The 72,089-nt window shown below is 45.2% G+C and overlaps 1 protein-coding gene across 1 annotated transcript; it reads left to right on the top strand.

Moving 5' to 3' along the window:
* Positions 1-37,727: 37,727 nt before the first annotated feature.
* On the top strand, positions 37,728-66,060 carry hao1 (hydroxyacid oxidase (glycolate oxidase) 1; the record flags this gene model as incomplete). The annotated part of the gene is made up of 8 exons (XM_084329911.1): positions 37,728-37,864; positions 48,125-48,276; positions 56,343-56,613; positions 56,925-57,097; positions 57,527-57,618; positions 58,390-58,548; positions 65,744-65,813; positions 65,993-66,060. 8 exons carry the CDS (start codon positions 37,728-37,730, stop codon positions 66,058-66,060), a joined length of 1,122 nt encoding a protein of 373 aa, XP_084186037.1.
* Positions 66,061-72,089: the final 6,029 nt, after the last annotated feature.

Genomic DNA, 72,089 nt, shown 5'->3' with positions numbered 1-72,089 from the left:
ATGCAGATAATTAAACCACCCTCCAGGAGATACCAATACAGAATGTCGGAATGATCAGCAATTGTATTACAAGCAAAAGAACGATGACAGCTGTCCACAAAAGCTGATAGGTCTATCTCATAAAATCACATAGCAGTCGTCGTGCCCCCCCCCCCCCCCCCCCCCCGGAATAGAAGCAGTCAATCCTGGGAAAATGTACTTGCTTTTAAAGAGGCCAGGAAAATGTACTTGCTTTTAAAGAGGCCATATTACGCTTTCCCCCCCTCTTCTTTCTTTTCACCCGACAGCTAGGCACCCCGACCGACCAGTAGGAGTCGCTATTGCAACGACCAGGTGTCCCACGAACACTGCCAATATTGTGTTCATTGGAATGTCTGACCAAGCTGGGAGTATCGCGACCGGGAATTGAACCCGAGTCTCTGAGGTGGTAGGTGAGTGCTTAGACCTCTACAATACCCAGGCGTCCTCTTATTATGCTTTTTATATTTTCCCCTTACCTTATATTTTCCCCATACAGCAAAGGGAGTTATTCTCTCTGACAGTAATCACTTTTCCTTGAACTGCTTGAAATGCCTAGTTTTTAGTCCAGCCTTTTCTTCTGCTACGTCACTATGTAACTCAATAGTTGTCTTCTGGTCCAGGATCAGTACACAAGGGGGTTTCTCAGCCAGTCTAGGGTCCAGTACACAATGAACACCTTCTCGCCTTCACCTCTCCTCTCACTACCTCTCACCTCGCACAACTCCGTCAACAACAATCCCTCTCTCAATACCTCGCTCCTACCTCACCTCCTCTCAACTAAACTCTATATGTGGAGACAGGGACACGTCCCCAAGGACTTCAAAATTGCGAGGGTGACCCCTCTGCACAAAAAGGGCAGCAAATTAGACCCAGGCAACTACCGCCCTGTTTCTATTCTCACCTCCATCTCGAAAGTCATGGAAAAAATTGTCTATGAACAGGTCGAAAAGTACCTAGCGGAAAAAAATCTAATCTACGAATTCCAATCTGGCTTCAGAACATCCCACTCCACTGACACATGCCTTCTCTATTTGAACGACCACATCAAACAAGAGGTGGACGCGGGCAAATACTGCGGCATGGTCATGCTGGACCTACAAAAGGCCTTCGACACTGTCAATCACTCCATTCTGATTGACAAGCTAAAAGCAATTGGTTTTAGTCTATCAGTGAGCTGGATGCAATCCTACCTTAAGGGGAGGGAACAGATGGTGGAGGTAAACGGTACCCTATCCCCCCCCCTCACAGTGAGCTGTGGTGTTCCACAAGGAAGCATACTAGGACGCTACTGTTCCTAATTTATGCAAATGACATGTCGTCAGCTTGTGACTGCAACTTGTTCCTGTTTGCGGATGACTCAGCCCTGCTGGTCTCTGACAAGAACAAGTTACAGGTTGAGAAAACCCTCAGCCTGGAACTAGGCAGAATCTGCATATGGCTCGCTGATAACAAACTATCATTACACATGGGCAAAACAGAGTCCATTCTCTTCGATTCAAATAACAAACTCAGCAAGACCGACGGCTTCTCAGTTACAGTGGGTGACAATATTGTCACAAGGAAAGATGAAATTACCTACCTGGGTTCCATCCTAGAGGCTAATCTCTCCTGTGACAAAATGGCATCCAATGTAATAAAAAAAGTCAACCAACGAACTCGATTCTTGTACCGGATCTCCTCTCTGGTAAACAAGAATACCCTGAAGACTCTGGCAGGAGCACTCATTCAAGGGTACTACGTGCTTGCACCTCATGGTACCAAAGCACCTCAAAGGCGCTAAAAACAAAATTATAAACATCTCAAAACAAACTGGTCAGACTACTGCTTGACCTTACTCCTAGAACCCACCTCACCCCTGCCCACTTTGACAACCTAGGATGGCTTAGAGTAGACGACAGAGTACAGCAACTTGCAATGGGCCTGGTCTACAAGATACACTACACGACCAAGGTACCCATGTACATGTCAAAATACTTCCCAAAGGTCAGTGAATACCACGATCACAACACCAGAGGGAGCTCCACAAATCATGTTAAACCCAGATTCGGCTCAAACAAGGGACTAAACACGTTTCGCAATTATGCCACATCAATGTGGAACGCCCTACCTAAAGCTGTAAAGGAATGTGAATCACTACCCACTTTCAAAACCACTCTCAAAGAACACCTACGGGAGACTGCAATTCGAAACTGGCCCCTGTAAATGTCCTAACCCAACCCCCTCCAATGTACAGTAATTTACCTAGTATGGTTGTCAATATTCCAATGTACAGTTTTGCTTGTTTGTACAGTGTCTCCCCCCCAACCCCCTCCAATGTACAGTAAATTACCTAGTATGGTTGTCAATATTCCAATGTACAGTTTTGCTTGTACAGTGTTCCCCCCCCCCCCCCCCCCAACCCCTCCTACCCAACCCCCCCTCACCCAACCCCACCCAACCTCCTCCAATGTACAGTTATTACGTCAAATGTATATACTCCATTTTCTGGACTCTTTTTGTATCACAAACAGTACTGTATTTGCAAATCTGGTATGTCATAAATGTATAGATGTAGCAGTACTGTCTATCTGAATTGAAAATGGGGGACCCTGATGTAAACAAGACGAAAGTCTTTCTCTGGTCTGCATCCCCTTAACAATTGTGTGTATTGAGCTGTACTGTATTGTACCCATTCTGCAATCTGTTAATAAAGTTTTCAATCAATCAATCAATAATCTGTCCTAGTGTATTATAGTGTGTGTGTCTGGTGTGTGTGCGTGTCGGATGTGGGCGATCTAATGGTGCACAGGTGTGTTCTATCAGTACTAATCAGCTGCCTAATTGCTTCCACTCCACCCGTGGCAGTAGTACCTCCCTTCCTTCACATATCCATGAGATGGGGGGTGATATCTGCCACAATATATATATATTAGTGCTGTCAAACGATTAAAATATTTAACTCGTTTAATCGCATGATTGTCCATAGTTAACTCGCGATTAATCACAAATTAATCGCATTTTTATTTTTTATTTTTTTTTACCTTAAACAGATCTTTTTCAAGTTCCAAGTTTTAATACTCTTATCAACATGCGAGTCAACAAATGCTTGCTTTGTGCAGCCATTTAACACAAAAGGATGACCCTCATGCATTGCAAATTTGCATCAAATTCAAAACAGAGTGATGCACAAAATAACTTAAAAGAAAATAATAATTTAAAACAATGAATAAAGTTTGCATGAAATAATAGGGGAAAGAAAACGTTAGGAACTTGTTACATTCACACACACAAGGGCTGATTAATCACACACCCCCCTCTCTCCCTCACACACACACACTCTCCCAGCTCTGTTTCTCTTTTGCCCCTTCCTCATCTCTCTCACCCCCCTCTCTCTCTATATCTCACACACACACACACACACACACACACACACACACACACACACACACACACACACACACACACACACACACACACACACACTTCAGAAACAAACATAGTATCAATGAGAGCATCAATAATACACCTGAGTGAAGTCTAGTAAAACATTTTTTTTTTTTTTTTTTAGTTAATCTTGAGTTAAAAAAATTTGTGGCATTAATAGAATCGGGAGTTAACGCGATATTAACGCGATATATTTGACAGCCTTAATATATATAATTAAATAAATAAACGTTTGAAGATGGCGCCTTGCTCGTAAACTCTTTTCATTCTTCACGTGGCTTCGCTGAAGTTTATAGTTGACCATCATGATTTAAGAGGCTTCGCTGAAGTTTATGGTTGATCATCATGATTTAACATGGTTCATTGAGGTTTATGGTTGATCATCATGATTTAACAGGATTCATTTAGGTTTATGGTTGATCATCATGATTTAAGTAGCATCACTGAAGTTTATAGTTGATCATCATGATTTAAGAGGCATCACTGAAGTTTATAGTTGATCATCATGATTTAAGAGGCATCACTGAAGTTTATAGTTCATCATCATGATTTAAGAGGCATCACTGAAGTTTATAGTTGATCATCATGATTTAAGAGGCATCACTGAAGTTTATAGTTGATCATCATGATTTAAGTGGCATCACTGAAGTTTATAGTTGATCATCATGATTTAAGAGGCTTCGCGGAAGTTTATAGTTGATCATCATGATTTAACCCTCCTGTCATGTTCGGGTCAAATCTGACTGATTTGATTGATTACAACTTTCATCAATCATAAATATTGTGTTTTACATTTGATTATGATATGACTTATGATATCCTCCACACTAGGCACTTGAACATGTAAAATGAATGATCACCACTTTCATAGACATTTTAGTGGTTTAGTCAGTCAAACCATTCCCAGTCAAAAATGACCACTATAGGAAATTAATGGTTATCCTTATCCATGATTATGTTCATCCATCAGATAGTACCATCCCCACAGATCCACAACCCCACCCCTGCACCCAGTCCGAAAGCAAAACTCTCCCTGTGTGAAATTCCGTTTACCCCGACCCATGATGATGGCACTGCAAAGTCCTGTTGCTCTTAATAATTCCCCTCTGACTGTTTTAGATTAAGCTTTGATACCATACTGTAAGAATCTTTCTGATATCTCTCTCTCTCTCTCTCTCTCTCTCTCTCTCTCTCTCTCTCTCTCTCCCTCCCCCCCCCCCCCGATCCACCAGAGAGGGTTGGGGCCCAGCTGAGTCCAACAACGCAGACCTGTCATCCTTTCCAACTAGGAGACCGGGTGTACATCAAGAAGTACTGGAGAAGGAATAGCCTATACCCACAATGCACTGGCCCTTGCCAAGTGATCCTAGTGGCCCTGACAGCGGTGAAGATCGAAGGAAGAATTGGATGGATGCACTGCACGAAAGAATCTACGCAGGAGCAGCCCGGAGAAAATGGCGACAACTGCGCCTAAAGCACTACATCCTTGGGGCCGGGGCTCTCATCATCATAGGAGGGGCAGCAATCACTTTGATTTTTTTGATTCCACATCTCATGAAAAACACCCACTTGATCGTTGAATCCCTCTCGAAGTATCACAAGTCAACTCATCGGGTTAAGAGGGGGGGCGCAACGCAAGTCACCTCGAGGCTTTCTCTGTGTGTTAACCAGACAGCACCCATACAGTGTCCTTTAGCTGGCGCTAGGGAAAAGGTCATATCGGTTTCCTGGTCCCTTAACAGAGGGAAACCTTTCTGGATAACTGAGTTGACGTCATCTGTTCAACAACGCTTTCTCAACGACACACATTGGGCTGGGCACAGGCTACTCCCTGATGTAGCTCGTGGCTTAGTCTTCATGATCACCCCCCCCCTCTCTGTGGGATTCTGGCATTATGAGTGTGAAGTTGTAACTTATCCTGGGGGGATAATTGCTGAAGCCTGGGAGATTGATGTCAATGACTGCAATGACAATCTCCCTACGTTCTCGCTCTCTGATCAGTCTGTGTTCTCTTTTCCTGCAGTCAAGCCACCCCAGGCCCTGCAGGGAGGCCAGGAAACTGATGTTCCCTCTCAAATAGTGGCCCCTCCTGGAGGAAGCAAGGTAGTTCCTCTTTCACCAATGGAGCCTCTCATGTCCTTTGCAGTGGTACCACCACGCATCTCCCCCCTAGAGTCGTCCCAAAACCTATATTTGCAGCTGATGGGTAAGACTGCTAGACTTAGGACGGAGCCTAATTGTTATGTTTGCGGACTGATTCCACACAGTACACAGAGTGGTTTGCCCCTAATGGGACTGCCCATTTCAAATTGTGATACTTGTTCTATACTCCACTTGCACTCATCTACTTCCCCGGCTCCGACTACATGTAGACATTCCCCTCTCCGTCCCCTGCCCTGCCAAATGGCTTACGCAAATTGTTATCGCTGTGACCAGACCCCTGTGGCTTTTCAATTAGAGATGGTACCCGAAACTTTCCCATGGTGCATCCAGGGGACAGGCAGCGGGTTAAGAGTGGGAAAGTCAGACTGCCGGTTTGTAGCTTCCCCCGGTCACAGCTATGGCTCGTTCCAGGACGACCCAGATTCCTGTGTAACTGACCGGAACTCATTACATTTCTATAGGTTAGCTAGACGCTCCTCCTCATGTGCTTTGTCTGCCCCAAAGGGTATGTACTGGGTCTGTGGGTTTTCTGCTTTCGCGTACTTGCCACTGGGGTGGCAGGGGACCTGTGGGTTGGCATATGTAGTCCCTGCCATGAGAGTAGCATCTGCCCTTCCCTCATTAGTCCACAGCTCCTCCCACGACAAGCCCTCTCGCCACCAACGGAGCAGCGACTTCCTAGCCACGCACAGCCAATCCAGGGTCAAGAATGCACTCGGAGCGTTGTTCCCTTTCTATGGGGTGATGTCTGCCCTGGACCAGATCGCTGAACTGGCACACATGTTCGAGGACTTTGAGAATGCCACTGCATCTGCTATTGGACTGATTGCTACAGAATTGGGTTCCATGAGGAAGATGGTCATGCAACATCATGCCGCTCTCGACTTTATCCTGGCAGAAAAGGGAGGTTTTTGTAAGTTGTTTAAAAACGAATGCTGCAGCGCTGTCATCGACGAAAGCTCCTCCCTGCAGGACATTGTTGAACATATGCATAAGGTTGCTAAAGAAACACATAATATCCTCACTGACACCCCTGGTTTTTTAGATTGGTTGAGTGCCTCGGTTGGTCCAATAGCGTCTCTGATTTTAGAGTGTTTGATTGTTTTACTGACTTTTTTGGTTTCACTGTGTGCACTCGGAACACTTGTTAAAGTATACCTCTCGTTCTGTATGAGGCAAGCTACTCATCGGAAAAAATACGAACAAATCTTTTAAGTGAACGAGTTAATTCGCCAACATGAACGATCGAACTGCAACTAACGACTCTGACCACCGTCTCATTGTCAACAGTATTATACTATTATTTGTCAATAGGAATAATGTATGTAGTTATTGATTGATTTGTATAATGATGTACAATGTACAACACTGGGATAGAAGCTCCTCTCAGTGAGAGAGTTACATTGACCTTGCTTAGGGCAGCAAGAGTTAGGGCTCAATAGCCAAGGTTTTCTTTCAGTGTGATAATTGCTATGTTTGAGACATAAGTTGCCTTGTGTTTTGAGGAGCCTTGTATTTTTGTTATTATATTCTTGTACATATTAATTTTTTTTGTCTTTTTGGAAAACAATCTGTTTATTGTATATTTTTGACCGGTGGAAAATAAAAGGAAACACTCAGTGTTGTCGTGGGAATATTATCATGTCATTATAGATCTGTGTTGAGATAACGTGTCAATTTTTTTATGCGTGCCTATTGCGTCCCCAGTACAAAAATGTTTGTATTTTGTCTAGATTTGGACAAAAACTAATTCCATTTGGTTTTTCATGTATAGTCAATTGTTATTTATAATGAATAATGATATGGGCTTCTAAGTTGCTGTTTTATAAATTGTAAAAGCTTTGATTAAAAGAGGTATTATGGCGAATTGTGGTATTATGCCATGTCCCCAGTGCTGTTCATTCAACTTCAATCTAAAGAATAACTAATAAAAACATATACATTTCTAAATATATCATGATTATAAAATTGTCTTGGTCAAACTCCATTTGATCAAATGCTGTTTTTATAAAAAAAAAAAAAAAAAAAAAAGATTATACAAAACATTTTTTGTTTACTGTCCCTTTAAGAAGAAAACACATTTCTCAATGACATCAGTCTCATGAGGTGACATCACAACAGTGGAGGGAAAATCAAATGTGGTAAGATGTCTGCTTTTCTACCTCTCTTACTATCCTATTTTGATGTTTCTATTAAGTGAGTTTGATATGTTTGAAAATAAATGTCCATACAGGGTGGACACCAACCTAACAGGGTGGACATATATCTAATAATGTTGACTTATAACAAGTTTTGTTGCCATGTATGCAGTGTTTTCCCTATATGCAACAACAGCATTCTTTTATATTTATTATTTATAACTAGTTTATAACTAATATTTATTTGCCCCTGGTTGCCTTACACTGATAAGTTAACATATAGGTGCAAAGCATTGGATCCAGGTGCTGCTGCAAAATAACATACTGGGGGAAACACTATGTATATTATATTGTATATTATTATGTATACTTTATGATATAGGTATATTATCTAAAGGAAATGCATGCATTTGTTTAGGAATGGCATCCTCATTAAAGGATAACTCCACTTTTTTTTTAAATTAGCTTATTTAACATCTTCCCTGGAGTTAGACAAGAAGATGCATACCTTTTTTGTCTCTGTGCGTGCATTTTAGCTTTGGGAATAGACGCTCCGTTAGCATAGCTTAGCTTCATCACTGGAAGTGGGGGAGGACAGTAGCCTTACAGTGCCTTACAGTGTATTGCAAGGTCTGACATTGACCAAACTTGATATGCATGACCTTGGTGGGCTCTAGGTCAACTCCTGAAAAGGGGGTCAATGTCAGACCTTGCAATCAAAAGTTAGGGGCGCACTGAAATTATGGCAAGGGTTATTAGCCCCCTAACTTTCTTGTCTTTTCTGGACCCCCTGCTTCGGGCCTGACCGTAAACACGGGCGTCCCTTCGTGGCTCTGCTTAACCACCACATACGATGTAGGCTCCCACTTGTCCTGTATCTTATTACGGCCCCGGATTCGGTGGTCGCGTATCAGGACCCGGTCTCCGGCCCGCAGGAGGGCACCTCTGCTCTTCCTGTCGTAGATTCTCTTACGTCGATGGGACGCCTGTTTCGCTGTGGCCTCGGCGGCCTCCGCGGCGGCCTTTAGTCGCTCGTGGTGACTCTGTACCCACTCGTCCAGGTCCGCCACTCCCTCCTCAATGACGTCTCTGCCCCCCAGGACATCCCGGGGCATCCTAGCGTCCCTCCCGAAGAGCAGGTAGAAGGGAGAGTATCCCGTGGAGGAGTGCACGTGGCAGTTGTACGTAAGTACCAACTCGGGTAGGTGCTCCTTCCAGTCTCGCTTCTTCTCTGCGGGCAGACTACGCAGCATGTCGTGCATCGTCCGATTGAACCTCTCGCATTGCCCATTCCCCTGGGGATGGTAGGGCGTGGTGCGGCTCTTTGAAATTCCGTACAGTCGGCAGAGCTCCTTGATGACGCTCGACTCGAAATTTCGCCCTTGATCGGCATGGAGTCGGGCAGGGCAACCGTAGTACACGAACCAGTACTTAATGATGGCAGCGGCGGTGGTCTTCGCAGTCTGGTCTTTGGTCGGTACGGCAATAGTGAACCTGGTGAACATATCGGTCAGCACCAGTACGTTCTCGTAGCCACCCACCGACCTCTCCAATACGGTGAAGTCCATGGCCAGGACCTCCATGGGTGGCGTCACGTTAGTACAGGTCATCTGGGCCTGGGCTTTAGGGAACACATCGCGAGCTAATGCGCATCGCCTGCATTGCTGCACCCATTTCTTCACCTCTTCGGCCATTCCGATCCAGTAATAACCTCGCCTCATCAGGACCACCGTCCCTCGTCCCCTGTAGTGTCCCGCATCTTCGTGCTGGGTCTCGTAGATCCTCCGTTGCAGGATTGTGGGCACCACCAGCTGGAGAACCTCCTCCCCGTCGCGGGGATCGCTGACGCGCCGAAACAGTACTTGTTGGTGCAGACAGAACCGCTCCCACTGCCCGTATAACTTGCGGAGTTTCGGGTATCCTTCTTTCAGCTGTACTTTAGTGGGAGGGACCCCCTGCGTCACCGCCCGCCACACCGGGCCCAACTCGGGGTCGTCGGCCTGAAGTTGCCGCATTTCCACCCAGTCGTATCCGCTGTTCCCCTTCTGTGCCGCTATCTGTCATGCGCTGACACTCGGGACCTCTCGCGTCTCTGTCGGTCTCCCAGGGCACAGCAGGGCCTGTACTTCCTCTGCTGGGACCATGACGTAGCCATCGCGGGCGACTGGGGTGGGGACGGACAATGGAGCGGTCCGTTCCTGGAGCCCCTGGCGGGTGTGGGTGCCGGTCGCGGGTATCGTTTGGAAGTCTTTCTCAGTGTCTTCCACTTCAGGTTCTGATCGCATCGGCATGCGAGACAGGGCGTCTGCGTTCTAGTTGAGTCAACCAGGTTTGTAGTGTACCACGAAGTCGTACTCCGCAAGCTGAGCGTTCCAGCGCTGCTCCACTGCTCCCAGGTTGGCCGTGCCGAGGTGCCTCAGCGGGTTGTGGTCGGTGATCACGGTGAACTGGGCGTACATCAAGAGGTCTCTGAACTTCTCAGTGACCGCCCACTTCAGGGCGAGGAGTTCCAGCTTGAACGCACTATAATTTTGGTCATTCCTTTCGGACCCACGCAGCCCTCGGCTCGCAAAGGCGATGACTCGCTCCACGCCCTCTTGTTTCTGACTTAGTACCGCTCCCAGTCCCAAGTAACTCCCGTCTGTGGTCACTATGAAGGGGAGCTGGAGGTCGGGGGAAGGCCAGCACCGGGGGTGTCAAGAGGCACTTCTGCAGATGGTCGAAGGCCGTCTGACACTGCGGAGTCCACTTGAAGGCCTCAGGCCGGCCTTTGGCGAACCCCTTTTTTTCTTTCCCCATCAGGGCGTGCAGTGGCTAGGCCACCTGGGCGAAGCGGGGCACGAACCGCCGATAATAGGACAGGAATCCGATCACCTGCCTCACTTCCTTCGCTGAGCGTGGCGCCGGCCAGTCCTCCAACGCCTTCACTTTGTCGGTGTCAACCTGTATGCCTGCCGCGGAGACGATGTGTCCCAGGAACTTGACTTCGGTCTTCAGAAGGAAGCACTTCCGGGGCTTGAGTTTGAGCCCATGCGCCCGAAGCCGTCCAAACACCAGGTCCAACTTCTGACAGTGGCTCTCGAAGTCACTGGCGAACACCAAGACGTCGTCTAGATAGACGAGTAGGACGTCGAAGGCCAGGTCTCCCAGCACGGCGGTCATCAACCGCTGGAATGTCGCTGGTGCGTTACACAGCCCAAAGGGCATACGGGTCCACTGGTAGAGGCCGAAGGGCGTCGTGACTGCCGTCTTCTCTTGGTCTTCTTCTTTCACCGCCACCTGGAAGTAGCCGGCGGTGAGATCGAGCGAGGAGAAGATCTTGGCCTGGGCGGCGGTAATCGCAACAGAACCGCACAGAGCCGTCCTTCTTTATGACGATCACGGCTGGTGACGCCCACGGACTGCAGCTCTCTACCAGGACACCCTGGTTCACCAGGTCTTGTATGTGTCTCTTTACTTCTTGGAACACGTGGGGCGGTATTCGGCGGTGTCGTTGCTTGACCGGGTGTGCGTCACCAGTGGGAACGTAGTGCGTGACCGTGGTTGTGTAACCATAGTCCCCGTCGTCGACGGAGAACACCGCCTTGTGTTTCTCCAGCACTTGATTTAGCCGGCTCACTTGGGCCGGTGTGAGATCCTGCAGGTTCGCCTGTACGGCCACGGCGAGCCCGCGGGTCTTCCCGTCCGGCTCCGCCTCTGGCGGGCTGGCTCGAGTCTCAATCGCCGTCACTCGGACGCCTCCGTCTACTTCCTCCACGGTCACCCTCTCCTTAGGCCGTACCTGACGGGGGCAGTGGAGCTCCGCCAGCCTGGACCGGGGTCGGAGCACCATCTCGACGTTGGTCGGGTTCAACACCCGCACAGGCACTCTCCCCTGTCGGGCGTATGCCACCACATTCGCCACCAATAGTCCAGGAGGCAGGTTGGCACTCTGCGTATTCTCTAGCATCACGGGACGCCGCATCCCCGCTGTCTTCTCACAGCGGCCTGAGACGACCACTTCGCTGTGCGGGGGAATGACCACCGACTCTCTGCCGGCCACCTTGACGTACCCCATCCTCCCCGGGGCGGTACACTCTCGGGCTTCTTGGGCCAGGACGGCGACCACACAGCGGATGGCGATGCTTCTAGCGTCGACACGTCTTCGGTTCACCGGCCGCATCCCCTTGATCCCCGCGAACAGGCCGTCTACCCCGCCGAGCATGTTCATGCCCAGAAGTCCCTGGACGGCGTCTCCTGGGGCCCCTCGGCCGGGATCGTCTTTTAGTATGAATATGCATTTCCCCGTAAATGTCATATCTAGGCACTTCACTTCGGCGTAGAGACACCCCACCACTGGGATCTCCAACCCGTTGGCGGCGATGAGAGTGATCCAGTTGGCGGGGGTCAACCTCGGGAAGTGTCTTCGGAAGTGGCTTTCGTACATGGTGTCGAAGAGGCAGCGGGTCTCGACCTTGTCGATCTGGACATCTAGGGCGAGGCATTCCCCTTGCACGTCTTGCGTCTCGGTGCCCTCCGCGGCCGAGTTGGCGACTCTGGTTACGACGGCGTCGACTGTCCTTCGTGTTCCGGGTCGGTACCCTGACGGGCCCGGAGCTTCGGGGTTGGGAGTAGAGGCGGGGCGTGGCTCGCCGGCCGAGCGGGGGCAGTCTCTGCTGATGTGGCCCGGCTGATTGCAGGCATAGCAGATCAGCCTGCCGTCTTCGTCTCGGCGGGGCTCTCGCGTGGCGGCGGTCGCGTCGTCTCGGCGTCGCCATCCGGTGGCGCCTCTCCGGGGCGCGTCACGTTCCTGTGAGAAGGTCTGGGCTAGTTGCTCCTGGCGCGCACCTAGCCGCTCCATTCCCGCCTGGATCTGCCTAATAGTCTCCCGCAGCGTGTCAACGCTCGGCGGGGTCTCTCGTCCCTCCCCGGCCGTGGCGTGGACCAAGCCCCGGGGGGGACCCTTGTCGGCGGGGAGGACCAGCTCGTCCTCCGTCCAATCGATCGCCGCCTGCAGTACCTGGGGGAACGGCCGCGTCCCGTCCTCCCTCATGTACTTCCGCATTTCTCTCCTCAGGGCCTCGTCTCTGAGGCCCACCACAAACCGCTCTTGCAGCAGGGCGGTGGCGTCGGCAACCAGCGTAGGCGCCCGACGTCGTAGGCGACGGATCCTCTCCTGCAGGTCATAGGCAAACTGGCGTACGGTCTCGCCGGCGGCCTGTCTTCGGTCAAAGAACTCCCCCAGTCGAACGCTGACCGGGACCTTGTCCCCATAGGTTTCATCGAGGAGCGAGAACAAGGCTTCCGTGTCGGGGATAGTTCCCTCCGTCCGGAAGCGTACCATCTGCTTCGCTTCGCCTTTGAGGTGAAGCTGTACGACCTCCGCTTGTTCCTCCGCGGGCACTCGACTGGCACGGAGATGGGTCCTCATTGCCTGGATCCAGTCTTCCACAGGCAGTTCCCCCCTCTCTTTTTCACCCCCAAATTCGCTGCACTTCCGCTCTCGTTGGACGTACACCACCGGGAGGGGAGCTGGAAGGAGCTGTAGGATCATGGCTTGTGCCGCGGCAAGCGACTCTTGGCGCCTGGCCCGTTCCAGTTGTTCGGCCTGGTGGTCCAGGGCGCCCGCCTGGTCCTGGAGTTGACCCTTTAGGAACTCCACTTCTGCGGCCAAAGCCTGCACCATCTCGGCTTTCCCTCCTTCCTCTTTGAGAGGGGCCGGCGGGTCATCTCGTCGCTCCGCCCGGGACGGCCCGGCTTTGACCTCCGGCTTTGGGGTGTCGCCCTCCAACATCTTAGGTCTCTTGGTCGTCACTTACGAGGGAGTAGGATGTGTATCCTGTTCGTGACGCCAAATGTAGCAGGGTGGATTATCCCTGCTTCGTGGGAACGGTTGCTGGCAGTCACAAGGTAGCTGGACACAGTAGAGCTCCGTCTGACTGCACCCTCGTCTTTGGGCCTGGAGCATCGACTGGAGGCTGGTAGTGTGAGTGGATGGGGCCCGGGATTTACCAACCTGGTCTGGTACTCTGGTCTTCCTCCCCTGCAGCGGGGCGGTCAGCAGTACTCCCCAACACGCTCCCACTTCCCCCAGTTGCTCCTTAAACCCTCCCACACCTAGTGACTGACTTGTAAATAAATACCCTGGGTTCCCCCCGCAAGCAGTACCCTCCCTCAATGACCCTAGAAACCTTACAATGAAAAGGGAAAGGTGGAATAGGAAGGGGTTAATTATGTTAACGTTACCCACACCAAAAGAGTTGTTAAACGGCTCATGGATAGACACGCACACAGAGCTCCCATCTAGTTCTTTAATGTTATTTATGACGGTCAGTTACAATGATTTACTACTAGTGACCAATTGGACTGAAGTCTCACTATAGTTCCGTCGGTAACTCCATACCTCATAAACACGTATATTATACACCCACCTCTGGGTTAATATTAGGGATAATATACTTCAATGTGTTTGACTCATCACCCACGTCTGGGTCTTCACCCTGTATAATACCTCCAAAAGGCTTTAATTATACGGCAAGAATAATACCTCTCTAGGCTTTATTTATAATGCACCAGGTCTGTAACTTCTCCACAGAGAAAGGGTTAACTAGATGGGAAAATATTATTAAACACAAACACGGTATCACACTCAAAGAAAATGAAAAGAAATCAAAAGGTGGGCCCACAAATACCTTACAAAAGTCCTATCTTAATGCCGGCATATATTGTTTGGGGTTCCCCTTATGAACTGTAGTAGCAACGTTAACTTCGCCCGCAGGCTGCACTACACTGTGTACGGTGTAATAGCTCCGGAGCATAGATGCTCATTTGTACTCATCCAAAATGGCGGCCTCGCCGCGCCACCGTTGTCCGGAAGGCAAGATGGCGTCGAACGCTCTCGGCGGGGTTGGAGCAGAGGGCAGTGTTGGGCTGAGAGCGTGTGCTGGGTGATAGCGACCTCTGTCGGTCTCTGAAGGCAGCCGGGTGCAGATCTGGTCGTAGACAGCCGGGGCGGACTGGTTGTAGAGTCGGTGCTGGGTCGACACGCGGATCTAACTTACCCTCACTCACACTGCAGCTAAACTCTGGGTCCCAAACAGCCCTTCTGCTAGACGGGATATATCATAACGCAGGGTGTTCCTAAACACCGGTTCTCTTCGCGCCACGCTGGCGGGACGCCTCGCTAGAGGGAATAACTTTAACTTAAGCCCAACTCGGCTATACCGTTCTTATTCTAGGATAACTCGTGGTATATCACTAGGGATATTCAGGGAGAAACATGCAAGGCTCCACTACGAGTACATTCATAGGATAACCCCGTAATATACTCAGGTTCAATACGGGGCTCTCCAGACACGACCGCTCCGGTACAAGTCCAATGTCGAAGAGGCTGCTTCCTCGCACTTCCGTCCACTTCCTTCTCCGTCTCTCACGTACGCTCTCTGCCTGCCACCTCCCCCTGCTGGCGCCGCCAACTAGTCACAAGGAAGAGGCTGATAGAGTAGGGTCCAGTAATCCTGTTCATAATCCATATTCCAGTGAGTAGAACAAGGAGGGGCGAGCATCATTGTTCGAGAGAATATTAGCGGAGACTAATTAGAATGTCTTGGTGCATCAGGGGAGATAGAAAGGCAAGTCAGCACATCTGGATAATAGGTATATTTTCCAGGTTGCTACACAGAGTTAATATAAGTCAGGATGTATTATCATTTGTTTATTCTGTTTTAGGCAAAGCCTTCAAGGTGAAAAGAGGGCAAAAAATGGAAGGAGAAGGCTCCAACAGGAGATAGCTCTCTTAAAGGCCCAACTGGATAGAGAGATGAGAATGAAGGAAAAGTATAAAAAAAGATACTCAAGGTGTAAGGCCAGCTCCTCATCCCCACGTGCATTGGTGAATCGGATGCTTCAAAATCAGAACGTCACTCCTTATGTCCGCAAGACCCTTACATTTCACTCTGCCTTAGTTGCGGACATTGCTCAGTCTTACAAAGCCTCAAGAAGAGAAAGAGTGAAGCAAACGATAGCCAAAGTGACATGTGGTAGGCTATTAAAAAAATACAGACTCCTGTCATTCGCTTGTAGTGCTCTTGGATTCTCCAAGAAGAGGGATAAGTTGAACAGGGATGCAGACATCACCACCTTTCAGAGAAGGAAGAGTTCAAGGAGAGCAGAGAGTAAAGCCAATATACGTACCTTCTTTATTCGTGACGATGTCAGTCGTATGACAACTGGGCGCAAGCAGACCATAACTGTGAGGAAGGAGAAGATGCAGAAGCGACTGCTTACTGACACATTAAAGAACCTTCATAGGAGATTTGCATCTGAAAAATCAGACAACGTCTCATACTGTCTGTTTTGTGCATGTCGGCCATTTTGGGTCGTGGCCCCTACTGATACAGATCGGGCCACGTGCCAGTGCAAAACGCACGAAAATCTCCAGTTCATGGCTAACACCCTCTACAGCCATGGGATTGTGGACTCCAAGAACATTGAGGAGATGGCTGACCGCACTGTCTGTGCCACGGGAATCAAAGCCTGCGCCTATGGTGACTGCAAAGAGTGCCGTCTCAACGCTCACCCAACCTTGAAAGCAGCCACAGAGGAAATTGTACAAGTTGTACAATGGTCTCTTGAAAGGACAGGTGAGGAAGAGAGGAAGACCATTACCCTTAAGAAGGAGGTGCACAGCAGAACTGGTCAGTAATTTTCAAGACCGTCTCTTCAAATTCCGTAAGCACCTGTTTAACATCAGGTGGCAATATGGTGCTTACAGAAAGCTACGGGAAAGCCTCCAAGAAAATGAGTGCCTAATCCACATCGATTTCAGTGAAAATTACTCATGCAAGTATCACATGAGATCCAGTCGGTGCATTTTGGGGGATCCCACCAACAGGCAACGCTGCACACCACTGAACAGACACCAATATCATTCTGTTCTATCTCGCCCTCGCGAAGACATGACCCACCAGCGATCTGGGCCCACCTGGAGCCTGTCCTGGAGATGGTGAAGGCCAATTACCCAAAGGTGGAGAGGCTTCACTTCTTCAGTGATGGCCCAGCAACCCAGTACAAACAGAAGGGCAACTTCTACCTCCTTTCAACTGAGCCATTCAGGCATGGTTTCAAAGACCTGTTGTGGAATTTCTTTGAGGCCAGCCATGGCAAAGGAGCTCCAGATGGAATCGGAGGGACACTGAAGCGGTCAGCTGACCGGATTGTGCGCTTGGGGGAAGATGTTCCAGATGCTCTCACTCTATTTCAAAAACTGAGGGGACTGGAATCCACAGTGGAGCTCTTCTTTGTCAGTGAAGATGAAATTGAAGCAAAGACAGAGGTAAAGATGCCCCCAACCCCTGCAAAAACATTCACACGTAATAAAGTACCTCTGTCTGTCTGTCTCTTGCTCTAATGAATATTATAATAATAATAATAATAATAATAATAATAATAATAATAATAATAATAATAATAATAATAATAATATCTCTATTTTGAATATTATATCTCATACTTGTACTGTATATCATCTCTTCTCGCCTCAGATCCCTGCTCTGACTCCTGTTAAGGGCACAATGAGGATGCACCAGGTAATCAGCCTCTTACCTGGGCAAATCAAGTACAGGGACATCAGCTGTTTCTGTCAGAGGCAGGATGGTCGACTGGATTGTGCCTGCTTTGAACTAAAAGTTTCTACTCTAAATGGAGTTCCATTGACGCCCCCAACGCAGAACAGAGAGACCCCATGGCGACCAGAGGCAGTCGACAGCACTTACATTGGAAAGTGGTGTGTTGTCAAGTATGACGATGACGTGTACCCCGGCATCATAATGGCCGTGGAGGAGAATAGCATTCACGTGGAGTGCATGCATCGCAATGGGGTAAACAAATACTTCTGGCCAACACCACGTGAAGATATCAGCTGGTATGCAGATGACCAACTTCTGTGTCTTATACCCGAGCCACAGGCACTCAACAAACGCTCTGTTCAACTGGATAAGTCCACGTGGAAATATCTAGAAGATCACTTGGGGAACTACAACTAGACATGCGCTAAGGGCAGGGTCTGGAGCTGGGGCTGGACTTTGAGCTGCTACTTTTACACCGGTTACCCCCACGTCAGAGTTACAGAGGAGTCTATCACATACTGTACATGCACACACACAAGCACAAACACACTCATTCACACAAACACACACACACACACACGCATACATACACACACACACATACAGTATAAATTCTCTGTCATACACATAAACACAAACATATGCCCATACAGTTTTATTTCCTTTTTGTGTTCTTCCAGTTCTTCCTTGGTCCAAGTTTAAGATTCTCAAGGAGTTAGTCTAATTTCACATTCCCAGGGAGTTAGTTTGATTTCATGCACACATGATTTGTATGCACGCAACTCTCATACACATAAATACACATACATACACATTCAGTACAAACTGAGTCATACACACAAACATAAACAAGTGCGTGGACAAGTTATTTAAGTAATTTTCCTTTTTGTGTTCCAGTTCTTCCTTAGTCCATCATAAACCAAGTTTATTCATGTTATAATTAATAAAATTCATTAAATAACATTAAGGTTTTGTCATTTGTTGGTGTTTTGTCCACCCTGTTATTCTACTGTGTCCACCCTGTTAGACCTCTGTCCACCCTGTTATGTTGGTATTTTTCTATCATAGTTTAATGAGATTACCAAATATCAAGTGTATATTTGTAGTTACATAAAGATATGGAAGGGATTGATTATACATGCTAGAAACTTTGAGTAATTATTATCATAATTCACATTTCTTAAGAAATAAAGTGGAAGAATATGTCCCGTTCTCATAATGTGCAGTTGTTTTTCTCAATATATGCTGTTTAAAATAATTGTATTGTAAAATAAATATCTGACTAAATTGAGGGACATACAATTCCTATACACTAATAATTTCAATAGCAATCATGCACTGAAATCACAATTAAACAGTTATGTCTATGGCCTTAACAGGGTGGACATATCCCTTGTGACACATGTTGTTAATATATCTATATATAGCTCGACCAATGTGTTTTTCAGCTAATTAGATATGTGCTTTATATAATAGAACATTAAAATATAGGTAAATAAACTTTTTTTTATCCCAAGTTATGAAGTCCAAATGGCACCCTATAAAAAATGACATATTCTACCATTGTACAACTTGACTGGGTTAATACGCTCAGATAACTACTACAGTGTGTGTGTCTCTTGTTGGGACTTCAAGGTTGTATTTTCTTTTCCTAGCCAGCCAAAGCAAGCTGGTGTTATTACTTCCTCTCTACTGAGTGAGAACCCAGTTTGTTTATACTTTCATCATCATATCTGATGTATAATGTTACATCTTGCAAGTGTGTATTAATGTTCGTTCTGCCCAGACCTCTTGGTCACTTTGCTGGTCAGATTCAGTGTGTGAACACATGTTGTCTCTGATTGTAAACTGAACTTTCATTTGTGGCCACAGATGAAATAAACGATGTTTTCTATTTTTAATAACGACTTTTAATGATTTATACAAACGGCTCATCTTTTTGTCCTTTAACATTTCCCATAACAGTGTCAACAACTGCTTCCCTGCTCCTGACACTCCATTCTGATTGACAAGCTAAAAGCAATTGGTTTTGATAGTCTATCAGTGAGCTGGAACTACCTGGAGGGGAGAGAACAGATGGTGGAGGTAAACGGTACCCTATCCCCCCCCCCTCCCAGTGAGCTGTGGTGTTCCACAAGGAAGCATACTAGGACCGCTACTGTTCCTAATTTATGTAAATGACATGTCGTCAGCTTGTGACTGCAACTTGTTCCTGTTTGCGGACGACTCAGCCCTGCTGGTCTCTGACAAGAACAAGTTACAGGTTGAAAAAACCCTCAGCTCGGAACTAGTCAAAATCTGCATATGGCTCTCCGATAACAAACTATCATTACACATGGGCAAAACAGAGTCCATTCTCTTCGGTTCAAATAACAAACTCAGCAAGACCGACGGCTTCTCAGTTACAGTGGGTGACAATATTGTCACAAGGAAAGATGAAATTACCTACCTGGGTTCCATCCTAGAGGCTAATCTTTCCTGTGACAAAATGGCATCCAATGTAATAAAAAAAAGTCAACCAACGAACTTGATTCTTGTACCGGATCTCCTCTCTGGTAAACAAGAATACCCTGAAGACTCTGGCAGGAGCACTCATTCAAGGGTACTACGAATATGCTTCTTGCACCTCATGATACCAAAGCACCTCAAAGGCACTAAAAACCAAATTACAAACATCTCAAAACAAACTAATCAGACTACTGCTTGACCTGACTCCTAGAACCTACCTCACCCCTGCCCACTTTGACAACCTAGGATGGCTTAGAGTAGACGACAGAGTACAGCAACTTGCAATGGGCCTGGTCTACAAGATACACTACACGACCAAGGTACCCATGTACATGTCAAAATACTTCCCAATGGTCAGTGAATACCACGATCACAACACCAGAGGGAGCTCCACAAATCATGTTAAACCCAGATTCCGCTCAAACAAGGGACTAAACACGTTTAGCAATTATGCCACATCAATGTGGAACGCCCTACCCAAAGCTGTAAAGGAATGTGATTCACTACCCACTTTCAAAAACACTCTCAAAGAACACCTACGGGAGACTGCAATTCGAAACTGGCCCCTACAAATGTCCTAACCCAGTTGTACAGTAAATTACCAAGTATGGCTTTGTCAGTATTCCAACAGTGTACAGTGTGTGTGTGTGTGTGGGGGGGGGGGGGGGGGGCAGGTTTTCCTGGTCAAGAGCAGATTTAACGGCCTGCCACTAATGCCATGTGGATAGGTTCTGAATGTTGGGGTTAGATGGGAAGCAGGCCTGGTCTTCTTATGGGGTTTGCACAGGTCTGTTAACACATAATTGCTTCAAGGCTCTTTTCACAAATTAGGTTTATTCACAGTCCTACCATCTCCTGGATTCTCACTGTTTTACATAATTGCTTCAAGGCTCTTTTCACAAATTAGGTTTATTCACAGTCCTACCATCTCCTGGATCTCAGTGTCTCTTACTGTGCATTAATTCATTCATTCAATCTTTATTTCAACTTGAAAATGAATTGAGGGCAAGCCTTCATTTTCTTTTTTTAAAACTTTGGCCATTCCGCTGGCTCTTCTTGCGTTTATCGCTTTTTTCTCTGGTCAAGAATGACCGACAGAAACAGGTTGAATGGGGGGTAGAGATGGGGGGAAGACACTCTGAGAAAGTTACGGCTTTGTCCGGGAATCGAACTTGCTACCCCAGATCCGTGACGAGCACGGTTGTCGCCGGCGCTGAAATAGCGCTCGAGGTACGCGGTGGCAGTATAGGACTTGTGTTTAGTGGCTTCGCCTTCCAGGGAACCGTACCTTGCTGTGTAGGGACACACGAGGCGAGCTGAGTCTCACAACCGGAGAGGACTCAGAACCAATAACACCATGTCTGCCCTTCCTTTGTCAAATGACTAACTACAACCTGTTTTATAGGTGGGTAATATACTACAAAACACACATAAAGGTTAACAAGGATACATGCAATGTCGAGGGTCCAATGAAGTGACTATTGTCGATGTTTGAGTCAAGTTTAAGAAGTTTAAGACAACAAGTAACATGGTTTAGAAGTTGACCGTCTATTGATGGCGCCGTGTCTCGTGGTACATTTAAATAGTGTTGAAATACAATTGGCCAGTGGCGTAGCGGAGGCCCCCGCCACCCCCGCGGTGCGGGGGGGCCCCGGAGCTTAGGGGGTCCCGCCCCCACTGTAGACTATCCTCTTAGATTTTGTAACGGCGGCGAACAGGGCGCTGACAGTGGAGCCCAGTATGGTCTGCGGGGCTGCAGCTGGATGCATCTCACGCAGAGGGCGGGGCCCCCCCCTCCCTGCTATGATTTGCTCACCTGCGATAGGGCTGATAACTAATGTTCATTGGCAGCGTTCAAAACACAGCGGGAAGGCGCCGGTAAAAATGCCGCAAATATCCAAGCAAGCGGCGGTGCTTAGAAAAACAAGATGAGAGCGAAAGCCGCGAAAGCCGCGAAAGCCACGCCGCGCCGCGTCCACAGCCCAGCCAGGCCCCCAGGCCCAGCCACGCTACAGCCGGCGAGACAGGTTAGAAGAATAGAACGTTTTATTCGCCATAACCAGTATGCTACATGTTACATGTATGCATCAAAACTGTTACATTGTTTGTGTCGCTCCGCAGAGCTGAGCGTGAGAGCGCGGAGTTGGGCAGTGGTCTCCTCTAGTGAACGAGAGTGTTGTTGTTATTATTATTATTATTATTATTATATCACTTATCTCAGCACCCCCGCTGCTGAAGCCCTGATTATATTATATTATTATAAAGTTCCTACTGACCCTATACTGTTTACAAAAGATGCCTGAAAAAATAAACATTTAAAAAAGTAGCCTACAGCCGCCGAGTGCTCCCACGGGCCGAATATTGCCCCGATCCTCGCGAGATTAAATCCACGGGTACCTCTCGGCGTGCCGAAGCCTTTCCTAAATCACTTCCATCATCGAAAACGAGAGGAAAAGGTCGGCTCGCGACCCTGAAAATTTCGCGTGATTTTAAAAATGCTGTATTAAGTGAGCCTATTATGGGCTCCACGCGAGCTTTCTACCGTGGGTACATCTGGGCGTCCCGCAACTTTTACCCATTTACATGTAGCCCCGAAAATGCTTAGAAAAGGAAAGCCGAAAGCGTGGAATAAACTCGCCGAAATGGAAAAGTGTCCCACGGGCGCGCCGTGATTCCGATCTGCGTGAAAATATTCACGGCCATAGAGGAGACCGTGGGACACCTTTTTGCAACCGAATATGTGTCTCGAATTTGGTCCCACGCGGCAATATTTTCTCACTTTATTATTGATTTAGGGGAGTGGGCGGGGCCTCATGGTCTGACCTGCGGGGGGGCCCCGACATATTGCGCAACGCCACTGCAATTGCCATTTAATCACTAACGTGTCAGAGTTAAATATCTCCAAGGGGATTATAAAGGTTTATGTTTTGAAGTACATACTGTTTGGGTTGAATTGCTGTTTAGTGAATGTGTATATTGTGTACAAGTATTGAAGACGGTTAGAGGGAAATTACTTTAGCTTACACTACCTAGAAGGTAGCTAAACACCGGAGCGTCCCTCATTCTCTCTCTCTCTCTCTCTCTCTCTCTCTCTGTGCGCATGCGTGTGTATGGTGGAGCGTGGTGGTTTGAGTGTGGTGCTGAGAGTTTGCGGTACGCGTGAGTTTTCTAACTTTTCTATTTATATGTTGTTTGTCAAATTGTGAATTAGACTGTGGTTTATTTGACCGGTTGTGTGTTTGTGGTGGGCTGGTAGCGTTGTCAGTGTTCGCTTGGGCAGCTGTCTGCTGTCACAGTGACATGGATTTCGCAAAGCTGACCAGGAAGCATGGTTTTAAAGTCTCGCCGTCATTTCCCTGCTCAGTGGAAGACTGTAGTCTGGCTGTTGCGAGGGTGGTGGGCGCTCCGAGCGCTAAATCTGCGGCAAGGATGAACGGCGGTGTCGTAATCTTTGTGGACGATTTGATTAAAGTAAATAAACTGATAATAGACGGGCTGGTTATACATGACACGTTCGTATCGGTGATGCCGCTCACAACACCTGCGAAAAAGGTGACGGTGGCAAATGTTCCCCCGTTGATAGGCGATGAGCTTATTTTGAGGGAACTTGCCAGATATGGGAAGATTGTAGCTCCATTAAAGAAGATGTCTTCAGGGTGTAAAGCACCTGAATTACAGCATGTAGTTTCTCACAGAAGGCAGACGTTCATTATCATGAACAAACGTGAGGAAGAATTGGATTTGAATTTTAAAGTAATAATAGACGGGTTTGAGTATGTTATTTATGCAACAACAATGAACATGAAGTGTTTTGGATGCGGAAAAGAGGGGCATCAAAGAAAAGCCTGCCCCGGGGAGGGGGCTAGCATGGGGGGAAATACTGGGAAGAGCGCAACAAAGAAAGAAAGAACAGTGTGGGGTGTGAATCAAGGTGTTGAGGGGGGGGGGGGGACAGGGGAAGAGGGGTGGTCGGGAGGCGTCTGAGAAGACTATTGTACCAGATAGAAGTGATAAAAACGAGGAAGGCGTTTTACTGCGGTACGAGGGGGGGGGTGGTAGAAAAGAATAAAAAGGATGGCGGTGAAGATGGGGTGGAGGGTGAGGATGGAGTTGATCTGCAAAGACAGGGTGGAGGGGCTTGTGTCAGCAAGGACACGATAAGTAGCCAGGAGAAAAGTGGATCTGTTGACGTACAAGGGACAGATGGGGGGGATGAAAATGAGGGGGAGGGGGGGGGGTCGTGGTAGGAAAGATTACAGAGGATGGAAGTGAACATGGGGTGGATGTAGTTGATCTGCAGGGACAGGGTGGAGGGGCTGGTGTCAGTGAGGATAAGATAAATAGACAGGAGGAAGGTGGAACTGTTGATGGAACAGAGTCAAAGGATACAGGTGGGGGGGTTAGGGTGGAGGAAGTAGAGGATATTGACATGGAAGAGGAGGACGACAAGATGAAGGTTGTTAGGCAGAAAAGGAAGTTAGAAGTAGTTGAGTTGTCAAGCTCTCAAGCTAAGAAGGCAGATGTGAAGGAAGTACTCTGCAGTACACAGAGTACACAAGAGGGTACAGGGTCAGAGGGAAGCGGTGATGATGATGAGGAATATGGGAGTGATGCATCTGCGGTTACAGATCATACTTGCTATTCATTGGAGGCGATGAAAATGTTTTTAAGGGCGACAAAAAACAGGAAGGGGGTAGAGATAGCACATTTCTTTCCAGATAAGGAGTTTTTTATTATGTCAGCTAGGAAAAATATGAGGTTACAAGGAGATGGACGTTTTGCTGAAACAGATATATACAGGATGAATTTTTTTTTACAGAAGGTACAACGGGACCTCAGAAAAGTAGAGGACGGAGTGGACTCAGTATAGTTTTGTTGTTTTTTTTTTTTTTTTTTTTACTCTTTATTTCTAAATGAGAAGTGTTTTTAGAGTGGAATTTTTTTTGTTTGTTGTATGGGGCAAGGGACATGAAGAGAGTTTTTTTTGCTCCCTGACCTCACTGATTTTCCTACCTCGGGTCCCAGGTTTAGGTATGTCTATTTATCGTGTCAGTGAGGCGCTGTCGGGCATCGCCCAGGAAGCCGAATATGATTTTTTACAAATTGATGGGACTGGTGTGTTGTCACTTAGGTCTGAACATTACAAGGTGTCCCGCTACCGGGGCCAGGAGGCTGAAACATTTTTGATCTTGAAGTATACTCATATACATTGGTGGAACTTTGTGAAGACTGGGCTTATGGTGGATTTTCGTGTTCTGGAGGGCGGGTCGGGACACAACGTTGAGGTCCAGTTTCTGTGGGATGAAACCATGTCCAGCAGAGACAGGAGCGGAGCGTATCGGTTCATGCCCGATGGGAAGGCCACGCCATACTCCTTCAGCAAACCTCTCATCAGAGTCACCAGGGGGGATGTTTTCTCTGACATCATTTTATGTTACCAGCACCTTTACCTTGTTCAATGGTTGGAAGGTATGACTGTGGGGCTCGACACGTTCTACACCGACCTCAACGGTTTCCAGATCCAGCCTCGGAGGATGATGGCCAAGCTGCCTTTGCTGGCTAGTTTCTACCCTATGTTCGGAATGGGTTACATCAGGGACTTGAGCTCTCGAATCAGTCTGCTAGATGGGAAGTCACTGGGGGCTGCCGGTCTCCGCACGGGGGAGCTGGAGGTGATATTGGAGCGGCGTCTGAACCAGGAAGAGAAAGGAGGCCTCGGACAGGGTGGCACGGGTAACAGACTGTCTAATAAGGATGTCAGTCCAGAGAGCATCTCAGTCCCCCTGCTCTTTTTTCAGCCCCTGACATCATCGATGCCCTGTGATATACACCTGGTGACCTTTAGGAGCATACATGATAAGGCTGAAGGAGGAGGGTCATCTGATGAGGCGGCCCTGTTTATCCACAGGAAAAGATTTGACTGGAGCCTGTCAAACACACACAAAGGCCTGATGTGTTGTACCACACAGGGAAAGGTGAAGCTAGAGACGCTCCTCTCAGAACTACAGTTTCTACAGTGCCTCTCCGGTGTCTCTCTCTCTGATGCACCCAGAACCTTAGATCACTTAGAGTTTTTTTTTCCATGGGGGAAAAATCAAATGACAATTTAGTTCAGTTTCAGCATCGTTGTCCCTAATGAACAGGAAGCAACGCCCGGTGTAAAGGTCCGCCGAATGAGGGATTGATCTGCGCAATATCGACAGCAGTGAAGTGCCTCATCTGATGCCAGACGACAACGAGAGCTGCGTCTACTACTCCACCTGACGAGAAGGAAGAACGGTGTCGTGTAGAGGAGATCCACCCACCACGGAAAGTCGCCACAGTGATCCTGAACTGAGAACCAAGTGCGAGGAATCGGGAAGCAGCCATGGGAGACAGACAGCGAGAGGAAAAGCTTGGTGTGGGACATCAAGAAGAGCCTGCTCACTCTACCTGCGGATGAACTGTTTCGCATTGCCGAGGCATTGGAACTGGTAGCAGGACTGAAGGCGTCTGACCAAACCCACCTTACCGTAGATGACGCGGAGGGGTGCTTCAACTTTATCAACGACTACCTGTACAGTAAGGTTTTACTGGAGTTAGAGGATACGGGGTTGTCTTATTTATTACAGATAAAAGATGTGACTGATGGGCTTATGCAGAATAAGGTGGTGGGTCCAGAAGAGGGTATAACCGAGGGCCTACGGTCCACCAGTCAAAGTGATGCAGTACCAGTCGACCCAATTAGTGTCTTTTATGATGTAAGTGAAACAATTGAGAGTGTGCCCACTTCAAAAGTAAGCAACCAGGTTTTACAGCGCCTGCCAAGTGTGCCACCACCCACAACTCAGGCTGTGCCATTGAATGAGAGTGTACCAGACACCAAAAGTAAACAGGAACCCCCTGGTGTGTCGCCAGATAAACTAGTATCTTTAAGAGAACTGTCGTACCTTCACCGCAGGGAGTTTAAGCTCCAGGGAGGTCAGATAGGAGACCAGGGATCAGACATTAGTTACAACAGTGTCTGCAAACAGATTGACGAAGGTCTGAAGGAACAATTCAGCTATGCAGAGGTTGTTAGAGCCGTCTTGAGAGTGATCAAAGCTGGCAGCTTTAAGGATATGTTAATGGTAAAAGACAATTTGACTATAGATGAGCTGAAGGGTTTTCTCCATTCTCACCTCGGTGAACAAAGTAACATAGAGTTGTTTCAAGAACTTATGTGTACAAAGCAAAAGGATAGTGAAACACTGCAACAGTTTTTATATAGAGTCATAGGACTCAAGCAGAAGATTTTACTAGCATCAAAATATGCTGATACTGACGTTAAGTACAACGAACGCACCGTTCAGGATGTCTTTCTCCACACTGTGTACCAAGGTTTAGGACACAAACATGATGACATTCGTAGGGAACTCAAACCCTTACTTGAAGACAGAGTACCTGATGAGGCCATTCTCAGACAGATGAAAAAGGTAATGAGCGATGAGAGTGAAAGACAGCGACGGTTAGGGCCTACCAATCGCAATAGACCCCCCCATGTACATAGTGCAGGTGCTCAGGTGAAGGGAGCACAGTGTCCCCCCCCCCATTAGGGAAGAAAATACAGGAAAGAAACTTAAAGTAGACCCGATCCAGCAGTTAGCAGAGAAAGTAGAGAAACTTACCAATCTAGTTGAGATCCTGCAACAACAGCCCCAGGTCAGAACAGGGAGGATAAATAGGCAGAGGGACAGGCCATATGGCTGTAGCAGATGTGTAGAACAGAATTTACCTAACTGCCCCCACTGTTTCCATTGTGGTGAAGAAGGCCATAGAGCGTTAGGCTGCCAAAAAAGACCACCACGTCAGGGAAACTGGGGCCGGTCCCTGCAAGAGGACAACCATTGACCGGTTCCCCTTTACTGTCCCAAACTGACAACCGTCGTACTAGTGAGCCCGAGAAGGAAAGAGTAAGAGAGGAGAAGACTGCACCTAGAACAGGAACCAAGATGGTAAACCAGATACAGAAGCACACAGACCCCCCTGATTTACCGAACACCAAGAGTGAATGCCTCGCCAAGCACGTAGGGAGAAGAGCTCTCACCCATTGTAACCTAAACGGTTTAGCAGTCCAAGCCCTGCTTGATACAGGGGCCCAAGTAAGCATGATTGACAGAACTTGAAAGAATAGATACTTACCTGACATGCCAGTCAGACCCCTTAGCGAAATCATCGAAGAAGAAGAGGAGTTGAAAGTCTATGCGGTAAATGGTGAGGTCCTCCCATTTGATGGCTGGGTGGCCCTTACAGTGAACTTAAAGGGGAATGAAGATCCTAACCTGTCAATCACTGTGCCTTTCCTTGTAAGCAGCCTTGTTCTTGAGAGACCCCTACTGGGTTTTAATGTGCTGGAAGTGATGATACAGGAACAACCTGGAAGACTGATCCCAACTCTCACCAGCCTGCTCTGTAACGCCATGGTGATACCAGCCGAGAAGGCAGAACTCCTGGTGAATTATATCCAGACTGACAGACCCCCTGTGCAGGTTGGTCGCCTACGAACAGGTAAACAAGCCACTGTCATCCCCGCCGGTCAAGTGGCCTGGGTTAAGTGCCAAATCCCACCCCACGTGGAACTGTCTGACCCCACCTTCCTGTTCGAACCAGATGACAACAGTTTATCGCTGGCAGAACTGGATGTTGGAGAAGGCCTGCTGCAAGCGCAAAACCCCAGGAAGCCGTATGTCACCGTGCCTGTGGGAAACAACACAAAGCATACCGTCACTCTCCCCAGGAAGACAGCTCTGGGCAGCATCCATTGTGTTGGGAAAGTCATCACGACAGACTCCCCACGGCAAACCCCAATCCCAACCTACTCACCTGAAATCTCCCAGCCCACGGTACCCCCCAACCGTGCTGCTACAACGTCAGCTGTTCCCAGCTCCATCCCGTTCAAACCCCCTGTCGATCTCAGTCACCTCGACGACGAACAACAGACAATAGTCAACAGGATGCTTTGTGAAGAGGCTGGGTCCTTTGCACAAGACAGTAGTGACATTGGGTGCATCCCGAGCCTGCAGATGACAATCGCTCTCCATGATACTGTCCCGGTCCAGAAGACGTACTCATCAGTACCAAAGCCACTGTTTAAAGAAGTAAAAGAGTACATACAGGAACTGTTAATGAAAGGTTGGATAGTCAAGTCAAAGTCTCCATATTCTGCCCCAGTAGTCTGCGTCAGAAAGAAAGACGGCAGCCTACGGCTATGCCAGGGTTTCCGTTAGCCGGTAATTACCGGTATTTGACCGGCAAAATCTGTTGAAGTCCGACATATTTAATCTCTCCGGTCATAATGTCCGGTGAAAATAATTCCCTCTAAGCACAATTTGATTATTTGAATTTTGATCATTACATTTGTTTCATCGTTGCTTCACCAAGCAGGTATAATAATGACAGCGATGTTGTCAGCAGGAGCTTAGTGCTGGGTTTGCGAGTGCATGCAGCTGCAGAGCCACAGAACCCACCAGCTGTGCCGGCACAGTGCAGTACTCCAATTCAGCCATTGGCAATTCAGCTGTTGGGTGGGGGGCGCTGCTGAGCGGTCCCCAGATAGGGCCTGAAAACACTGCTCTCTGCGGCTCTGCAGCTGCATGCTCTCGCAAATAAGTCGTTGGGAGGTGGAGATTCATCACGCAAGACCGTAGCAGACTACAAAGAGTGACACGTTCAGCCGAACGCACAATTAGAGGGGGGCTTCCCACCCTCCAGAACATTTACAACAAGCGGTGCAAGGGGAAGGCTAAGAGAATTATTAAGGACTCGAGCCACCCGAACAACTGCCTCTTTGAACTGCTGCGGTCAGGCAAGCGATACCGGAGTCTTAAGGCGAGCACAGAAAGACTCAGAAGAAGCTTCTATCCCCAGGCCATCAGGCTGCTAAACGAACAATAAACACTATGTAACAACCATCAAATGCACACAGCACACACACCCACACGCACACACTCACTCAAACAAACAACACACTGCAGCACCCACTCTCCACACTTTAGATCACACAAACACGCTTTACACTTTATATTTATTGATAAAGGATTTGCACTACAACTCGTACACCTACTGTGAATTGTACCTAAATTGCACCTCGTCCCATTTCTGCCTTGCACTATATAGTATTGTATATTAGTACACTGCACAGTATTGTATATTGTATGGTAACTCAGTTACGTCCATTCTGCATCGAACATTGTACATATGTCTAAACTGAACACTGTGACCTAATTTTTTTACTTCTAATTTTACTATGTTATTTTATTTCATACTTATCTTGTCTTGCACAGTCTCTGGAGCGTAACAGTAAGAAGCATTTTGTATAAAAGTATTCTGTACTTCTGTATGACAACTATTAAAGAAACTTGAAACTTGAAACTTGAACCCACGATAATGTTGCCGTCTGTCTCTGCCAAATTTCTCAGTTCTTCGCTTGATATAATTAATACAAATGTCCAATATAACGGAATTCGTTAGCTCATAAAAATTTGATTATAACAGACTGCTGTTTATTAATGTCGGGCCGACTGCCCACAGACACCTATTTGATTTAAAGTCAGCAGCAGCACGGAGTCTCGGGACTTATTTTATTTGGAATATAATGATTGTATACGCAAAAGTAGCCTAGTTTTAAGTTAAAATATTATAAATCTACATGCCTTGAGGATGTCATTCTTTATATAGCCTGCCTATCAATTGTTTTTAAGCTCAATAAACTCTGACCGGAATTTCTCTCATTTGACCGGTAGATTGAAATCTACCGGACACTGAGGCCGGCAACAATTTTTTCTAACGGAAACCCTGGGCTATGCATCGACTACCGCCTCCTGAACAAAAAGACTGTGCCCGATCGTCATCCATTACCTAGAATACAAGACCTGACTGACACTCTTGGAGGCTTTACCTGGTTTAGTATCCTAGACCAAGGGAAAGCTTACCACCAGGGCTTCGTCGCCGAGGGTTCACGACCCTTCACTGCCTTCATCACTCCGTGGGGTCTTTACGAGTGGGTTCGCATCCCATTTGGACTCTCAAATGCCCCTGCAACATTCCAACGGAGCATGGAGGAGATGCTAGACGTACTCTGTTACGCAAAGACATTTGAAGAACATGTAGAGACCCTCCGCAAGGTTCTCCAAGCCCTTCAACGTCACGGAGTGAAATTGAGACCTGAGAAGTGTGACCTCTTCAAGCAAGAAGTCAGATATGTGGGTCGCCTTGTGTCAGCAGAAGGGGTCAAGATAGACCCACGAGACATTGAAGCCATGAAAGCCCTGTCAAGTAAGACACCCAGAACTGTCGGCGAAGTGAGGAAAATAACAGGATTCCTGGGATATTTCCGTTCATACATTCAGGATTTTTCCCGAATTGCCAGACCCATCTACGAGCTACTCCAAATCAAGCCAGGAAAGACCCCAGCCCAAGCGCGGAGTAAGAACATCAGACGCCCCCAGTTGCCCTCCAGAGAGCCCATAGAGTGGACCCCGGAACAGCAGAGAGCACTTGAACAACTGATTGACCTTCTCACAAACCCCCCTGTCTTGGCATATCCCGATTTCAACCTACCCTTCAGGCTGCACACTGATGCCTCCGACCAAGGCCTGGGAGCTGTTCTGTATCAACATCAAGATGGAAAACAGAGTCATCGGGTACGGGTCAAGAACATTGTCACCAGCCGAACGTAATTACTATATGCACAGTGGAAAACTGGAGTTCCTTGCATTGAAATGGGCTGTGTGTGAAATTCCGTGACTACCTGTATTATGCCCCACACTTCACTATCTACACCGACAACAACCCGTTGACCTATGTAATGAGTACTGCCAAGCTCAATGCAGTCGGTCATCAGTGGGTTGGAGAATTGGCAGACTTCCGGTTTGACGTCAAATACAGACCGGAAAGTCCAACATAGATGCAGACACTCTTTCCCGCCTTCCCCTGGATATGGAGAGATATGAAAGAACCTGCACAGAAGAGCTCTCCAATGAAGCAGTACGAGCGACGTGGGAAGGAAGCCAAGCGGCTGAAAGGAAAGACGTGGCATGGGTTGCGGCGCTTAACAGTCTACGAACAGGTCGAAAAGTACCTAGCGGAAAAAAATCTAATCTACGAATTCCAATCTGGCTTCAGAACATCCCACTCCACTGACACATGCCTTCTCTATTTGAATGACCACATCAAACAAGAGGTGGACGCAGGCAAATACTGCGGCATGGTCATGCTGGACCTACAAAAGGCCTTTGACACGGTCAATCACTCCATTCTGATTGACAAGCTAAAAGCAATTGGTTTTGATAGTCTATCAGTGAGCTGGATGCAATCCTACCTTGAGGGGAGGGAACAGATGGTGGAGGTAAACGGTACCCTATCCCCCCCCCCTCACAGTGAGCTGTGGTGTTCCACAAGGAAGCATACTAGGACCGCTACTGTTCCTAATTTATGCAAATGACATGTCGTCAGCTTGTGACTGCAACTTGTTCCTGTTTGCGGACGACTCAGCCCTGCTGGTCTCTGACAAGAACAAGTTACAGGTTGAAAAAACCCTCAGCTCGGAACTAGGCAGAATCTGCATATGGCTCGCTGATAACAAACTATCATTACACATGGGCAAAACAGAGTCCATTCTCTTCGGTTCAAATAACAAACTCAGCAAGACCGACGGCTTCTCAGTTACAGTGGGTGACAATATTGTCACAAGGAAAGATGAAATTACCTACCTGGGTTCCATCCTAGAGGCTAATCTCTCCTGTGACAAAATGGCATCCAATGTAATAAAAAAAGTCAACCAACGAACTCGTTTCTTGTACCGGATCTCCTCTCTGGTAAACAAGAATACCCTGAAGACTCTGGCAGGAGCACTCATTCAGGGGTACTACGACTATGCTTGCACCTCATGGTACCAAAGCATCTCAAAGGCGCTAAAAACAAAATTACAAACATCTCAAAACAAACTGGTCAGACTACTGCTTGACCTTACTCCTAGAACCCACCTCACCCCTGCCCACTTTGACAACCTAGGATGGCTTAGAGTAGACGACAGAGTACAGCAACTTGCAATGGGCCTGGTCTACAAGATACACTACACGACCAAGGTACCCATGTACATGTCAAAATACTTCCCAAAGGTCAGTGAATACCACGATCACAACACCAGAGGGAGCTCCACAAATCATGTTAAACCCAGATTCGGCTCAAATAAGGGACTAAACACGTTTCGCAATTATGCCACATCAATGTGGAACGCCCTACCCAAAGCTGTAAAGGAATGTGGATCACTACCCACTTTCAAAACCTCTCTCAAGGGACACCTACGGGAGACTGCAATTCAACACTGGCCCCTGTAAATATCCTAACCCAACCCCCTCCAATGTACAGTCATTTACCTAGTATGGTTTTGTCAATAGTCCAATGTACAATTTTGTTTGTTTGTACAGTGTCTCCTCCCCCCCCCCTCAATGTACAGTTTTACTTGTTTATACAGTGTGCCCCCCCCCCCCCCCAACCACCTCCAATGTAAATTACCCAGTATGGTTGTCAATATCCCAATGTACCCAACCCCCCCCACATGGGGAGTTTGTTAGGGGTTCGAGCCTGAGGGTGAAATTGAGTGGTTGTGTTTGGTGATTTTCGGAAATGTCAGGAGCCATTTTTTTAAGGTCAGGGAGTGTGTGATGCCCACTAGAAGTGGTATCACGTTAATATCTTTAGATAATGTGTCAAAACAGTGTGAACATACTGGTACAGGATTACCTCCATCAGAAACAAGGTAGAACAGTCATAGTATATTTAATGGGAGACATTAACATACTTTGGTCAATAGGTGGCAGTATAGGACTTGTGTTTAGTGGCTTCGCCTTCCAGGGAACCGTACCTTGCTGTGTAGGGACACACGAGGCGAGCTGAGTCTCACAACCGGAGAGGACTCAGAACCAGTAACACCATGTCTGCGCCTTCCTTTGTCAAATGACTAACTACAACCTGTTTCATAGGTGGGTAATATACTACAAAACACACATAAAGGTTAACAAGGCATACATGCAATGTCGAGGGTCCAATGAAGTGACTATTGTCGATGTTTGAGTCAAGTTTAAGAAGTTTAAGACGACAAGTAACGTGGTTTAGAAGTTGACCGTCTATTGATGGCGCCGTGTCTCGTGGTACATTTAAATAGTGTTGAAATACAATTGCCATTTAATCACTAACGTGTCGGAGTTAAGTATCTCCAAGGGGATTATAAAGGTTTATGTTTTGAAGTACATACTGTTTGGGTTGAATTGCTGTTTAGTAAATGTGTATATTGTGTACAAGTATTGAAGACGGTTAGAGGGAAATTACTTTAGCTTACACTACCTAGAAGGTAGCTAAACACAGGAGCGTCCCACATGCTCTCTCTCTCTCTCTCTCTCTCTCTCTCTCTCTCTCTCTCTCTCTCTCTCTCTCTCTCTTTCTCTCCCTCTCTCTATCTCTATCCCGATCTCCGTTAAATGTAAATATAAATCTATTCCCTTGAGTTACACCATGGTCACAGTTTAGCAAATTCCTAGTAAGGCTGAGAACGGCCAGATACATAAATATATATAAATGCACTTTCATTGCACATTTGAGTTTCAATAGAACTTGAGCTGGAACACAAATATGAGTGACACTGAGGTGTTGAGGTATTTCTGTACACTAGAGAATAGTGGATATGACTGATGATAAACTAATGATGATAAAGGTAACAGCTATTGTTGATATAAGGAATTGTTTGACAGACAATGAGAATGACAGTGTTGTTAAAAGAAGACATACGATGGTCTCTTCCAACATGCCTAGACATGCCTAGACAGGAGTTGGGAATGTTTCCCTTCTCACGTGCTTATACTTAAGACGTCAAATATGTATAAAGACATAAGTAATTACAATGTAAATGCTATTAGAGTGAACCAGGGTATCCTAAAAGGGTAGAATGTGTGTTGCAATGATGAATATGCTTTTGAATTAATAACAAGAATGGAATTATAATTGAATGTATTAAAGTAATGTAACTAATTGAACTGAATGATGATACAATGATGATGATGATTGATTGATTATTCTGTTGAATAAATAAACGAAATAGACAACCGGAGAGGACTCAGAACCAGTAACACCATGTCTGCGCCTTCCTTTGTCAAATGACTAACTACAACCTGTTTCATAGGTTAAATAGATCTCTGCTATCAGGTGCCATATCCTGGTACCTGTAACACATACAAACATAAATACATGATGTATACAATAAATATACAATACAAATACAATATACAATAAATATACAATAGTACAATATACTATACAATAAATATACACTACAATATACAATAAATATACAATACAAATACAATATACAATAAATATACAATACAAATACAATATACAATACAAATACAATATACAATAAGTGCAATCATAATAGAGCTTGTAAAATCAATTAAAACAACTGTAGTTTATGGTGGAATGGTTGGTGATTAAGGATTTCAACTGACCAAAAGATACCAAAGTTCAGTACACATTAGGTGCTTTAAGTGTAAACCAAGCATTGGATTGTGTACCATAGGCATAGGGTCCAGATGTCCACTCCAACAGAGAAGTGAGACCCAATAAATTGGGCAATCTCCAATTATGACTTTATATAGAAACAGATGCCAATGCAGCTCTCGCCTCTCTGCTAGGGAGGACCATCCAACCCTATTATACAGGACACAATGGTGAGCACCATAACCATCACCGGTGATAAATCGAATGCCTGAATGATATACAGTCTTAAGGGCTTAAGAGTGGAAGCCGCCGCATGTCTATAAATCTATGTAGTCCAACACAGACAGGAAAACTGCTTCAACGTCTCTTGATACGTTTGATAATTAATTTTTTTAATTTAAAAAACATTGATGATTGAACATTGATGTTTGCACAAACAATGAAGTGAGAACTCTGACCAATATTAAGTAATTCTGGGTACAAAGTACAGAACCAGTCAAAGAGACACAAGTTACTTATTACACTGAACACACAGCATGGGGATAAATGGGGATATTGATCCAATCCCATGGGATTGAATCACAACCAGAGCCGTTGTGACAGCAGTGCCACCAGATTATTGTCCAAATGGATGGAGTCAGACCAAAGTCTAGAACCTCTATGGGCCAGGAAGACGGGAAGAGAGGAGGCAGAATGACTGGGCTTAGCAAAAAGAAAAAGAAAAAAAACATCAACATAAACATAAACATTTCCATCCAGTAAAATATGATCATCAGTGTTAAAACAGTCCTCAACAGTGGAGTGAGGGCACTCGCCATTCTGACAGAATCTTTGGATAATGTTCAAATCATGTCCATCCTAATGTTAAAGGAACACGCCGACATTATGGGCAATGCGCTTACTGTCTTCTCCAGAGTCAGACAAGAAGATGGATACCAATTTCCTCTCTCTGTGTTTGTTCAGTAGAAAGTTATCCAGCTGCAAGCTATCCTAGTTTAGCACAAATTAATGGAAGTGGATACGGACCACTAACCTAATTTAAAACTCAGAGGGAGGTGTTTTTGGCTGGTCCATGTCCTCTTCCATTAATTTGGGACAGTATCATTACTATAGAACTAATGGTGTTGTCCAAACACTCGTATTGTGCAAAGTTATTATGGAAGGTCTTTTCAGAAGCTTATGTTGACTGGTTCAGTATGTAATTCATGTTGACAGGTTCAGTATGTAATTCATGTTGACAGGTTCAGTAACATTATCTACTTCCATTAATCACAATGATGATCATGATATGAAGCAAAATCATCCTAGTTATTATTTCTGCCATAATCATGCAGCTCTAGAAGCCTACACACCTCAGGTGTCTCTGTCAGCCGTTTGGTCCCTGGTGTGTACATGTACTACATATCATACCATGTACATATATCTGCATGTCTGTCACCCAATTTTACCCAAGGAATGTAATGTGTGTGTGTGTGTGTGTGTGTGTGTGTGTGTGTGTGTGTGTGTGTGTGTGTGTGTGTGTGTGTGTGTGTGTGTGTGTGTGTGTGTGTGTGTGTGTGTGTGTGTGTGTGTGTGTGTGTGTGTGTGTGTGTGTGTGTGTGTGTGTGTGCGTGCGTGCGTGCGTGCGTGCGTGCGTGTGTGTGTGTGTGTGTGTGTGTGGGGGGGGGGGGGGGCAATGATTAAAGCAAGCGTCTGAGTCACAGCCTTTTGTGTGTGTGTGTATTACAAATTAAAATATAATTAGTTGATGGTACGGAGTTTTGCTATATTAATTATACCATGAATTAGACCATATAGATAGAATCTGACAACTTGGAGGGCAGGGCTATTTTTGAGTGGGTAAAGTGGCCGTGGCTAGAGCCCCTTTGGACCCTATACCTACCTGCACGGGACTGGATAAGGTTAGTTCAACAAACAGCTGTTGAATGATTAAAGCAAGCTTGTGAGTCACAGCCTTTTGTGTGTGTGTGTGTGTGTGTGTGTGTGTGTGTGTGTGTGTGTGTGTGTGTGTGTGTGTGTGTGTGTGTGTGTGTGTGTGTGTGTGTGTGTGTGTGTGTGTGTGTGTGTGTGTGTGTGTGTGTGTGTGTGTGTGTGTGTGTGTGTGTGTGTGTGTGTGTGTGTGTGTGTGTGTGTGTGTGTGTGTGTGTGTGTGTGCGCATCTATTTGTATGTGTGTTTGAGAGAAAGTATCCAGTATGTGTGTCTGTCTATCTCAAAGTCACACACAGATACCGAGGTAGAGTTAAAGGACAGGTCTCAGAGTTCCCAGGTTACTGTACCTACTGTAGGAGTCCACATGTGTGAGAACCTGACTGAGTAGCAGTCTCTGTGTGTGTACTGTGTATATATATACATATGTGATGTCAGGGCTCCGTGTGTGTGTCGATGACTTTGAAGAGGAGGCGAGAACAGTTCTTCCTAAAGCAGTTTACGACTATTATCGTTCTGGAGCCGACCAGCAACAGACACTGGCTGAGAACACTGCTGCTTTCTACAGGTAAACATTTATTACCCTAACCGTAAAGCTGGAGTAGGGAACTTTGGAGAAACAAGTCATCTTATTTGTCCAGTAGAAATAAAGCAATTGTCACAGTTTGACGTAAATCGACCTGGATGTGAATTTTGGTATAGTAGGTTCCCAGACAGAGTAGGCTACACAGACACAGCAGGTGAAGGAGTAACACAATTATTTTATTACAATGATCACAGTATCAATAGACAACAATGGGGGGGGGGGGGCTGTGGTGGACAGGCGATGGCACCGCGGAAGCAGGGGGAAGGTTACCCTATCGGCTGCACTGGCTGCTATGATTTCGCCAAAATGATGGGGCTACAGTAGTACACACTTTACTAATGGTGTCACGGTTACGTGAGCCCGTCGAACAATGTGGAACATACCTGAAATATTATAGCTACTGTCACGTCCAACACAGGGGCCACTCTGGGTACACAGAAAACACAAAGGAAACATAGGCTACCACACACCTAATAGCCTATTATACACATGCACGAAAATAACACTCACTCAATGGGGCCACCTTGGTTTAAGGGGAGACATCACCACCTCCACGAGGACATCCCTTCCAGCCTTGGACGCTCACTCTACCAACAAGATGGACAAAGGGAAACATGAGAGGGAAAGCTAAAACCTCCTGCCTGACAGTACTTATCTACTTATAAAAACAACAAAAGAGATGGGGATGGGGAAGGTACAAACAGTCCTGTCGCCCAGGTCTGTAGACAACACTCAATGCGGCACTCCACTTCATCCTCCAGCACCTGGACTCTGCAGGAACCTATGCCAGGATTCTGTTTGTGGATTTCAGCTCTGCCTTCAACACTCTGCTACAGGACAAGCTCTCCCAATTGAGCATGCCCGACTCCACCTGAAGATGGATCACAGACTTCCTGTCTGACAGGAAGCAGCACATGAGACTGGGAAAAGACACTGGAGATGGTTGTGTACTACAGAAGGACCCCAGCCCCACTCACCCATTTCTTGATGAATTGAAAATGGAGGACCCTGATGTAAACGAGACAAACGTCTTTTTCTGGTCTGCATCCTCGTAGCAGTTGTTTGTATTGAGCCATACTGTATTGCACCCATTCTGCAATCTGTTAATAAAGTTTTCAATCAATCAATCAATCAAACCCTGTGTGACTCCCCAGTGGACACTGTGGAGTCCTTCCGCTTCCTGGGAACTATTATCTCCCATGACCTCAAGTGGGGGGGGGGGGGGAAGCACAGCAGAGGATGTTCTTCCTGCGGCAGCTGAAGAAATTCAACCTGCCAAAGACGATGATGGTGCACTTCTACACAGCCATCGTCGAGTTCATCCTCACCTCCTCCATCATAGTATGGTAGCGTGTCATTCATTCTGCTGAGAAGGTGATTGGCTGCAATCTGCCATCTCTCCAGGACCTGTACGCCTCCAGGACCCTGAAGCGTGCAGGTATTATTGTGGCCAACTCCTACCACCCTGGTCACAATCTGTTTCAGACACTCCCCTCTGGCAGGAGGCTTGATTGATTGGTTGAAAACTGTATTAACAGATTGCAGAATGGGTACAATACAGTACGGCTCAATACAAACAATTGTTAAGGGGATGCAGACCAGAAAAATACTTTCGTCTTGTTTACATCAGGGTCCCCCATTTTCAATTAATCAAGACATGTATGACATACATGACATACAGATATGCAGTACTGTTTCATCAAGACATTTATGACATGCAAGACATACAAATATACAGTACTGTTTACGAGAAAGAGATCATAAAAAAATATATATATACATTTGAAGGGGAAGAAACTACATTGGAGGGGGTTGGGTGGGGGGTGGGGGGGGGTTTGGACATTTACCGGGGCCAGTTTCTAATTGCAGCCACCGTAGGTGCTCTTTGAGAGCGGTTTTGAAGGAGGGTAGGGATTCACATTATTTTACGGCTATGGGTAGGGCGTTCCACATTGTTGTGGCATAATTGCGAAACGTGTTTAGTCCCTTGTTTGAGCCGAATCTGGGTTGAACATGATTTGTGGAACTCCCTCTGGTGTTGTGGTCGTGGAATTCACTGACCTTTGGGAAGTATTTCGACATGTACATGGGTATCTTAGTGGTGTAGTGTATCTTGTAGACCAGTCCCATTGCAAGTTGCTGTACTCTGTCGTCTACTCTAAGCCTAGGTTGTCAAAATGGGCAGGGGTAAGGTGGGTTTTAGGAGTAAGGTCAAGCAGTAGTCTGACCAGTTTGTTTTGTGATGTTTTTAGTCTTGTTTTTAGGGCCTTTGAGGTGCGTTGGTACCATGAGGTGCAAGCATAGTCGTAGTACCCTTGAATGAGTGCTCCTGTTAGAGTCTTCAGGGTATTCTTGTTTACCAGAGAGGAGATCCGGTACAAGAATCTTGTTCGTTGGTTGACTTTTTTTATTACATTGGTTGCCATTTTGTCACAGGAAAGATTTGCCTCTAGGATGGAACCCATGTAGGTCATTTCATCTTTCCTTGTGACAATATTGTCACCCACTGTAACAGAGAAGCCGTTGGCCTTGCTGAGTTTATGTCATTTGCATAAATTAGGAACAGTAACGGTCCTAGTATGCTTCCTTGTGGAACGCCACAGCTCACTAGGAGGGGGGGGGGGTTAGTGTACTGTTCACCTCCACCATCTGTTCTCTCCCCTCCAGGTAGCTAAACTATGCATGTGGCCGTTTGATACCTCATGATCCTTTATAGTTTCTCATTTTAAATTGGTTGTGCCAATAACAAATTACATGCTTTTGGACTTATCAGTGCCATAAATCCGACAATCAATGCAGAACATGAGCTTCTTCGTTGAATCATACCCTAGCCACTCGCGACCTGACCTTTTCATTGAATAACCGGTTATTTTTATTCGCCTCCTCAGTTTTTTCTGTCTCGATCTCATTCACATTTCTCTTTTTTGTTTGTTGATTGATTGCTTCACCCGGTCTTTTTACACCCACAATATGCCGCCACATTGTAGCTAATTGTCTTGCTAGCTAATGTTAGCTAGTTAACGTTAGCAGCGTTCGTTCAGCTTTCACACACGGAGGCAACACGCGAGAGGGCGAAGTGGATGGGCCAATGGAATGAGCACACTGTGCGCACCCAGTGCCCATGGGAGTTGTAGTATCATGTAGTATCACCTCGAAATAATTATTTCAGATGCCTTTTGTAAACTACAATGATTTTTTTTCATAGGAAATGCTACCAAAAGGTCACCCGCCAAAGTGGCTGGTAAGAGTGACAGAGTTACACGCCACTGCTGAATTCTACCCGCATTTGGCGGGTGGCGGTGTTAATGTCAAACCCTGCCTTGAGAGCTGATAGATTAAGATTGATAGATTGATGTTCATCAGACTTAATCAACCAGACGTTTGTAGGCCTATTGCTTTTTATCTACAGCTGTGCTAAGAGTCAAGACTTCTATGGGTTCCAGATAGATGACCTCTCATCTATTATGGCTAACACCAGCAACGCCGGAGGGTTGGATGGTTGGATGGTTGCTCTGTCAACTTTGTAAGTTGGAATGTTAAATCGCTCAATCATCCAACAAAGTGCAAAAAGATACTTATACATTTAAGACAGCTCAACACTGACATAGCGTTCCTACAGGAAACCCACCTATGAACAGCAGACCATTCTCTACTGAGGGGGGGATGGGCGGGATAGATGTATCACTCCAACTTCCAAGGCCAGAGGAGCAGCCATACTAATAGACAAAAACATACCATTCACAATGTCAAGTGTAGAGGCTGATCCCGCAGGGCGCTATATTATTGTGGTGGGGAAGCTTTATACATTCCCGGTTATACTGGCCAATATTTACGCGCCAAACTGGGATAACCCCATGTTCTTTTCCAACCTCTTTTCCCGCCTACCAGACATGACCTCGCACCATCTTATTCTTGGTGGGGACATGAACTGTGCACTCTCCCCTGTGTTAGACCGTAGTTCGGCCAGAAAGGCTCCCATATCTAAATCAGATTGCGCAATTCAGCTCTTTCTTAAATCATACGGTGTGGCTGATGTATGGCGGTTTCGTAACCCTACATCCAGAGGATACTCCTTCTCCCCGGTTCATAAGACCTTCTCTCGTATAGATACATTTCTCTTGGATAAGAGACTCCTACCCCTCATAACCAAATGCAACTATGGAGCTATAGTTATATCTGATCATGGTCCCTTAACAATGAAAATACGTATCCCTAATACGCTACCTAGTCATCGCCAGTGGAGACTCAATCCATTGCTTCTGTCAGAGGAAGCTTTCACAAATTTTATCACTTCTGAGATCGCATTATTTCTTGATAATAATCAGAATCTGGAATGTCTTCCTTGGGAGTCGCTGAAAGCATATCTAAGAGGTCAGGTGATCTCATATTGCGCAAATCAAAAGAAGTTAAGTACTGCATGCCTTAAACAACTAACGAGCGAGATACTGGAGCTAGATAGACTATATAGCCACTCGCCATCAGTTGACACGTTGAAAAAAACGTATGTTGCTGCAGACGGAGTTCGATCTCTTATCAACGCGACAGGCAGAGTACTTCATTACTAAGTCACGACATGGGTACTATGAACATGGGGAAAAAGCCGGACGGATACTTGCCCATCATCTGCGACAAAGAACTGCTAATCAGACCATCCCCATAATCAATGATGAGCAGGGTTCAAAAGCCACAGACAGCCTTAAAATTAATTCATGCTTTCAAACTTTCTATCAATCATTATACACCTCAGACTCACAGGTGGGCCCTTCTACACTGGAAGATTTGTATGAGAACCTGCATGTCCCTGCTATCGACCCAGAGATGGCCGCGGGTCTGGAGGAGGACCTTACAGTCGCGGAGATAGCGTCAGCAATCAGATCTATGCAAAGTGGCAAATCTCAGGGACCAGACGGCTACCCGACAGACTTTTTCAAAAAATTCTGAGACCAGCTCTCCCTGCTGTTGCTGTCCGTCTTTGAGGAATCATTTTTGACAAACTCCTTACCTCCAACCATGCGCCAGATTAGTCGTGTTAACTCGCCATGCGTTGAGTGCCAATGGCGAGTTCTCGTTTTTTTCTCGTTTTTGCTTTTATTAGCAATATCCATAAATGTTTCCATCCATCCAGCCTGACGTTATCATTGGGAATGGGTCTGAGCTCGAAAAGGGCAAATACCGCCGTCTATCGTCTCCCGGATGGTATTGCACATAATTGGATTGGATTGGGTGGGCATGTGCATCAGAAAAAAAGTCCGGTCCGGGGTTTTCCCTTCTCTGGCAAGCAGTATCTGTTACCACATTCACTGGGGAGGCTGGGAGCAGCTTTCAATTATGTGTTTTGGACTATAACGTTGGATCAATAAACGCGATCAATATTTGGAATGGCGATCAGGAATTGGATTAATCTTTTTGCAGAACATCTGATGTGAGGTAAGGACTCTATTTGACCAGTATTGGGTTAATCCGATGTTTTTTTCTCAGCCATCGCAGCGTGTGTGTGTGTGTGTGTGTGTGTGTGTGTGTGTGTGTGTGTGTGTGTGTGCGTGTGTGTGTGTGTGTGTGTGTGTGTGTGTGTGTGTGTATGATGTTAGCGCTGACCAGGTCATGGATAATAGATTTTTCAGCCCGCTTCTCTAGCGTGCATAAGTACACATATGCTATCGATAATCTAGCGTAACGATTCATAAATCAGCCGAAAAATGACAACGTGTTTTGTGTATTCCACTAAAGAGCTATTATCGCGAAATTTCTCTGGAATTACTAGAACTCTAAAACGGAAATGTACCAATGCTCATAGCATGGATTAAAATGTTATATACATCTCCGATGGCTGCCGTACGCACTAACAACAATCTGTCCATGTACTTTGAGCTTCATAGGGGCACGAGACAAGGATGTCCCCTACCCTGATGAATTGAAAATGGGGGACCCTGATGTAAACAAGACGAAAGTCTTTCTCTGGTCTGCATCCCCTTAACAATTGTGTGTATTGAGCTGTACTGTATTGTACCCATTCTGCAATCTGTTAATAAAGTTTTCAATCAATCAATCAATCAATCCCCACTCCTATTTGCGATAGCAATGGAACCACTCGCGCTGGCTTTGAGGCAGAACGTCGATATCAAGGGGATTATGCGTGCAGGATCGGAGCACAGTCTCGCTTTATGTGGATGATATGTTACTATATATATCACAGCCCCAAACGAGTCTTCCTCAGTTAATGACCCTACTGGCAGATTTCGGCAAAATATCTGGATACAAAATTAACATTCAAAAGAGCGAACTGATGCCTGTTGGAACTGAAGCTAGTCGGATACCTCTAAGCTCATTCCCTTTTAAAATTAAAGTTCAAAAAAATTCAAGTATCTCGGAATATGGATTACACATGAGCATAAAGACCTATACATAGCTAACTATCAGCCCTTATTATCTAATGTGACGAAAGATGTCGAGCGTTGGGACCCCCTGCCTCTCTCCCTAGGTGGAAGAATTAATACGATAAAGATGAACGTACTGTCTACATTTTTATATATATTCCAGAGTCTCCCAGTCTTCCTAACTAAAACATTATTTTCCAAGCTAAACAACCAGATATCATCTTATATCTGGAATAAAAAACCTCCATGGATAAAGATAAGTATACTTCAGAGACTTCGTGCAATGGGAGGGATGGCGCTCCCCAACTTTATGTACTGAATGTAATGAACTCTCGCACCACTGCTTACAACCTGGGCAGAGAGTCAGGAAACATGGAGGAGTACAAGGCTTCAGTCTATACTCTGCGCAAGGCTGTAAAACTTGCAAAACGGACATATGCTGATAAACTGGAGACACAAATGGCACAAAACGACACAAGAGGCTTATGGCGGGGACTGAGGACAATAACTGACTACAAAGTCAGCGCCCCCTCAATGGGGAGCGACGGCGCCTCTCTCGCGGACAAACTCAACTCTTTCTACGCTCGGTTTGGTGTAGATGGTGGCGCCGCTGGCTCAACGGCTAGTGACATCACTGGCGCGCCGGCTGTTGTGGAGGGGGGGGGGGCAACCGCGGGGAGGCGGGGACGCTCTCTCGTTGTCGGAACACAGTGTGAGAAGAGCATTTATGCAGGTGAACACCAGGAAGGCGGCTGGCCCAGATGGTATAACAGGACGCATACTTAAGTCTTGTGCCAACCAGCTAGCCCCTGTGTTCACCGCCATATTTAATCAATCCCTGGCGGAGTCAGTGGTCCCTGCCTGCTTCAAGATGTCTAGCATCATCCCTGTACCGAAGAAACCCTCCCCAACATGTCTCAATGACTACAGACCGGTGGCACTCACCTCTGTGGTCATGAAATGTTTCGAGAGGCTGGTCAAGGATCACATTTGTGCCTCCCTCCCCAGTGATATGGACCCTATGCAGTTTGCATACAGGACAAACAGGTCCACTGATGACGCGGTCTCCCAGGTACTGCACAGCACCCTCTCTCACCTTGACCGCCAGAAGGGGGGCTATGTGAGACTGTTGTTCATTGACTACAGCTCAGCGTTCAACACCATAGTCCCCACCAGACTGGTGGACAAGCTGATCGAGCTGGGTCTGAGCTCCGCCCTGAGCGCCTGGGTACTGGACTTTCTGAGTGAAAGACCCCAGGCGGTCAGGGTGGGGGGTCAGACCTCCAACACCATCACCCTGAGCATCGGGTCCCCCCAGGGCTGTGTTCTGAGCCCCCTGCTGTACTCACTCTACACACACGATTGTGTGGCCAAGTTCAGCTCCAACTCCATAGTGAAGTTTGCAGACGGCACGGTGGTGGTGGGGCTGATCTCGGACAATGACGAGAAGGCCTACCGGGAGGAGGTTGAGGTACTGGAACGCTGGTGCCAGGACAACAGCCTGCTCCTGAACATTGGTAAAACCAAGGAGCTGATCGTGGATTATAGGAGAGGACAGCAGGAGACACACAGACCACTGATGATAAACGGGGCTACCGTGGATAGGGTGAGCAGCTTTAAGTACCTGGGGGTCCACATCTCAGAGGATCTGACATGGTCAACACACATAGACACAGTCGTAAAAAAGGCGAAGCAGCGCCTCTACCACCTGAGACAGTTAAGGAAGTTCAGAGTATTGGGGAAGATACTCCAGTCCTTCTACTCCGGAGCTGTAGAGAGCATCTTGACTGGAAACATCACTGCCTGGCACAGGACAAGAAGGCCCTACAGAGAGTGGTGCGCTCAGCCTAGCGTACCATGGGTATTGCACTACCTCCCCTGCAGGTTGTATACAACAAGAGGTGCAAATCCAGAGCCTGCAGAATAATGAAAGACCCTCACCACCCCAATAACAGCCTGTTCCAGCTGCTGAGGTCAGGCAGACGCCTGTGAACCCCAGCTACTAGGACAGAGAGGCTTCGGCTCAGCTTCTTCCCCCAGGCCATCAGAGCCTTGAACAATGAACACTGAGTGCCACAGAACACTGAACTCTCCACACACAAGCACACATGAGCACACACACGACACGCACGCTGTGCACGCTCGCACACTAGCAGCCACTTTAACATGAGCAGGCACACACTCATGCTGCACACGCCCACACTTAGGGCCACAAAGGAAAGGTCACTTTAAAAATAGTATAGCAACAGTAACAGTGTATTGCACTACCAAAGGACCTAACATGTCCTACATGCTCTGTAAATAACTATGTACAGATACCGAGATGTCCCACTATATTACCTGTCTATTGCACAATGTTGTTTTTATTGGATTCTATTATATGTTGTACTACTGTATTGCACATCGTTGCGGGCAAGACCACCCGCATTTCATTGTATACTTGTATGCCGTGACAAATAAAACTCTTGACTTGACTTGACTTACTATTGGGCAGCAAACATAAGGTCATTGCTATATTGGGTAAGGAGTGAGGCTCCTTATTCGGGGTAGCCCCAGTGGACACTCCTCTCAGATGGTGGGAATCTAGAATGTTGGCTTTCTGCTCACTATTAGCCAGGAGACTGATATTGTTTAAATGGAAAGACCCAAATCCGCCTGCATACAGTCACTGGATGAGGGAGGTCATGTATCATATAAAACTGGAAAAAATCAGGTATACTGTCAGAGGATGTACGGAAAAATTCCACAATATTTGGCAACCTTTCTTGACCTTTTTTGAGGGCATGGAAGCGGACAATGTGGCAGTGACGATGTGACCAGTTTTTCTACCACTTCATTGCTTGCTTTCTCTTCTTTTTTTTATTCTTTCCTTAGCTGTAGAGTGAAAGATATGAAAAACTTGTATATACACCAATGTCTAACGTTCAATGTTCAATGTTTATATGTCTGGTATGGGGGGGGGGGGGGGGGTGAAGAGGGAGGGCGTTATTTTCTTTCTTTTTTTTTATCAAAAAAGATTGATAGATTATCCAGTTAGAAAATAAATCGAATTCCAATGATGCACAATTGTCATAGACACAGACCAGCGCGGACATTTTAGAAGCTATATGACATAAGGCACTCAATTGTATTACAAGATAACAACATAAACAAATATGACATATCCCATTGTAATTTTATTTTATTTTTTTAAACTTTGGCCATTCCGCTGGCTCTTCTTGCGTTTATCGCTTTTTCTCTGGTCAAGAATGACCGACAGAAACATGTTGAATGGGGGTAGAGATGGGGGGAAGACACTCTGAGAAAGTTACAGCTTTGTCCGGGAATCGAACTTGCTACCCCAGATCCGTGACGAGCACGGTTGTCCCCGGCGCCGAAATAGCGCTCGAGGTACGCGGTGAGCTACTGGAGCTCCCCCCATTGTAATTTTTACAGGAAAACTAAATACTGTAAAATACCGTTATACCATCAAAACTAGGAACTAATATTGTGATATGATATTTTTGATATTGATGATATCATCAATGATATATTTATGATATTCACCTAGCCCTAAAACCATGTCTAGTCACAGTGTTATATGTAATTCAAATCTTGAACTCAGTTCTAAAACTTGATGAGAGGCCAGTGTAAAAAGGCTAATCATACTGGGTGAATAAATGTGATTTAGATGCTTGCATCTGTCAATATGTTGATTCTCAATGAATAGATCATTTGTGTGTGTGTGTGTGTGTGTGTGTGTGTGTGTGTGTGTGTGTGTGTGTGTGTGTGTGTGTGTGTGTGTGTGTGTGTGTGTGTGTGTGTGTGTGTGTGTGTGTGTGTGTGTGTGTGTGTGTGTGTGTGTGTGTGTGTGTGTGTGTGTGTGTAGGTGGCATCTCCTCCCTCGGGTATTGAGAGATGTGTCTAGAGTGGACTTGTCTGCCTCTCTGCTGGGCCAGCCAATCAGCATGCCTATCTGTGTGGCGGCTACCGCCATGCAGCGAATGGCCAACCCCGATGGAGAGACCGCTACCGCTAGAGGTACAGTAGGGTCTGTCTGTCTGTCTGTCTGTCTGTCTGTCTGTCTGTGTGTGTGTCAGTAGGAAGGATTTCCAGTATTTGTATTTAAAATAATAATTACTTGTATTTTAATTGAATTATTTGTGTGTATTCAATAGTTTTGAATAGGTTTGGTAGGTAATTCTATCCCCAAATGACAGGGGACATTATGGATGGACCGCCACTGTCTCTGCCACATCCTTTTTGCATGAACACGATAACTTGAATAGCTTTCATTCCAATCCTTTAAAATGTATGACAATGAGAGGATTCACCCTGTTGATTTCAGTGTCCCCATGACCTTTCCTCTAGCACCACCATCAGGCCAAATGGATCTTAAATACCTTTCATTCTAATCTTTTCTAATTTGCTGGACACATTCAGTACCCCTAGACTCGGAAGAGGCCTGTTGATTTTGGTGACCTCTAGGGGTGCGCATCCTTTTCAGGCATGAGATCTACTTTGCCCTTTTCCACCAGCCAAGCAGACAGAGTGTGTCTATATTTTATGTCTAAAAGACCACCACTTTTAATTCTTTAATTTTTTTTTTTTTTATATATATTTTGTCATCAGTTTGCAATGAATAGATTTCTTCCCTGTTTTTTCTCCCTCCCTCCTCCCTCCCTTGAGACAAGTCCATTGGAGTGTATGGAGCATAAACATTTGGCCTCTGTATCAGAGGAGAACAACAAGAAAAATAACAATGACAGTATTACTATTTACGACAGTGTCAGTTATAACAGACCCCCCTCCCCTCCCCTCCCCTCCCCCCCAAATAATAAACCCTTTCCCTCCCCCCCACAACCCTCCCCATTACTGTCATTGTCAGAACAAGGTACCTGAGTCATATTACGGAGTATATCAACACATATTATATGCAATCGCATCTGTGTACATCAGTCAGAAGTGTAAAGAATAATGTATATGTAGCAGGGTGGATTATCCCTGCTTTATGGGAGTGGTTGTACACGGCCACCTGGTAGCGAGAACGCAGCAGAGCTGGGTCCAGCTGAGTCCCCGACTGTAGGCCAGGAATGTTGAAGTGGAGGTCGAGCAGCAGGAGTGGATGGGGCCTAGGATTCACTGACCTAGGAATGGTACGCTGGTCCTTCTTGCCCTCCAGGGCTATCAGCAGTAGCTCCCCACACACCCACACTTCCCCCAATACTTCCTGGGTCCTCCCACACCCGATGGCAGTAAAGATGGATGATATATTCGCTCCCCAAAGCAGTACCCTTCCTCGATGATGAGTGGAGACCTTTCACAATGACTATAGGCAGGGGGTGGGAAAAGGGTTAAACTATAATGAGCATTACCCGGACAGAAAGGGTTAGACATAATTTTGTCCGGTCTTACGGCTGCTAAAAAGCTGATAGCATCACGCTGGATTCAACCGGATAAAATGTGCCGGAAGGTATGGGTTCTTACCTTATCTCGATGTGATTTATCTAGAGATATCTACCGCACGAATTTTAGGTGTTAGTGAAGCCAGCATAGCAATCTGGTTAGAGGTGGTGGAGAGGATAAAGGTTAGCATATGAATTTGTAATTCCTGGTGTTAAACGGAATAATGGATGGATTGTCCAAGAGGGGGTCCTGAAGGGGGGGGGGGGGGAGAGCGAGCAAGAGCATAGGTATTGTATTGCATTTATTATGGGTAAATCTTTTAATCTGCATTTATTTTGATTTAAGTACTGGACTGTCATTATTGTTATTATTGTGTCAATCATAGTCCTGTGATTTATTGTGGATTTCCATTGTTTATGTATTGTGTGTCTGGTTTTATGTAAAAAAAGGGGGAAATAAAAAACATTTGTTAAAAAGTGGTTAGACAGAATGCACATTAAAGACACACACACACAGTGCTCCCATTTACGTCTCCTTTACTGAAGTCTGTTTCACGTTACAAATTACCACACACCTATAAAGGCTATTTCCACACTGGGCACCTAGTGCTCTCGCTCTGTACTACAGACTCAAGTCATCCCCACACTGGGCTAGACACAGTAACCTCTTCCCTTTAAGGGTTATCTACTGCTCCGCTTCTCCGTCGGTGGGGGAAGAGGGAAAGGAGTAAAGGAGTTCAATGGGATTTCTTTATAAGAAAACACACATTATTATTACAGTCAACCAGATTGACAGTGGGCCCACGTTATCAAATAAAAGATCCTATCTATAGCCGGCTTTTCCCCAAAATAATAAATGGTCGGGGCGCCCCTAGACACTGCTACCAGCGTCAGTTCAAAGCACCGTTTATCTTCGCCCTTAGAAAGGCCGCGCCACACAGAGAAAATGTCTACCGATAAAGTTTCAGCACTCGGAGCGCCGCTGTACTTATCCAAATGGCGGGCCTGCTCTCACCACCAACCGTCCGTGTGGTAAGATGGCCGTCGGGAGATCCCGCGATAACAGGCAGCGGGGCTGGGTAGACGCTGGGCAGGTGACTGCTGGGGTAACGGCTCAGAGGGGCTGGAGGAGCGTGCAGTGTAGTGACGTCCGCTGCTGGGCTGAAGGGGTGGGCCGACACGTGGGCTAAACTGTGGTGCTAGCCTAACTGAAGCTAAGCTGTGGGTTGTGGTGAACCCCCTGTCATAACGCCTATACACAGCTAACGCAAGGTGGACAATATCTACCACCTGGTCTTCGGCAGTCGCTCGTCTGCTGGTTTATTCACAATGTCTCTTCCGCATTAACCAAACGCTAAACTATCGTGTACTCATTCACACCAGGCCATGTGAGCGGATCGGAGCGTGAGCGGCGCGGGGAGCGGAGCGGGCGGTTTTGACGTGAGCGAGGAGTGGGTTTTAAAATGGGTCGGCGCGACGTCCGGAGCGAGAGTTCTCCTCCGCTCCAATCCACTCCGGGCCGCTCACACAGTGGTTTAACACTGATGTAATAATATACATGTAGTACAATGCCAAAGCAACAGATGGCGATGTACAAACATGAAGGCCATTTTCAACCAATGAGAATTGAGAAGGGTGAACCTGTGATATCCTGTTCAGGCTTTGTCACTCACAGGATGTTAGAAAAGTATCGACGCCATTGTTGTTGTCGTTAGCTTACATGCTAACGTTAATGGCAGCGACCATAGCATTGTGGCTCGGCTAACTATCATCGCTTAATAGAGCTAGTGAATGGATAAACAACGTTATTTAACATTGCAGAATGGGTACAATTACAATGCGGCTCAATACAAACAATTGTTAAGGGGCCCAGGGGGTGTAGACTGTTGTAGTTTGAGCTCATTTACACCATGCTCCAAAAGAAAAAAAGAAAAAAAAGCCGAGCGATCTGGCGCGGGGAGCGGGGAGCGCTCGATTCAAGGTGAGCGGTGAGGGAGCGGAGAGCGACTTGGGGGCGGGGTCAACATGAGCGATTAGCGGAGCGGACCAAGCTTTAAAGAGCGAAGAGCGGATTTCTCGGCCGCGCCGATCCGCTCACGTGGCCTGATTCACACACAAGGCTCATTCATCCACGAGGCTCATTCATCCACGATGTCTCTTTAATAACCCGCTTCGTAACAGGGTTTATCTCTCGCGTGGTGAATCTCCGGAGCTCCAGCTCCGTGCGTCCTCCTCTCTCTGTGGAAAACGATGAAGAGGAAGCCCCTCCCTCGGCACCGCGCTCTGAGCCCATCCTTCTTCACCTGTGTCTCCCTGCCCAATGTAACCACCAGCTCCCTCTGGCGGCACCTGTATCCTGTCCCACTATGAAGTGTCAATGTTAGGATAGGGACCCGTCAAGAGAGGTAGCAAGTTAAGTGTCAAGATTAGGGTAGGGAGGATCAAGAGCGGTCAGCCGGTAACACAACGTCCTCGCGGACACGGGGAATGCAAAGAATTAGCGTTAGACACATTGAATCATTGTCAGAAATATTCAGGTGTCTACATATATAAAAAAGAAAAAGAAATAATTAAAAAGGAAAAAAAAAAGAATGTGGACCAGGTCCTATTATTCCCTTCTTTCCCTCTCTCCCCCCCCTCCTTCTCCCTCCCTCTCCCTCGCGGTGTGCCATGGCCACCGCCATGTTGTTTGCATCCTGGTCACCCTTGACCACCGACCGGTGGGAATACGGAACCCTGCAAAGCCTCCGTGGAACCCTCTCGCCTCATCATGGCTCTCAATGTCCTCGTCAATGTCTCCTGACCACCCGCACGTTCCTTCTTCCTCTCCGTCCTCTCCTTTCGACCCGCTGCACACATCCATGCCGCTGCGCCAAGCTAGCCGCTAACTGCAGCTAAGCTAGGCTACGCTAAGCAAATGCACACCTCCGTCGAACTTCTTCTTCCGGCCACTCTTCTCTGTCTTCTTCTTTCTCTCTCTCCTCTTTCGACACGCCAGACATCCATGCCGCTGCGCCAAGCTAGCCGCTAAATGCAGCAGAGCTAAGCTAGCACACCTCCAGTGAACCCCTTCTGACACCGAGCGAAACGTCTTCTCCTTTCTCTCTCTCCACTTTTACTTCGGACACCAATGTAACGTTTTACGTTATAGACGACTCTCGAGGCAGAAGTTATGTCTCACTTTGGTCCTTTATTCACAGTTCTCAGATACAGCTTCGGTTCCATTGCCTTATCGCTACCACTTCCCATGCCTCAAGAGGCCGCACCCATAGGTGCCACACCCTCTTATAGTCTTCCCAGGTCAGCCCCTGCCCCCTCCCCTCTGCCAACCCCCGCCCCGCGTGACCAACAGCGTCGCCTGCCAGCCCCAGATTGGCAGAGTGCAGAGTGACAGCTCGGCTGACCAATCACCCAAATCCCAGGGTCACTACAATATCTTTCACCAAGAGTGAAAATTGCGTAGTCCACTGAGGTGGGAATGGGAACGATACAGCCTTCACCTTACAGCCTATCTAGCGTCACCATCAGCCTGAACTTTCACTTTTCAAATTAGTTTATCTCCTAATCCTTTAGTCATGAAACTTGGATCCAGAGATGCATCTACTCATGAACAACAACTTTGCCATGAGGACCTATTATGAATTCCATAATGGAATTTCCGCCATCTTGAATTATTGGAAAAACTTTTTTCCCTACTCCTAGCCTGTTCACCTGTGGAATCTGGGGAATAACATCTTCAAATATGTCATTTAGATAATTGATAGGCCAAATATGACTGCCAGTGCCAGATCCAATCAAATTTCAGAAAAACGCATGGTAAAATATTTGTCTGATTTCCACCAAACTTGACAAATATGTTTGCCTCACAATAGCAAGGAGGCCTGTGACATTCTGAGTCATCTTGCCTCATGGTGGCGCTATTCTCATAGAAAAACAAAAAATATGAATGAACTACTCCTCAATGGCTCAGATTAGGGGCATGGTCAAAAGGTGGATTGAGAATTCGGGCCATTCAGAGATATACCTGCTGTTGGTCATCAACAGCACCTGCCTAGTTTGTCATAAAATGTGCATATGACCTTATTTTTGTATTGTAAAAACCTCCACTTCAATACCCTTTTCCCCATTGTTAGATCAAGGCATTTAATAACAAAAAGAGTATTTCTGAATGTATTTCCCTATGAAGCTGTTAACAGCCCAGTTATGTGATGTACAAATTGAGACAATTGAATCGATATTGTCAAGGGTATTGCGACCATGGAACTGTCAGATATTTGATTTGATTGGAGCAGCCTTTTTTTTATCACAGCATTGAAGCATGCCTGTATTACTGACCGGGCATACCGGGCAAATGTCCTGGGGCCCTGGTCCAACGAAGGACCAAAGAGCCTCAGGATTCTTGTGTATATTAATTAAATCATTTCGCTAATTTATTTTGGAGTATGTGTCCATGTGTAGCAGGGTGGATTATCCCTGCTTCGTGGGAACTGTGGTGCACGGTCACTAGGTAGCGAGACACAGTAGAACTCTGGCTAGCTGCACCTCCGGCTTTGGAGTCAGGAGCGTCAACTGGAGGCTGGCAGTGGGGTGTATGAGGCCCAGGATTTACAAACCTAGTCCGGTACTCTGGTCTTCCTCCCTCTCTCTTGGGCAGTCAGCAGTACTCCCCAACACGCCCCCACTCTCCCCAATTGTCCCCTTAGCACCCCCCCACACCTAATGACCGAATGGTAAATAAATAACTTGGTTCCCCCCGCAAGCAGTACCCTCCCTCATTAACACCAGAAACCTTACAATGGAAAAGGGAAGGTTGAATAGGAAGGGGTTAATAATAGATACATTATCCGCATCAAAGGGTTAGAATTAGACTCAATAAAAGACACACACACCGTGCTCCCGTTCAGTCTGAGTGTTATTATATCAGGGGCCTAGTTACAACATAGCTACGTCTGGTGATTATTGCACCATGGGTATCATCACACAATGCTTACAGTCTGGTAATTATATAATTACACCTAGGCACCAAGTGCTCTCACGGTACCCGGACTAAGTGCTGTCCACTGTACACAGACTAAGTGCTGCCCACGTCTGGGCTAGACACAGTATCCACCTTCCCTAAGGGTTTACATATACTGCTCCAGGTCGGTAATATGGGGAAGGAAGGGGGAACATAGGGGAGGAAATAGAAGGGTTCACCGAATGGGAAATATTAGGAAACACACATATTATCACGCTCAAAGGAAAGGAACGAAAACAAAAGAGTGGGCCCACAAAATACCAGTAAAGTCCTATCTTAATGCCGGCATATATTGTTTGGGGTACCCCTATGGAATGGTAGTAGCAACGTTACTTTCGCCCGCAGGCTGCACCACACTGTGTACTGTATAATAACTCGGGAGCATCAATGCTCATTTGTACTCATCCGAAATGGCCGCCTCGCCACGCCACTGTTGTCCGGGAGGCAAGATGGCGTCGAACGCTCTCGGTGAGGATGTTAGCAGGCGGAGCTGGGCAGAGAGGCAGCGCCGGCTGAGAGCGTGTGCTGAGCGATGACGACCCCTGCTGGACGGGACGAACTCCCGTAAGCTGCAGGCAGCCGGGTGCATGTCTGATTGAAGTCAGCCGGAGCAGACTGATTGCAGGCAGCCGGGTGCAGATCTGGTTGAAGTCAGCCGGAGCAGACCGGTTGTTGGCCCACGCTCGTCTCGGGGCTCGCACTCTATACCGCACACAGTAGCTACTATAACTCGATTGTTAAGGACTTGGATACTCGGTTAGCCGCACGTTACTTATACCGCACACTGTAACTATTATAACCCGGTTGTTAGTGCCTGGCTCTGCACTAATTGTTCACACACTATCGCTGGTACTGCTAGGATATCGTGTCCACTAGCAAGTACCTCCTATCACCCGTTGTTATCTCACGGGGCCCTCTGGCATAACTTCTGCAACAGGGCTCTCCAGAGCCCCCGTCCGTTGCGACTGTTCGTTGTTCAAGTTCACTGCCGAAGAGGTTCTCTTTCCGTCTTCCGCTCCCATATATCACGTTCCATCTCTCTCCAACACTCTCTGTCAGACACCGCCCCCTGCTGGTCCCGCCTACTAGTCACACAGGGAAGGATGTTGATCATGGTCCAGCGATACTGTGTATAGTCCATACTTCAGTCGATAGAAGGAAGAGAAACTCATATCATTGCTCGTGGGAATACCAATGATGTCTTTGTGTACAAAGGGAATATAAAACACCAGTCAGCAGTCCTGAATAATATACAATATTTTCAGACTGCTACACATGCAAACACGATTTTGATTGAAAGGGGCCCCAATACTGTTTAAAATACAGGGGCTCCAACTTTGTCAGATATCCGTCACCAAAAGGCCCTAGACATTAGCATTATAGAGCAGTTTTTTCTTGTTTTCTTCCCAGGGGAGCAAGTTATGTTTATCCCCTTGGGGACAGGGGGCCACCTAATGGCATAATCCGGCCATGCATAAAAGCTCTCACTGTTGCCTCACCCTCCACTCAGCAAGTTGATGAGTGATGTGTCTGTAAACCAATCAATCACCATGCTCTGATTTGGGTCTAATGGTAGATACAATTCTAGCTTAGGTACACCCAACAACAGGGTTGGATGGGAGGGAGCTCTTGCTCCCTAGGCAAGATAGGAGCATCAGTTAACCATAAAATATCTTTCTACCCAGCATGCGGAGCTGCAGGGACGGGGATGATGCTGAGTTCCTGGGCCACCTCCACCATAGAGGAAGTGATGTTGGCGATGACGTCATCACCTGGCGATTCAGGCATCTTGTGGATGCAGCTTTACATCTATAAAGACCGGGAGTTGACACTCTCGTTGGTCCACCGGGCTGAGGAGGCGGGCTATAAGGCCATATTTGTTACTGTGGATACACCATACCTGGGGAGGAGGTGGGATGACATGCGCAACCGCTTTAAACTTCCCTCACATCTCAGGTGGGAATCAAAGTACCATTACCAGTAAAAAAATTTTTTATAATTAAATACTACCCCAACATCAACATCTCTCTCCCTCTCCCTCTCCCTCTCCCTCTCCCTCTCTCTCTCTCTCTCTCTCTCTCTCTCTCTCTCTCTCTCTCTCTCTCTCTCTCTCTCTCTCTCTCTCTCTCTCTCTCTCTCTCTCTCTCTCTCTCTCTCTCTCTCTCTCTCTCTCCCTCTCTCTCTCTCTCTCTCTCCCTCTCCCTCTCTCTCTCTCTCACTCTCTCTCTCTTCTCTCTCTCTCTCTCTCTCTCTCTCTCTGTGTGTAGTATGTCTAACTTCACAACAGCAACGTTGGCGTTCTCAGAGGGTAACTACGGTAATGACAGCGGGTTGGCTGTGTACGTTGCCAAGGCAATAGACCCCACCCTCTCCTGGAAGGACATCATCTGGCTGAAACAACACACGTGTCTCCCAGTGATCGTCAAAGGAATTCTGACTGGTACACACACACACACAAAACACACACAGTCACACACACACACACCACCACTGACCGCGTTTTTAGGTAATAGTAATGGTAATTTAACAATGATGAAAAGGTACCTACCTAAAAGGTACAATCCCAAAATGATTTGACCACATAAACTTGTGTTCTTGAAGATGATATTACAATAACTTCAATACAATTAATCACTAATATAAACACAGCCTTTCAATTGTTATTTTTCTAAATAAACATTCTGATTCTCCCTATTTCACCTAGTTTTCCTGTGTGTGTGTGTGTGTGTGTGTGTGTGTGTGTGTGTGTGTGTGTGTGTGTGTGTGTGTGTGTGTGTGTGTGTGTGTGTGTGTGTGTGTGTGTGTGTGTGTGTGTGTGTGTGTGTGTGTGTGTGTGTGTGTGTGTGTGTGTGTGTGTGTGTGTGTCCAGGTGAGGATGCAGTTGAGGCTGTGAACCATGGAGTTGATGGAATCTTGGTGTCTAATCATGGGGCTCGACAGCTGGACGGGGTTCCTGCCACGGTGTGTGTGTGTGTGTGTGTCACACCTACACTATTTTACAGTATTGTAGTGTATAGCAAATACAGTGCAGTCAGTGTTGTGCAAAGTACAGTATTCATCATTCCTGTTGTCAGTTCAGGGGCCCATGTTGGTGTCTGTTAGCTGCAGAGCCACATACTACAGCTGTATGCGTCCATCAGTATATCTGTTTGGTCAACTGGACAGTTCAATAGAAATAATTAAGATGAAACAAAGATTTAATGAAACAACATACTGATTACAACACAGACTTGTAATATGCTGTGTCTACAGTGGCCATGTCTAAATGTTTATAGGCTAGCAGATAACTACTGACCATATCTAATATTGTGGTCCTGTCCTGTGAGCAAGGCACTAACACTGACATGGTTAGGGGTTCCATTCCCTGTGTAGCTCATTGAGCAAGGCACTAACACTACCTGGGTTAGGGGTTCCCTTCCCCATGTAGCTTAATGGGCAGATCATGGCACTAACACTGCCAGGGTTAGGGGTTCCTTTCCCTGTGTAGCTCAATGGGTAGAGCATGGCACTAACACTGCCAGGGTTAGGGGTTCCATATTAAAATGTATACACAAATGTATATAGGGTGCATGTATGCACCCAAGGTACTGAAAGGTAACAAACAATGGATCTGTGTGTGTGTGTGTGTGTGTGTGTGTGTGTGTGTGTGTGTGTGTGTGTGTGTGTGTGTGTGTGTGTGTGTGTGTGTGTGTGTGTGTGTGTGTGTGTGTGTGTGTGTGTGTGTGTGTGTAGTTGGATGCTCTAGAGGAGGTAGTGTGTGCGGTGCAGGGTCGCTGTGAGGTGTATCTTGACGGCGGAGTGAGGAAAGGAGGTGACGTCCTAAAGGCTTTAGCTCTGGGCGCTAAGACTGTCTTCGTAGGACGACCTGTTCTCTGGGGACTGGCCTGTCAGGTAAAGGACTATATATATATATATGTATATATATATATATATATATATATATATATATATATATATATATATATATATATATATATAATAATAATAATAATAATAATAATAATAATAATAATAATAATAATAATAATAATTATAATATATTTGATCCATGTGCTATGGACGCCATAGCACATGTGCTGCACACAGCAGCATCACACCTGGACAAGAGGCAGGGGAACTATGTGAGAATGCTATTCATCATTGACAGTGTTGTGAAGAAGGCACGACAACGCCTCTACTTCCTCAGGCGCCTAAGGAAGTTCCAAGTCAGTCAGAAGATCCTTAAGAACTTCTACTCATGTAAAATAGAGAGCATCCTGACTGGCAACATCACCTCCTGGTTTGGGAATAGCACCGCACAAGACCGTAGCAGACTACAGAGAGTGGCACGTTCAGCCGAAGGCACAATTGGAGGGGGGCTTCCCACTCTCCAGAACATTTACACAACAAGCGGTGCAGGGGTAAGGCTGAGAGAATTATCAAGGACTCCAGCCACCCAAACAACTGGCTCTTTGAACTGCTGCCGTCAGGCAAGCGATAGCGTTGTCTCATGGCAAGCACAGAAAGACTCAGAAGAAGCACAAACAACACACTGCAGCACCCACTCTCCACACTTTAGAACACCTAAACACACTTTATATTTATTGGCAAAGGATTTGCACTACAACCCATACCTCAGTAGTCAGTACACCTTACTGTAAATTGTACCTCATCCCATTTCTGCTTTGCACTATATAGTATATTGTATATTAGTATATTGCATAGTATATTGTATATTGTATGGTAACTCAGTTACTTTTATTCTGCATTGAACATTGTACATTATGTATATACTGAACACTGTGTCTACGTACGTGACTTCTATTTTTTACATGCTATACTATTTTATTTCATACTTATCTTTTGTCTAGCACAGTCTCTGGAGCATAACAGAAAGAAGCATTTTGTATAAAAGTATTCTGTACTTCTGTATGACAACTATTAAAGAAACTTGAAACTTGAACTTGATTTGTAGGGCGCTTTATAGTTGTGGAGCAAATCTCAAAGCGCTACATTGTAAAAGACATTAAAAGCTAGCAAGAGAGTAAAAAAAAAAAAAAAAAAATGTAAAATAAGCAAGACTAAAACTAGTAAGGAGTAAAAAGGGGCGGCTACGTGGCGTAGTGGGCAATGCGCTCGCCATGAAATGCTGGAGACGCTGGGCTCGTCAGTTCGAGCCCAGCGCTCCACATTTGCTTTCAGTTTAGTCAAGTCAAGTCAAGTCGTATTAGGGGGTGGGAAACTGATGGGTGGGGATCGGGCGTTGTGGACAGCGACTCCTACAGGTCGGTTGGTGCGCCTGCGCAGTAGAATCAGGAAGTGTCGGGGGCAGCGTGAGCCTCCCACGCGTTACTCCTCGCCACTGAGAGATCGAGCTGCGCAGGTGAAAAGATGCGACTGCTGTTACCTCAAGTACCGGAGGGGACTTGTGCTATGTATGACTTAGTCCACATTGCAGCCGGCTTGTGGGAGGCAAGAAACAGAGTCCGTGACAGGGGAGGGTTGAATTGGATGATACGAAATTGGGATGGGAGAAAAATATAGAAAAATGGGAGAAAAAGTGGAAAAAAAAAAATAGTAAGGAGTAAAAAAAGAACACTAGAACTAGTAAAATAGTAGAACAAAATAAATATAAAATAAGAAGGGCTAAAACTGATAAAAGAACATAAAATGTGTGGAGCTAAAACTAGATAAAAATCAACAAAAGGCTCTATTCAAAAGTTGAGTTTTTAGGCCCTTTTTTAAAAGCATCCACAGTCTGTGGTGCTCTCAGGTGGTCAGGGAGAGCATTCCACAGACTGGGAGCGGATGAGCAGAAAGCCCGATCTCCCATGGTTCGGAGTTTGGTCCTTGGGCGCTGGAGGAGGTTTGCCTGGCCAGCGCGGAGATGTTGTGAGGAGGAGTGAGGGGCAATGAGTTATTTGAGGTAGAGGGGGACGTTTCCATAGAGGCATGGGAGTGATATGGTGGTATTTCCGCACTCCCATCAGAAGTATACTAGTATAGAGTTAATATAACTCCATTTTCATACCTCACCAGTCAACCCAGAGGTACGTTTTAGAATGATATTGTAAAAGGGGACGTGGCAGAGGATAAGCCCACCTGAACGGAGTTCACCAAACCGTTTCTTTGTGAAATAGTTTTTTAAGCTGATCTTCATGATCGAAAATCATTGTACAGTAGATTATGTAATGCAATTGTTGCATGTTACATGAAAATATTCATGTATTTTTGTATCAAATGAAACTATAATAATATAATTAGTGCTGTCAGGCGATTAAAAAAATGTATCTAATTAATTACAGGATTTGTAATTAATTAATCTAATTAATCGCATTTTAATCGCATAACCATTTTAGGCCTGATATTCTATATTCTATAATCATATTTCAAATGGCATGTGTCTGGATGGCAGAATTCAGTACTGTATCTACAAAACCTTCTGTTTAATCATCTTCCATTTATTCATTTGCTTAGATTTTTCAGGTCTGGTAAATTTTAGCATGGTGTTATTCACAGTCAAAGATATACAAGATTAATTATGATGTGTGGTAACCATAATTCAGCTTGTCCCATGAAGTATAGTATTACCTTAACAGTACAGTACTCTGCCGTTGTTCTGTATCTAAGTTACCCATAGGAGAATAGTATGGTGATGGAAGAATCATCAGGCAGAATCCAGAGCTCTCATCTAAAGTTGTTGCATTTATTGCATATAAAACACAATGTATTTAAAAGGTTTGAAATGTCCCACAAAGTTGAGTCTTTGTTGAAAAGAGTCTATATCCAAATAAATGTTGTTCAAAACAGCATTGAATATATCTACTGTAGCTGATTCAAGTTCTTTGTTGTCTGGAAACCAGGAAGTTTCCCGCTTCAATGTCTTTTGTTGTTGTTTTTCCGTTGCTATGGTGATGAGTTTTCTCCGTCTGTTCTCGCGTGCCATCCTGCCGCTGGGGGTGGTGTCTGTTCTGTTCCCCGTGTGTTCCCAGCACTCCCATTTTATCAATGAGAATGACACGTCTGTGTGATGTCATCAAAGGCCGTCCCCTAGACGTTTTTCCACCAATCACTGACTTTCAATTGTAAAGTAAAAATGGGTTGTCTTAAACAGACCATCTGACCTCTGTTTAGTTTTCCCATCAGAGAAATATATTACTGTCTAAATATGCTTAATACAGTTGGCATTAAACTCCAGGATGTATTTAGTTGAACTGGGAGGCATTTTCTAAACATAACCATATTATTCCTGACTTAAAAGCATTTGGTTTCAGATGAGAATCACTGTTTGTATCATCAAGCCCAGTTTTATAGCATTTTAATCATTCCTTTTAGCTTAAATTAATATCTATTAACAGTTATACTTAGTATCCTCTTAATTATTACAAATTAGATTCCGAATTGGCTTGATTTGTACAACTCAATGATCCTCTTCATAAATACAACATGTTTCATCGTATTCCGTTCAGCAGCCTTTGTACAATATAACAGTAATATTTGCAATTTAACTCAAAGCTTCATTATGGATATAACCATACTTTAGTTACTGAAATAGTATACATAAATCCCTCCTCCTTACAGCTTTCTATCTCTGTGTGTTCTCACAAGAGACCCCACAGATAACAGTTACGTGTTGTGCCCAGCTCTATTGTTCTAACTGTTGCCAACACTTGTATGTAAATTTACTCAGTGGTCACATTCCAAACCCCCTAACCCACACACTATATTCTGAGAACAGAGTCTTTAATCACATCATGTTTCTAGTATGCTTACTGTGTCAATTATTAATCATTAACTTGTATAGACTAAAAGTGTATTGCATTCATTTTGCCCATAGCAATCTTTATGGACATTTCTCAACACATTTTATGAGCTATAATTAGCATTATTTACGACAATGGCTATTTAAAGTATATTATCTATTTTATATATACGTTCTAATGTTGTGTTTGTTTGGAAATCATAAGAATGTTAATATCAATGTAATTGTCTATATCAATTTGATTTAACAGGCATTTGACTTCTACTGAGAACCAAGCTTAGCCGTGTCCATAGACTACACGGGCAACTTGGTTTAGCTCGTTAAAACACATAAAAGTAGCTCGTTATTGCTTCAAAATGCCACTGAATTTAGTAGACATATTCCACCTTTTATCCAGATATTGCATGCCAGAACATCTCACTTCTATTGCTTGGAAACCCCTCTGCACTTCAAGAAACAAGATAAAAACGTTATTCTTTGCCAGGGGGAAATTATATAAATCAATAACCCGACTTTCTCTATTTTAGTGTGTTATTTTTCCTCACCAGGCATTATCAACATTTTAAACATTATTGTAAACATATAGCCTTGTAACGTCCCCACGGCCGGCCCTTGGTGGGCCGGTTATGAGAATGACAGTGAACATTTCCTCCCTCCTGACAATGGTCGCCTACCTGGTCCCCTACCTCCTGACAGTGGTCCCCTACCTCCCTCTAGTGGCCAGAGGAGCCAGTTGGTGCAGACATTGATTCTGCCCTTATTAACTCACATGCTTACTTTGATTAATGGGATGTCACTGTGTGTATTGTTGTTGAACTTCCCCACCCTGGTGTGAATTGGTTTACCTGGTTAGTGTTGTTTGGTATATTGCTTTTTATCTAATGGTTAAGTGTTTGTTTTGGACTGGCCTGGCCAGCTGTTGCCAATCTTCATTAGCCTTGGTATTTAAGTGTGTGTCTTCCTCTCTTTCCTCGTGGCGGCATTGTCTCCAGTACCCTCCTTGTTAACCTCACTCACCTCAGTGTTCCCTTGCTTCATGTCCTTAAAGGAAAACGCCAACATTTTGGGAAATTAGCTTATTTGCCATCTTCCCTGGAGTTAGACAAGAAGATGCATACCCTTTTCTTCTCTGTGCGTGCAGTAGGCTTAGGGAACGCCCGCACCGTTAGCGTAGCTTAGCTTCATCACTGGAAGAGGGGCAGTCCTTTACCCTGAAGTTCCCTACAGTCCCCTACAGTCACGAAATACACTCCAAATACAACTCCAAAACGTTCCTGTAAACATGTTGTGACCTGTGTATTTACCACATGGAGAAATAAAAAATTATTGAATTCGACAATTACGTTTTCTAAGCAAATATACTCTGAACAATTTTTTGCCCAACCACTCCTCTCTGGGCTCAGTCAGTGATTTCACACAACGCAGTGATACTTTCTAACGTGACGCCAGTGTTTGTTTACATTCTCATTTCATTCAAAGGATCCGAACCGATTGAAGTTTATGGATACCATGCCTTCAAATCCTCTTACCTTGACGATTAAAAGCCTCCACAATTTAGAAAACAGTATTCCCATGGCTGGTGTTGATATGCTGCTAGCTAACGAAAACCAACAAACACAGAACCGGAAGCATAAGCAGAAAACGAGGCATAATTTTTACTTCCGGTCGGGGGGTTTCAAAATAAAAGAGCGACTTCTAAAGCACCGGAAATACGTTTATTTTGTACATTATCTAACATTAACACGAACCTAAACTAACTTTACAACTAACCTAAAGTTCACTGACTGAGCCCAGAGAGGAGTGGTTCGGCAAAAAAAAAATCCGAGTATATTTGCTTAGAAAACGTAATTGTCGAATTCAATTATTTTTTATTTTTCCACGTGGTAAATACACAGGTCACAACATGTTTACAGGAATGTTTTGGAGTTGTATTTGGAGTGTATTTCATGACTGTAGGGGACTGTAGGGAACTTCAGGGTAAAGGACTGCCCCACTTCCAGTGATGAAGCTAAGCTACGCTAACGGTGCGGGCGTTTCCTAAGCCTACTGCATGCACAGAGAAGAAAAGGGTATGTATCTTCTTGTCTAACTCCAGGGAAGATGGAAAATAAGCTAATTTCCCAAAATGTTGGCGTTTTCCTTTAAGTGTTGTAAGTGGTTTATGTTTCCGTTTTCGTTCCTCTTTGTTTTCCTGTGTCCTTCAGTGTTGTTTTGTCTTAGAGCCAGCTCGGCTGAGCCTTTGTATGTTCCGTTTTGTATTATTTCGTCCAAGTAAAGCCTTTATATATTTCCCCGTTACCCTGCCGTCTCTGCCTCCTCTCTTCCTGGTCTGCAACTGCGTTCTCACCCTCATAGCACCCCCAATCCTAACAAGCCTGTAATATTGTGGTGGAAAGGTTTATGTATTTGGCACTGCTGGCATTAATCTTAACAAGTTATCTTGTTGTGATAGCAGTAACCTTGGGTTTTAATCCTAACAGACCAAAGACAAGTTTGAGTTCTCAATACAAATACGCTTGACAGACCACTTATATGAACACTAAATTGTGTTCTAAATCTTTCAAAAGGTCCTTATGTACCCCAGTTGCTACTGCATGTACATATGTGTTTTATTACACGTAAATGTACATACATACATACAAACTATTCGCCTGTTTATTCTCCACCCATCGATCATCCAACACTATATTATCACCGACATCCAAGTTGGGGGATCCCCCTTTGAATGGCCCTTCTAAGGTTTCTCTCCTCCACATCACCTGTGGTGCTTTTTTCTTATTGCTAGGTTTTTACTTTTAGTGAGTTTTTCCTTAACTTCGCTGGGGTATCTATGTCTGGGAGTGTTGCATATATGATGGTTTTTGTTCTTGATTTATTGTGATGTTTCTTCTATCCTGATTTGACTTAATTTGATTTAAAGCTTGGTCTGCTGTTAGGTTGAAACTTCAGTGTTAGATTCTGATGTTTTATCAGTTTACCAGTACTGAACACAATATTAGCGGTCTAACAAGCACACACAGTCGTGACACATTCTCACATAGATCGAAATGATTTTACAAAGTACCATGTCTGCGAGTGAGTGAGTGAGTGACATCGCTGATCTATGAGGTCTATGAAGTCACTTTGACTTAAACATGCATAGCCTGTAAATTCTACATAAAATCTGGAAGTTTCACCAAATATATAGACAAATTTTCAGCTCCAATTTTTTTTAACACCTTTAATAGCACACCAGTAGTCTTAGAACAAGATTGTGTGTGTGTGTGTGTGTGTGTGTGTGTGTGTGTGTGTGTGTGTGTGTGTGTGTGTGTGTGTGTGTGTGTGTGTGTGTGTGTCTATCTATAGGGTGCACAGGGAGTCACGGAGGTTCTGGAGCTTCTGAGAGAAGAGTTGCGGCTGGCTATGGCCTTGGCAGGTAACACACACACGCACACACACACACACACACAATACTTGAATAAACGTTGTGTGTGCAGATTATTTTCTGTATGTTTCAATCCTACTGTTTCCTATTTTCCTATCCTATTTTAATTGCACCTGACCAATAACATCTCCCTGTAGGTGTATAATAATGTCTACCTTGTTATCCTGTAGGCTGTCGTTCCTTATCGGAGGTTAGCAGGTCTCTGGTCAGGAGAGCCGAGTTCACCTCCAAGATCTGACGGGAGACAAACATGGCACCCTCTGTATTGTACTAGTTTCTACTGAAACCTACTGGCAACGGTTGGAATCTACTGACATCTACTGGAATCTACTGAATTCTACAGCCTTGCCTAGCGAGCTACACCTCCCTCCCATAAAGGAGCAAGTGGTTGAGCAAGTGGGAGTTTTTCACTGCCATTTGACTAAATGAATAGATTGTTCTGAACATTATACTATACTGATGTAGATACTTCACTCAAATAGGCCCTTTTCACAGCAGAAATGTTTACATGTTATAGTAAAAGGGTAAACATAGTTGTAAGTAACTAATAACATTAATTAACGGGTCCGGTAAGTGTACCAGTGAGCCATTACAGTGAGCCAGCATGCATAGATCTAGGGCCCTGGTGCACCTAAATGCAATGGACCCGATATTACAGGGCTAGTTTTGATTTTTGGAACCCTAGTCCTATGTCTTACTTACAAATGATGATGTGGATTGGTAAAGTCCTTCCTCAGCACAATAGCTCCGGCTAGTTAGCTAAAAATCAATGCACAGTCAATTGGGTTGAGCTCCTGTCTGTAAAAGCTGATTGAGGCTCACTGAAATGTACTCCAGACTCCAGAGTGCACACAAAGTAGATGGTAAAAATTGGAAAACTCTTAACATTATTAGTTGCAGCTGTGTTTATCTATCGGAACATTAAAACCACATCAAAATGTCCACTGTGAAAAGGGCCTATTGGCCAGTGGAACCTATACAGGGCCATCCTGCCCACCAGCCAGATCAGGCACTGCCTTCCTTGAAAGATATAAGTTTCTTTAATTCTCACGTAGGGCTGCCCTTCGAATTTTTTTTTGGCAATCGAAGCTTCGGGGGGCGAGCTTCGATTTTAATTCGAAGCTTCGAATACATTTATTTTTTTTAAATACTTATTTTTTTTTTATCTTATGTTGTGGGACTTGTACAGCACTTTGGTAAACTTTGTTGTTTTTAAATGTGCTCTATAAATAAAGTGGATTGGATAAATGAATTAAGTAGCCCCTTTCGTGACTGTGACGCAGCCAACACAGCTGTGTGATTTAATTCAAGGTGGATCGCTGTTGTCGTTTGAACAACTTCAGATTTCATGGGTATTACCAATCCCCCAAATCAAGAATGTTTAAGATGAATGAAGTAAGATTTTGATTATTTGAAATATGGCCTGTGTAGACTAAACTATGCACAGAATTATGTCAGTCTACAAGGTCCGGATTCTACATGGTCCGGCAATGTAGACCTTGTAGACTCCACTAGAGACCAATTATCAGTGAATGTTCATGCATTTTTAAGAAGGGCTACTTCCACAAAAAAAAAGAACTCACCAAAACATCTCAGTAGCACCTTATCTAAATGTTCTATTTCATATATGGAGATTCATATTTATTTATGTATTGCATGCATTTCTACATTTTATTTCCTATTTTGTTTATTCATCCCAGTATCTTTCTTTCTTATGTGTGGAATTCTACAAGGCATTTACATTCACATTTACATTTAGTCATTTAGCTGACGCTTTTATCCAAAGCGACTTACAAGTTCTGTACGACAGGTCATCAGGAAGGATACAACTCTATCAGCTGAGTAACAATATTCATCAAAGTGTTGCGTGTTACAGTGTAGGTTAGTTTATTAGGACAAGTGCATGACAGTAAGGTTAGTTAGGGTTAGATTTTTTTTATTTAATTTTTTTTAATTTTATTTCAGATAATGGTTGAAGAAGTGCGTCTTTAGTCGACGGCGAAAGATTGGACGGGATTCGGCTGTCCTAACTGGGGTGGGTAGTTCATTCCACCATTGTGGGGCAAGGACTGAGAATAGGCGTGTAGGTGGTGTGTTTGAGGATGATATCCTTCAAACAGGCAATAGTGATGATATAATTTGGGCAGTGCTGAGCTGGGTTACTTTCCTCCAGTGTATTTGTCCCCCGGCCCCACCCAATGGCCCCATGCACACACACACACACACACACACACACACACACACACACACACACACACACACACACACACCAAAGTAAAAAAAAAAAAAAAAAAAAAAAAAAAATTGATTTTTTATATATATATATATATTTTTTTTTAAACTTCGATTTTTTTTTTAATGTTCGAAGCTTGTGCCATCGAACGAAGCTTCGAAGTATTTAAGACAGCCCTGATTCTCAGTATGACTGCTGAATTAGTAGTGAAATGATTTAATCAAGGCCCTCTTAGTTATTTAATTGATTGTCAGGAGGTCAGAAGACTAGTATTAGAAGACTGTCACACTGGAACTACCATCTACTAGAATCTAGTATCTTTTATTTCTTTAGCAACTCGATAACTGAATGAATGAATGAATGAAAACTTTATTTAACAGATTGCAGAATGGGTACAATACAGTACGGCTCAATACACACAATTGTTAAGGGGATGCAGACCAGAGAAAGACATTTGTCTTGTTTACATCAGGGTCCCCCATTTTCAATTCATAGTGACATTTATGACATACACAACATACATGACATTTATGGCATAGGGACATATAGGTATTTAGTACTGATACATTTGTGACATATGCGGTATCCAAATATACAGTACTGTTACTCATAGATCCTGACAGAGTATATACATATGATGGGGAGGGGACTACATTAGGAGGGGGTGGGTGGGTGGGAGAGAAATATACATCCGGTGGTGAGGAGACTGTACATTTGGAGGGGGATAATATATACATGCGGTGGGGAGGAGACTGTCTATTAGGAGGGGGTGTCGGTCTGTCTGTCGGTTGGTCCACAAAGTTCCCCACCCTCTAGCGGCCACAGTTTTTGCTCTAGAAGGCTGAAATTGTGTATGGTGTACTGTAACAGTACACTTGACCTCCATACACAATTACTGTATGTGTGTGAAGGTGTGTCTGTGTTCATGCCAATTGTCAAAAATGGGCAGTGGTAGCCTATAACAAAAAGTGTGTGTGTATGAATACATGCATATGTTGTACTAATGTGAATTTGCCCTTGTTTCTGTTTCTTCTTTTTTTCTATCTGGTATTTTCTAAATCTAAAGGAATGTACTGGTTATCAGAAATCGACTGAGGCTTCCTGGAATCTCCTTATTACCTGTTACCTGTATTATGTTGCCTACTTTGTCTGATTTCTTAATGGAATCACCTGACTTTTACTGGAATATAGTGATTTTAAGATAAGATATTCCTTTATTGATCCCCTTGGGGAGGAAAAAGTTAAATCTACTGGAATACTGGCAAAGTATTGAAAAAACTACCATATTGTAATCTGTTGTTTTAATCAAATCAATGAATGCATGCAAAAATGGTTAATGAAACAAGTGAACAAAAATGAAAAATAAAAATGTTATATTTGAATGAGCAACAGTGGTTTTATGAGGTACTGTATACTACAAAATGTAGACCACAATATACACACTCTATTTAGCTGACAAAATAACATAGTTGTTAACTGTTTGAAAGCCTGTAAGCCTAAATTTACATACATTGACTTTTCCTTTATATTTTATGGATTTGGGAGGCAACATAATACACTGCTTGTTAGGCTTATATGGCCTGTCAACACGAATCCAGATATTTTGCCAAACGCACATTTTCTTCCACGTTTGGGTGTTTTCAGAAACGTAAGTGGAGATTTTCGAAAACACATTTTAAAGTGAAGATTTTAGAAATCAAATTAATATCGTTTCAGTGGATCCGTGTAGCCACTGTACACGCATAGTCTAGATAAACGATGACGTCACAGCTCACTACGCATGCTCAGACTGTTGTTCTATGGCAATAGGCGGCCCGTAGCGCTTGAAGCACATGAAGGGACAGCGTGGTGCTGAAATGGCAGACGAGCAGTGTAGTATGGAATGACTGACAACACCAGTTCAGTAGGTAATTCAAACTGTATCCTTACTTATATAAGACTGTGACGGCACCACACATCTGAACAGTAACAATGCAATTGTTGTAATTATTATACCTAATGTAGTGAGTCTTCTTGAAGCGGATTCAGCTTTTTTTTCAGTTTAATACCCATTGTGCGCTGTAGAATTGTCAAAGAGTAAGTGCTTTTAACTCAATTGGCAGAGTTAGCGGGTGGAAGTCGATGGGTGGTAATCTGGACGTTGTGGACAGCGACACCTACAGGTCAATTGGGGACGCCTGAACAGCAGAGACAGTAAATGGCGGGGGTAGTGTGAGCCTCCCACACTTTACACCTCGCCAATGAGAGTCCGCGCTGGCAGGTGAAAAGATGTGACAGGCTGCCTCCTTGTGTATCGGAGGGGACACGTGATGCAAGGCTTCTATCCTCCCTACAACCGGCCAGTGGGGGGCATATGCGAGCAACGTTCAAGACAGGGGAGGGGAGAATTGGCACAGTGGAATTGGGATGGGAGAAACAATTTTAAAAGAGAAAAAAAAGTGGATACAAAAAAAATGAAATATTGTAGATGCGTTCATTATTTCAATAACATAGGCTATGATATTGAAATAAATGTTCACTAATGAACGCATCTACAGTATTTCTATATTATGTTACATAGCCCTATTCTATGTGCACTACCAGCTTCAAAAGATATTTTCACACCGCCAACAGGGGTGTTTTTAGGGTTAGAAAACATTGGGGGCTTCAGCCTGTTTTTTTTTTTTTTTTTTCACAGAAATACGCAATTTTAAAGTAATTAGAGATGAATACTGAAGAACTAGATTAGAGGTTTTTAAAGTGAGGTCCAGGTCCATGAGAGGGATCTGGGCAGTCCCCATAGAAAATTCAAAGTTAACAGGACCAAATCATCAGTTTCTTATTTATTTATTTAACCTTTATTTAGCCAGATAAAACATTGATCTGGTCCAAGAGGCCCTAACAGGAGTACAAATATACATATATACACACATACATATATATATAATATATATATACATATACATACATACACACATATACACCAATAACAAAATAAAAACAGTTAATAATCATACACATAAGCAAATAAACAAACAAACAAACATATGCACAGCCTATGTACAAAAGAAATAAACAGTTAATCTCTAGCCCTTTTTTTTCTTTTTCTTGTAAATTTTTTTTTTATATATTTTATTTTTTTTATTATTTTTTAAACATAACATCAAATTAGACACACAAGCATTAACAGTAAACATCCAATGAAATCACCATTTGAATCATTATAAATGTAGTTTACGAGATATATACCTAATACTTGCTATCTAATACCCTACATACATATGCTCTTGCTCGCTCACCCCCCCCCCCCCCCCCCCCCCCCCCCCCCGGACCCCCACTTGGATAATTCATCCATTTTCATTCATTTCTAACCAGGCACTACAATTCATATGCTAGCTTTTATTCTCTCCACCACTTCTAACCAGATTGCAATGTTGGTTTCACTGACACCTAAAATTCTTGCTGTAGAAATTTCTAGATAAATCACATCGAGATAGGTAAGAACCCATACCTTCCGGCAAATTTTTTCCGGTTGAAACCATCGTGATGCTATCAGCTTTTTAGCAGCTGTGAGACCGGATAAAACTAGTCTCTTTAGCTGTATAGGGGCTGCAAACTGAAAAACATCATTTAACAGCAATACAGAGGGGTGTACAGGTATGTTCAGAAATAAGAATTCTGATAATTGCTGGGACACTTCTTTCCAGAATATCTTAACCGGTGGGCAATCCCAATACATGTGCATAAATGTACCCTCATCCCCATTTGTACATAAGGAACATCTGGAGTCTTGTTTAAGTCCCATTCTGTTCAATCTTATAGGAGTCAGGTATGTCCTATGAATATAATTAAGATTAATTTGTTGATGGTCCGGGTTACGTGACGCAATTCAAACGTTTGCCCAGACTTCTTGCCAATCAAAATCTATTTCCAAGTCTGGTATATCCCTCCTCCAGACTGAGTCTAGGGGGAGGATTCCATACGAGGACGTTAGTAAGTGATGATAAAAATAAGATACGAAGCCTCTCGATGTCGCTCTTTCATAGAAGAATTTG

This window comes from Notolepis coatsorum, assembly GCF_963971535.1.
Source record: "Notolepis coatsorum genome assembly, chromosome: 14".
NCBI classification, from domain to species: Eukaryota; Metazoa; Chordata; class Actinopteri; order Aulopiformes; family Paralepididae; genus Notolepis; species Notolepis coatsorum.
This window is presented reverse-complemented; position numbering and strand designations above follow the sequence as displayed.